The sequence below is a fragment of the Gouania willdenowi genome, chromosome 14 (assembly GCF_900634775.1).
Source record: "Gouania willdenowi chromosome 14, fGouWil2.1, whole genome shotgun sequence".
Lineage (NCBI taxonomy): Eukaryota > Metazoa > Chordata > Actinopteri > Blenniiformes > Gobiesocidae > Gouania > Gouania willdenowi.
Genome location: NC_041057.1, coordinates 32,053,495 through 32,114,969, shown reverse-complemented (window position 1 = coordinate 32,114,969; position 61,475 = coordinate 32,053,495). Strand labels below are relative to the sequence as shown.

Sequence of the window (61,475 nt, the reverse complement as noted above, 5' to 3'; positions counted from 1 at the left end):
GTAATGCAGTCATCATGTATTAAAACATGACAAACTGTACACATGAACACACATTTGACGATATGATGATGAATATAATAATTGCCATAACACCTGCCACAGTAACAATAGGTCGTTATCTTTTTGGTTGCACTTGATAAAGTCTTTAAAGTTGAATTTAATTAAGCAGGACTTTAGATTTTTCTGTAATAAATTTGATCTTCCTCTTTGGTAGATGTAATCTAACTTGGTGTTTTGTAAATATTAGATTTATATTAATGTTATTTTATAAACATATACTGCATGTAGCTCTACAGACAGCTAAGCTAACCAGTACAGTAACTGAACAAATTTCAGGTTTCTGTGATGATTCCTCTTAAAGCTAGAGGCTAAAATGTGAGTCCATTAAATCAGATTAAAAATGTCTTTTGATTAAAAATAACAGGTTATAGAATATGGCTTTAGGAGACTTTTTTGTGCGTCTTAGAGGATCCCATAAGTCTGTAAATGTTGGGATGTCTAGTGCAAATTTGCGCTGGGGCTGCTAATTTAAAAAGTTCAAGCGGGAGCTAGAGAGCCAATTTTGAAAAAAATAATTACAAAAATGTTGTGACATTTGAAGTTTTTGTACCCTTAACGTACTGTACATGGCAGATTTCGTCACTTGCAAAAATTTCTAACTACTCCAATCCATCTTTTTTGGGGAATGGCGCTCAGCCACAGGAAGTGTGTCCTCATCCTCCTGACAAATGATCATCCACTTGTCCAGAGCATTTTTCAGCACATTTGGGAAGTATGTGTTGAAAACTGTAAACACAATGTATTTTATAGAATGAAAAAAGTGCTTTTCCATCACCACCAGGGGGCAGTAAGACTTGTCGCGTGAATTGTCATGTTATTGCATGCGGAACGCGTTTTCCCTTCTCCTCATGACTTTGGGTTTTCATTAAATGAGTTATTCAAAAAATTCTAGTTTAAAATTGATGAAACTTTAGCACCCCCTGTAGGCCTGACATTGCGGTAAAAACGCACCGTTTTGCAGATGATTTGTCTCCAACTTGTCAAGAATAAAATTGAATATGGAAATTATGACGCTCTAGGAGGAGTTCGCTTTTAAAGATGATGTGGTTTGGCCAAACATTGAGAAAAAGTGGGTTAGCTAAATTTGAAACTGCAGACTTCCTGTTCAATTTAGGTTATGGGTGTAAATTACATTTTTGCTAGTCACGGTCCACTGCATATACTTACTGAATGCCATTAAGCTATTTTAAACCACTGAAAAGTTACAAACTCTAGGTGGCGCTAATGAGTCTATAAATTGCATAAAATAACAACACGTTAAATTAAACTATACTGTCCTGCCAAAGTATATGAAATTGCCCCCAGGGAAGGGGCTCCTAAATCCAAGTAAAGTGTCAGAAGAAAAATCCTTACGGGAACATTAGGGCCTTTAGGGCGACCGTGGCTCAGGTGGTAGAGGGTCATCTTCTGATCGAGAGGTTGGGGGTTCGATCCCAGTACCTGACTATGTGTCGAAGTGTCCTTGGGCAAGACACTGAACCCTAAGTTGCTCCCAATGGTTGACTAGTGCCTTGCATGGCAGTCCTGTCCCACTGGTGTGTGAATGTGAGAGTGAATGGGTGAATGAGCTGATGTGTAAAGCACTTTGAGACTTCTTCAGTGCGGTGATAAAGCGCTATATAAAATCAAGTCCATTTTTATAAATCAAGTCCATTTACTTTGTACTTAGGTAGATTGGGGATAGCGTCGTGACATACCTTAGAAAAATACAGATCTGTTACACTTGGAGGAGCACGTCTACTCCCTCTCTTCACTCTCGTCTTCATAGTGTAGAGCATTGAGATGTTTTTCCCCTGATGTTCTCTCACAAAATTCCAACCAAATTTGGTTGGTACGACCTGGTACCCATTCATGTAAAATCAAACCGTACCATGTTTAGGTACTTAAACGCATCCTTGTGACTCATAGGGAGTGAAAAAAGTAGATTTTTTTTCATGTAAGACATGAGCACAACTTTGCAATGACATTAGTAGCTGTAGGTTCAGCAAGTTTATGACTCTGCTTTTCAAAATATGATGCAGATTATGCTCGCTGCAATATTTGCGACGCAAAGTGCAACATCAGCGGTGTGAGAACTTCTAATCTGAGGAAGATTATGGGAGTATGGGATTTCTAGGGCCCATGCCAATATTGGGCCTTAGCGATTCAATGTATCACTGATGACCGATATTTGAAATTGATATACAAACGCAAATTCTTATAATACTCAAAATGTGATTTAAGACAAAGAAGCAAAAATTGCAAAATTAAAACAAGGAAGTCAAATCAGTAACACTGTCAACATAATACTGTAAAGCCACAGATAAATAAGGAAAGGCAAACTTATGCAAATAGAATGCAATGTAAAACAATACTTAAAAATAAAGTTGTTCAAATCTCAAACAGTAGACCTGGATGAATTAAAATGTTCACGCAACAACCAAAGTAACACATTAGTTACTGTACATATTATAGCCTGACCAAACAATTGACCGATGTTAGTTAAACGGTGATAGCTAAAATCAGCCATTCCGATTGTTCGGTCTGCCTCTAGTTTTAATTTGCACATTATTAAGAAAAGACACTGCGTAGTTGTAATTAAAGATTTTCATGTTTGTATTTCAATTGTATTCTCATAAATTATGACTTCATTCTCATATAATTACAACTTTATTCTCGAAACAGTACGACTTTAATCTCGTAGTGCCCAGATTTTTGATTTTTCTTCGTATGTGGCCCTAATACGCCATCGTATGAAACAACTGCGATGGTACAATACAAACAGTTGATTATTGTTTTGATATATATGTATCTATAAGTAAATAATGTTTAGATTTTATTATTTAGCAGTTATTACCACACAAACACAAATAAATGTACCCAAAATTAGTAGTTGAGTACTGATAGCGATTCCTGGGTATTGGTATAAATTTGAAAGGGTACCCATAGGGATATATATATATATATATATATATATATATATTCTTAGACCAGTGAGTTAGAAAACACTCACCCACCTACAATTAAGTAATCTGCCAAATTCTTTCAAACTGACCACACATTGCTGGCTGTTAGTGTTTCACAGCTTCATGGGAAATGGTTTGTGGAGGAAAAAGTATGATTTTGTTCAGAAAAAGTTTTGAAGTGAAAATAAAAGTGAACTGAGTATAAAGTAATTCAGTAAAATACACATTTTGAAGTATTTTAATTTGTTACCACACACCACTGCTACTGTGAGTAGTACTTGTGTAATACTGTGCATAGATTTGTGTAGTATTATCTTCAGTTTTGTGTGTACAGTGTGTAGGACTATGTGTGGTGTTATGTAATACTGTGTTTAATGCTGTGTTTAGTACTGTAGTTCAGTCTGTGTACACCACTGTGTATTTTGTAATGTTTAATGAATAATGTGTTGTATAATGTAGTATTGTCTAGTACTGTATGAGGTACTGTGTAGTGTTGTTGTATATTGTATAGTACTGTGTGTGTAGTGTGTGGTACTGTGTGAAGGAGTTTTCGGTGTGTGTTTCTGAGCTTAGATGGAGGATGCAGTTACCATGGCGACGCCGCCTCTGTTCTCTCCTTGTGTGTGGGGCTCTGAGTCAGGCTATGATAGGCTGGGGTAGTAAGTGGGCGGGGCTTCTGCTGGGTCTCTCAGATGAGGACAGAGAGACGAACAGACCCTGCTCGTCTTCCTCGCTGCTCCCGCCGCCCGTCAGACGCCACCGAGAAGCTCCGAACCTTCATCATCATCATTGTCGTCTTTGGAGGAAGACTCCTGGGAGCCCTTTGACCCCTGGGTCACCATGGCAACGGTCATCTGCACCCGCTTCACTGAAGAATATCAGTTGTATGAAGAGCTGGGCAAGTGAGTCTTCATCATCCTCTCCATCTGTGTTTGTGTGTGTTTTTGTACCGAACAAACTTAATCCATCAGTGAGATGTTTGTGACACACACACACACACACACACACACACTAAATAAGTGACATAAACCTGTTTTGGTTGATGCTGTGGATTCTTTTCAGCGGCTCAAGAATCAAAGTCAGAGATGGACGAGTGTATCACTTCAGTGACCCTGTCCCACTCACCGCCCACACACACACACACACTCTCTCTCTCACACACACACACTGATAACGTCTCTTACATAATGGGCTGGTGGGTGGCAGATTGCTGCTCTCGGAAGAAGAAATACGGGCTGTAAAATCCATAATCCTATTGGTATCCATCCCTTGTTTCAGATAAAACAAGACAAGCTCAGACTGGATAAGATGTGAAAAAATCAGACACGACAAATCAATATAGTATTTATTATTGAAGAAAAGTCACTCTTTGATCTCTCACTGAACATCCCACAATGCATCTGGTCTATCTTTATTACAGCTGAGGGTTCAGGTCCATAATGTTGGTTCAGGGTTCGTTGGACTCTGACCTGTTGGTTGTGGGGGTCTGGGGCTGATTGGTTCCTCCTGTGTTTCCCAGGGGAGCCTTTTCAGTGGTGCGACGCTGCGTGAAGGTCCTGTCGGGTCAGGAGTTCGCCGCCAAGATCATCAACACCAAGAAGCTGTCAGCGAGAGGTGAGGATCTAAGGGAGGACTTCAGAGTACATCAATGTGCCTCTGTGGGGGAAGTCACATGAGATTGTCCCCAAGAAATCTTAGCCACGCCCCTTCATGACAGATGGCAGAAATTCTTACAGAAATGGATTTTTCCACTCTGAATACACACTGGGTTATAGCTGCACTGATCAGTTAAGGTTTTTCAATCAGTTTTTACACGAATGAACCAATCCTCGCTGCTCCTCGAAGAAGGCGTGGCCTCTGACATCCATCATTCATTAAAAGAAGTCGAACAATCCCTTTAAAGAAACCTGATTTGAATCTACACTCAGAGGAAAAGGCTTCAGAACCAAACTCTCGAGTCATTAAACATCATTGTTGCGTCAGTTCTCCCAGTTTAACCACTGAGCAGTTGACATTTTTCATTTAACAATGGGTTTAAAACTATGCTAATGCTCTAAGGAAATGAAAATGAACAGCGTTGCTGTCATCAGTAAGTCAATGGGTCCATGAGTCACTGTCATAGAGTGTGTTAGTGAGTCAGTGTGGTAATAAATCACTGTGTCTCTGTCAGTCAGTGAGTAAGAGATAATCAATCAAGCAAGAAAACTCCAGACACTTACTGTGTGAGTGTGAGAAAAAGTGGTAAAAAGGGTTCAAAGTGCCAATATTGGAACAATTAATTTAATCTGGCAAATAATGGGCATGACAAAAAAAAATACGCATGAAATATGGTGAAAAGAGGAGGAAAAGTAGGGGAAAGGGTTTATACGTGCTGAAATTGTCTTGAAAGTGGAAAAAATTGCAGAAAAAGCATTGAAATTTGATAGAGTAGTGGATCAAACGGGCATTAAAGGGAGCAAAAATATGGCAAGAAAAAGTGATTAGGTTAAAATACAGCAAGTTTGGTGTAGTTGCAGAAAAAAGGTAAAAATAAGCAAAAATGGGCTCAAACTTTTGAGTTTCTTGAAGGCATCTGACGACCCCCTCCCAGTGTCTTGCGACCCCAAATGGGGTCCTGACCTCAAGGTTGAAAACCCCTGTCATAGAGGACATTTCTTTGTGTTTTTTATATTAAAATATTTCTTTTGTCCTGTTGATGTAACCATGAGCACACATTTAATCCTTTTGTGTGTGTGTGTGTGTGTGTGTGTGTGTGTGTGTGTGTGTGTGTGTGTGTGTGTGTGTGTGTGTGTGTGTGTGTGTGTGTGTGTGTGTGCGCGCGCGCGCGCGCGTGTGCGTGCGTGCGTGCGTGTGTGACAGAGGAAAACTGACACCATAATCAATGCCTCAGAAACTTATATCTATTTGATTAAATCAATACGTTGATTATTCTGCCAAACAATGTCAGAGACTCACTATTGTATTTAGTCAGAGTCATTAGTCATTGTCAGTGAATCAGTATCCGTTTTTGAGTCAGTGAGTCAGTGAGTCAGTGGTCTCCGTTACAGACCAGCCCCCTGGTCATTTAGCGCCTCCTCATGGATGCACCAACAGAAAAATATGTTGATAGAGAACGACCTGTTTCTGTATCTCTGAGGATAGTTCTGTTTCTGGTTGCTAAGCAACACCCTGCAAAGTTGTGCTTTCTGACACACACACACACACACACACACACACACACACACACACACACACACACACACACACACACACACACACACAGACACGCACACAGGCAGAGAAAATCTGCAGAAATGCCATCACACTGAACAACTCAACATTCAGCTGTGAAACATCTCACCTGAAAGGTTTGAAAGGTTCAAGGAAAGCTATAAATCTAAGAACATCCTCATCATCAACCACCTTGGTGGAAATACATGTGGGCATCAATTAGCGCCTGATGACAATAAGTCTGATATTTACCAACAGTCACATGGTTACAGTTACAATCTATCGGATGTCCTAATGAACTAGAAGCTAGTGTTCTAGTGCTCTAGACCGGTCTTAGTCTCCAGACCAGTGATAATTTGTAAATCATCAGGTCCCAGAACACCGGCCACACGTTGGTCCTACACTAAGAGAGAGACAAAAATGTCACGGAATAAAAATATTTTTTAAAGCACCTTTTGCTAACTAAGGGCTCTATTCTCCCATGTGCGTAAGTCCAAAAAGCCGTGCAGTAATGCTGTGTCAGCTGTGTGCTATTCTCCCCCTGTACTTAAGTCAGTCGCTGTGCGCCTTCATCCCAGTTACGCACTGGAGCGGCCCTGAAATGTGGGTGTTCCCATACAAATCTGGCTTTACGCTCATTCTCCAGTGTGCGTAAGTCCTTTTCCTCTTATGCGCTTCAAACCCTGGAATAAGAGCAGCAGCTTATCTTAGCTTTGAACTGAGCCTCTGTCTCAATGTCCATGTCAGAACTTTCCCTGTTGTCTCCTTCCCTTCTGTCTGTCGCTGAGTCCTCCTCATGTCCCATGGATAGTTCTCCTCCTGTGTCCTGTCTGTTGGAGACAGGTTCTCCTGCTTTAGCATCTTCGCTTCAGGTGTTGCTACTCGCTACGCTAACTGTTGCAGTGATGCTGCGCTCCTCCACGATTTCCACAGAAACCACCGTGGATGTCTTTACCTCAGGCTTAACTTCACTTATTGGCTTAAAAAAGCTCTTTAAGTCCAACTGCCTTTTTATAGCCATTTTCTACCGTCTTCCAAGATGACATAGGGAAACACTTTTTGCGCAAAATCAAAGTTTAGATGGAGCGTGGGCGTGGCCTGGCTTTCTCCTGTCTTCCACACTCGCGCTCAGTTTTTATATTCATTTTTGTGTGTACAATGACAAAGCTGTCCAAATATAATACTAATACATATATATATATATACATCTTACTCCGGCAGGATCTGGCCCAAATTAAGCTCTGCTCGAGACTGTAAGATTTTCTCTCTTCCTTCTTCCCGGTTCTTTTAATTGAACAGCTCGAGGACAGATGACAAGGGTAATTGTATTTCAATGTGGTTTATTTTAGTTATAGTCACAAGTAAAGTTTTGGCAGGCCTGCTTGTTCTACCAGCTCACACGCAGGTGGCGTAACAGAAGGAAGTCTGTGTGAACACGTGATTGGCCGACTTCATCACAAGACAATCCTTGCCTTGTGGCTTTAAGGGTAATTTAAAAATGGTTTCAGTTGTGTTGAGTGTGTGTTGACCAGGCATGTAAAGCAACACAAATCCCTGTAAAGGCAGAGCAATAAAATCTAACAAAGACTGTCTCTCTTCAACATCCTATTTGTGAATACATGTGAGACTTGAGGCCTTTAAAATAGCAAACATTAAAGTATACATACCATTGAAATATAAAGAAATATTTTGCAAGACCACATTTAAAGGTCTGGATTTTCCGTCAAGACCAGCACTGATTTCTGGTATTCTTCAACTTCATTAATGTGGAGAAGAAGTTGGCAATAAATATCTTCAATTAATGCGTTATTCCGCCCATGATGACTGCAACCTTCCCGATGTTGTGAATGAGTGACAGACACTGCTGCACACAACCAAAGGTGGTGAGCTTAAATCAGTTTAGTTGGTTTTGTATTTTTTTCAGGGTGAATTAGATGTTACTTACAGTTTAACTGTTTCTGATTAATTTGTGTTAAATTTTCAATTAAAACCATTGCCATTGGTTCACTGATAGTTCTTCAACCTTGGAAATCTTTTGGGTTGCCCTATTTGTTGCCTGGAGAAATCTTATTTCCAGTCAGAAATACTTCTAAACACTGACTGTACATTCACTTGAAAAATAAACATCTTGTTTTCTGATATTAAAAGTAATTCTGGACTTATCAGTGGCTTTTTTTTAATACATTCAGGAGTTTGTTCTTTCCAAAAAACATAGTATTTGAGGTTTATTTTACCAAACTCGCCTGTTTACCAGAGTTTTAGCCTCTGAAAAGTCTCTTTTTGACCAACGGGCTGTTTGCTGCCTGCTTATGCATATTCATGGGCGTGTCTATACACTGACTTGCCTGCATGACTCGCTCTGAGGCAGATCAGTGATCACTAAAGCAATTTTCTCTTGCTATCCACACACTGTTGTTATTGTTTTCAGCCAAAAAAAACAGCGCATTACAGTAAAACACATGGATATTCAAGCAGGTATTGTGTGAGTCCGTCTTCGCGCTGTGTTCATCCAGCAGCAGTCAGCCGCTTCAAACACTCACCGGAGTTTTAAGCTGCTAATTCACTTTCTTCTCCTCCTCATCTTTATTAAATACAGGAAAAGTGCATTTAATTGATAATCATTTGTTTATCACCTCAACCGGGGCGGTTCATAATTCTAGGGACGTCACTAGCATTTTCAATTCAATTCAACTTTATTTGTATAATGCAATTTACAACAAAGTCATCTCAATGCGCTTATCAAAATATAAAATTCATAATAAGAAAGAAAAAACCCAACAAGATCCACATGAACAAGCATTTAACGACAGTGGGAAGAAACAACTCCCTTTTAACAGGAAGAAATCTCAGGTAGAACCAGGTTCAGAGGTGGCAGCCATCTGCGTGGACTGATTGGGGTTAGTGGACAGAAGGACCAACAGAACAGGATAGAGAGATAGAACATCAGAGTGTCTCAGACTAGTTTAGTCGTGAACCACAGATCAGGAAATGACATCATCAGCTTCACGACACCTGAAACAGAGCAGAGAGAGAAGGACGAGGAGAAAACACTGACTGCAGAAAAACATGATACATTATTATCAAGTCAGCCTGTCTTGGCCTTGGGCCTCACTCCCAGTGGCTGAGTCAGCACTTATTATAAAGGTGATGAATCTCTTCCCGTTTATTGATAACAATGACTCCAAGGTCTGTTAATGCGACGGTTCACACACGAGTCCATGTACGCTCTAGTGTTTAGGTTTATGTTATGATTCAGACCTGTTTATGCAGACAGTAAATCATAACCAGTTCCATTATAATTTGAATCTCTTCCCGTTTATATGCAATCTAACAGTGACTCCAAGGACTGTAAAATGCGACCGTTTACGGACGAGCCCATGTCCAATCTAGCGGTTAAGTTAATGCTATTATACGATTTACGTTTCAGCATATAAGTAGGTTTTGAGTTTAGCCCTAAAGGTGGAGAGGGTCGTAGCATCCCGTAATAAGACTGGATGCTGGTTCCAAAGGCGAGGGGCCTGATAGCTGAAAGCTCTTCCTCCTGTTCCACTTCTAGACACATTAGGAACTTCCAGAAAGCCAGCAAATTGATCTGCCCGGTCATTTGAACCACTCGTTTTTCAGAAGAGGGCAGAGAAGCATCTCAGAGGGCAGAATTATTAAGGATTTCTCAGATTTGCAGGAAGGAAGGCCAATAATACTTTGGGGGTGTTTTTGATAAGGAATTAACATTGTAACAAGGCTAAAATCTCAAAAAAGTTGATTTGCATGATGTCGGACCTTTAGGCCAATTTGTTAGGAGTTGCAGACATATTTTTTCTTTGATTATCAAATGTATTAAAAAAAAAAAAAAAATTAAAACGAAAAACAGAATGTTCTTTAACTGTTGTTAATATTGTCATTGTTTTTTAAATAGATTTTCAAAGTCTCATTCTCAGTTTGTCTCGGTTTTGGTCTTGACTCCCAAAAGTCTTGGTCTTTGCTTGGTCTCGGTCCATTCTGGAATCGGGCAAGTCTTGGTCTCGGGTACTGTGTTCTTGAGCACAACACCACAACCAGCTAATTCTGTTTGGAGAATTTAATGCTAGAGTTGGACCAAACCTGCACTTGTGGAGCGAAGGGGTTAGAAACATTTACTCCATGGCACGCTATCAAAAACAAAGTAATTTGAAAACAACTTGACCAACAAACTTTTCAAGTTGAATACACATATGAGATGTCCTGGATGCCACAATAGCTTTTCATTGACTACATTGAAATTCACTCCCAAGATTGTCCAGTTGTACTCAACACTAGAACAACGACCAGAGCCAACACTTGCTGGACTGTCCACCGCCTCTTTCTTTCATCATGTCTACCAACCAATGATTCCGAAAAAGCAGATCCAATCTAAATCTGGTTTTGGTCACAAAAAGCATAAACATTCAAACTGGTTTGATGAAAACTAAACCAAGACCTAGATTTGGAGACACAAGCAAATCACGGTCCCAGCTTCCACTACCTAACTCCTCTGTTCATCTTTTCTCACATGGAAGTTCATAACCAGCTCCTCTAACAAACCCTAACCTTTCAGGATAATTCATAAAGGAGGGAAGACTTGCACACTGATGCTTTGCTTCTCAAAATAGAAATCCTCATACAACTTACTGTATGTATGGCTTGATTGTCTTCAAGATGGCAGACAAAGATGACTGCAGGATTTACCATGACATTTGTCTTTTGTTTGTCAAAGGCAAAACCCTATCTCTGTGTTTGACAAGCTGCCTCACCTCCTTGTTACACAAAAACCAGTCAATATTAATAGCCTTTATAGACCTTACCAAAGACTTTGACCTCTTGCTCGGTTTGGAGATAGTGGCTACTGAGAAAAATACAGAGTTCTGCCACAGCATGAAGTGGCATTTGGAAATTCAATTAAATTCCACTTTATTTATCTAGTGCCAATTACAACAATGAATTATCTAACAGCGCTTGTCACAGAAAATTAATGTAATTGGAGCAGAAAACTTCTGTTGTAACCTCTTTTACTTCAAAAAGCAAAAAAATATCTGCCCCACAGAGTCAAAATTATGCACAGAACCAATGGAAAACTCTTTAATATCAACCAGTCCAGGGCAAAACAACCAACCGTGGTATTCATGAAGCTACAACACCAATGTACTTCTCTTAGAAAAGACACCTTGGCAGCCGTTGCAACACATACAGTACAAGCAGCTTGGTCCAACAAAATAAAATATACTGAATGCCCAATGTTAGAATCACTCATTTTGTGTGGATTTTAATACAGAATCCTGAATTACATTTATATTTATAGTCAGAAAAAAACAGACTATGTGTTCCAGCAACAAGATAAATCATATCAGAAATGTAGACCCCTCATTCTTGACAAGTTTGCAACTCTTTTGTTTTGAATTTTTCTTTTCAAATTTTCCCACAATTTCACTACCACCAATGAAGATTTGAACAAGTTCTTTATCTAGTCAGTCATTTATCGATACCGATTTCCATGTGAAATGCCAAGAAGGAAACGTCTACACTTACCTCATTATGTGATGTATTTAAATCTCAAGAGGAGCCTCCAACTGTTGTGGCAGTTTTGGATGAATGAGTCAAGCTTTAGGGTTGCTGGTCAGATGCAGACACAGGGTTTATTTGGTCAAATGGTTTGGGGGAACAGTCCGGTCTGGGATTTAGAGGTAAGCAAGCTTTCAGTTTGTGTACCTCAGTGAATCTGCTGCTGTTCCGTGCTCTCAGTCCCTGCGTTTCCATTACCCTTGGAAATGTGCAAAATCTAAATAGCGCAGTAAAAACTAGTAATGGAAACACCTGGATTTTGAAAAAACACTAAATTATTGCTAAAATGTTTGTACGCTTTTATGAGGAGGAATTTCAGATGTTTTGATATTGAAATGTGTCGTAAAAGTGCTATTTTTGCAAATACATGTCACAGAACATGACGTACATGGTCTGTTGGTCACATGACCACTTTTCCTTGAGAAAACATGGTGCAGTACGTGTGGACAGAGAGGAGACCATTTGATGTGAAAAAACAAAGCAATGCAGAGTTGAATGCAGTGTTCTAAGGATGTTCTGAGCTTCCATCTTTCTGCAGCGATGTCTCGCGTGATGAGATTTCATGGAAGTTACTAGGCTCCGGCCAAAACAACCTTCAATGGAAACACGTTCAAAGCACAATTATACTTACAATTAGAAATATCACTTTTATTTTGTAAAAATCTGCAATGGAAACCCAGCTCGTGTTATGTGTGTTGCTGGTAGCTGTAGTCAAAACATAGCAGCGCCTCCTCAGGCAGAGACCTTTGTGAATGCTATCAGTGTACAATGGTATCTGGCCTGCTTAGGGCAGTCTGACCAGAACAACCAGCACTATAAATCAGCGATATGCGTGTCCTACATGCAAATATTGAGGCTTGATTTTAGGCTTTAAAAATAAAAGCATAAAAACACACAATAAAACGGTATAAAAACACATTTAAAACAGTGATAAAGTGCTGACACAGGATTAGTGTTAGTTATTGCACTGGGTTTATGATAAGTTATAGCTTAATGTTAACTCAGCTGTGCCAGTTGAACTTTCTCAATACGACAGAGAACCATGATCTTCAATATCTTTGTCTCCAAAGCAGTATTGCTCCTCACTCTTCAACCTGGGCTACATATAGCAGGCACTTAAAACAACTGCTGGCTTATCACCCAAGATGTCTTTGAAGCATTAAGTCCTGGAAAAGACAGTCATCGTGATCACCCAACACCAGCTCAGGAAGACAAGACGAGTCTTCCCTTAGCAAGTTCTATATTCTGGTTCAAGGTAAACATGCAGCTAAAAGTAGAGCCACAAGGACAACATGGAAACAAATATAAAAAAGTGCCACATTGATCTTTTATTATGGAAAAAAAAGGACTTGGAGAATATTGTCTGTGTAGTTGATACAGTACCAGCACAAATGCAGAAGCGAGAGAATATCAAATAAACACACTAAACCCTTAGCCAACACTCTTTAATTCCCCTGCCCACACTCCAGCAAAAATAAACTGAGCCAGAATCTGTCACTATGCCCACAGGTAGACCCATAAGGACCTTTAAGTGTGTGTGTGTGTGTGTGTGTGTGTGTGTGTGTGTGTGTGTGTGTGTGTGTGTGTGTGTGTGTGTGTGTGTGTGTGTGTGTGAGTGCGTGCGTGCGTGCGTGCGTGCGTGCGTGCGTGCGTGCGTGCGTGCGTGCGTGCGTGCGTGCGTGCGTGCGTGCGTGTGTGCGTGTGTGTGTGTTTGCTTGCCTCTGTCTGTGTTTGTAAGTTATCCGTCTGTGAGTCTGAGTCCTCTTGGACCGTCTGGGAACCTTTAGAATCAAAAATATGCTGCTTAATTAAAATCAGTCGTACATAATAGGCTTTAACCACAGCATCTTTATGAATGTGTGTGATTTCAGATCATCAGAAATTGGATCGTGAAGCTCGAATCTGTCGTTTACTGAAACACCCGAACATCGGTGAGTATCCTCAGATGCTTTGATTTTAACCGTTTGTTTGTCCAGAATCTCCCAGAGATGCGAGGGCTGTAGGCGAGAACTGACGTTGACATTTTGCTCCCTTACGGAGCAATGGCGCCCCCTACGCTCCATTTTCAGCAAAGTAGAAGGGATTTTCTGTAGTTTTTTTTTTCCTTTTTTAATTGATACCGTTGCAATATTTGTTGCACACTTGGACACAAAAGGGACTTCCAGGCGTGAACGGGTTGTTTTAAGCTTTCTTTTTAATCTAAATAACTCAGAAACACATACATCAGCCGCATGGATGCTCTCGTGGGGACCCCTGCAGCCATTTAGCTGCCCCCGATTTTGCCTGTGTCTATCCTCCGCTTGGTAACCATAATTACCGTCCAATATAAACAGTGCAGCTTTAACCAGACGTTGCGTGTAGCATCACATGATGCTGCTCGTCATGTTTATACCTTGCAACGGATCATTCTACATGCACGCGCACAGATGTGAATACTGTCTGGTTGAAACATGTTCAGGCTTTGAAAAACATCAGCTTCATTCGGGTGGGACGCGTTTGGGCCGTGTTCTCTTGGCCCGGGACGTCTTTTTCGGCCCGATTAAAGCTCAACTGTGTGCATCTTACACGTATGTGTGTGTGCGTGTCCTCCTCACCAATTCAACAAATAACTTTTAGCTTTAAAGTAAGGCTGTAACAAAAAAACAACTTCAGCTTTACTTCACTAAATTTGGCCCTTAGAGAGTTATAAATTTAACAATGTTTTTGCTCGTGCGGCACAAAATCTCCCTATGCGGTGAAAAATTCCAGGTGAGAACCCTGCCTAAACCATTCCCGTTGAAAAAGAAACATCACCACGAAGAGCCACAAATAGAGTTGAGTTTCGCTGCACTTTCAATGTGGAAAAAGATCAACTGACATCATGCAGTAGTGAGATATAGTAGTGAGATGTGGCTCTGCAGGATTAAACTTCAACATTTCCTGCCACCATGCTTTGATTGGAGCTGCCATTAACCTTGAACTGGTATAAAACCAATGAGTGGTGGGCAGGCGTCAGCATCAGGGTTGGGGTCAATTACATTTTTCAATTGCAATTATATTTGAAATTATTCATGTTCAATTACGATTACGAAGACCAGCATTTTTTCCAATTAAAAATAAAATACAATACAATTATTTATTTTACAATTATGTTCTCAATTACTAAAGTTCAATTACAATTTTACTAACTTTTAATTATATTGCGTTGAGATGATTATTTGTGCTTTTGTACGTGTGTATGGTGTCGTTTTAGCATCGTTACATTTACATTTTAGTCCATTGATTATAATATTTTCTGTAAAATATTGGGGGACCAAGCCTTCGCTGCCGCCGCCCCCTGGAACTCATTCCCACAACCCATCAAGAAGACAGACTCATTACAGAACTTTAAAACACTCCTCAAAACCCACCTCTTCAAACTTGCTTTTCCTTAACCTTTCTTTTATTTTTATTTGTTTGTTTATTTGCTTTGAGTACCAAAAAAGCGCCATATAAAATGTATGCATTATTATTATTATTATTATTATTATTATTATTATTATTATTATTATTATTATTATGTATTAATATAATTTACTTATCAGTAGCATAACCAACTTAACATCTGCATTGCTTCACCCCATGGAATGAAATTCAGCTGAACATCTGGCCTGGCATCATAGTCCATCAGTTCTGGCCCCTCAATGCTGATTCTGATGAAGTCCTCCACAGTATCAGGCCCTCATATCTGACTTAATCAGATTTTGTATTGAGAAGCCTCTCACGCAGCTGATATTGGGTGGAACCGTGTACACTCTATCACTTTGCTCGGCGCGTTCCTCTCAGTGGGCGTGCACTGTATCTGTTCCCACTTAATGTTCTTGAAGCCAAAATACGGTGCTTAGGGGTGCTGCCATCTTGCAAATTTGACGTCATTTGGAGCCAGAGTCTGCGCAGTAGGGTCCGGCAGGAGGAGCTCTGGTAACACGCCCCGCCCATCTAGCGTACTGCCCTGATGAGTTACGCAGCCCAGCTGCGCCAAGAACTTAAGTATCTTTCTCACTGGAAATTCTACCAACGTCTTGTTCAGATGATCAGATCATAGAGGTTAGGACTAGTAGCTCAAAAAAACTGAGCGGAAAAGTTTAATGGCGTCTCGACTTTCCTTCATGACGTAACTGCTTATGTTATTCACAAAGAGAGCTACGCAAGACCCAAGGCTGTCAATCATTGTAATATATGATGTCAAATCCTGTTTTTTCAACCTCAAATAACTTATTTAAAACAAACTTCACAGAAAAATGAGCATTTGAACACAATGTAGGGTGATAATAACTAATGATCACAGCAGAGTTTAGGTTTGGAAAAAAATTATGTGACAAGTATTTTAACTTTACACTTTGATCAACATCCCATCTGTTATCATTGAGGAGGCGGAGTTTATGACCTATACTGCAGCCGGTCAGCAGGAGGAGCTCTAAAAATAAAAGCTTCACTTCCCCATGAGTGCCCGTCGTCCATTGTTATTACAGCTGTCATATAATAAAGCACGGATGGTGTTTACGGCAGCCGATACGTTTTACGTTTTTTGTGTGTAAGCCTCCTCGTGTGTGTGTACTTCATGTTCAGAGCTGTGTTGAAGGTAGAGGAACAAAGCCATCTAAAATCACAAAAAGCCTTGCCAACGATCATTCTACATGGTGTCGGAAGTGTCCGACGCCCGCAGTGAACGAACCACCGGACGGACTGTGCGAAATGGCCAAGTTTAATCCTCCAGAGAGTTTTCCCTTCGACAAGCCGACCGGGTGACCCGACTGGAGACAGCGCTTCGAGCAGTTTAGGTTTGCTACAAAGCTCAACAAAGATGACGGTGAAGTGCAGGTGAGCTGCTTGATTTATGCCATGGGCAGCGAAGCAGAGAACATTTACAAAGCATGCACGTTTGCCTCTTAGGATGAGCACAATAACTTTGCCGTCGTAGTGAGGAAGTTTGATGAATACTTTTTTCCCACGGAGGAACGTGATTCACGAACGGGCGTGTTTTCACCAGCGTGTTCAGCTTGCAGGGGAAAGGGCTGAGTGTTTCATACGAGCCTTGTATGAGCTTTCAGAGCACTGTGAGTTTGGGGCCAGAGAAGAAAATATTCGTGACAGGATTGTTGTGGGTATACTGGACAAGGAGCAATCCCGCAGGCTGAAGCTGATGGCAGACCTTACACTGGCGCAGACAATACAGACTCTCAGGCAGACGGAGGAGGTAGCAGCACAGATGAGCCTGCAGGGGGAGGCAACGGGGTCGATACAGGAGGTGCAGTTCAGATGGAGAAAAGTCAACTGGAAACCAGCGGCAAGTCACACACGGAAAAAGGGGGAGGAAAAGAAAGAAAATGTAGCAAATGTGGGAAAAGACAACATAACAGTGCGGAAAAATGCCCAGCAGAGAAAGCTACATGTCACGAATGCCACAAGATGGGTCACTGGGCTAGAGTATGTCGTAGTAGCAGAGCCATGAATGAGGTCACTGAGACTTGAGGAGCAGAGCAGACCTCATATTTCCTAGGTTCAGTGTGTGAGGCTAATGATAAAAATGATCAATGGACTGTGCAACTACACATTGATTCAACTCCAATACAATTTAAGATTGATACAGGGACTGATGCCACTATAAGAAGTGAAGACATGTTTTGTGCACTGACCCCAAAAAGAACACAGGAACCACCTGATATTCCACTAGATGGTCCTGGAGGTGAGCTGTTATGTCTGGGTCGCTTCAATGCAACAATTATTCGAAAAGGAGAGGACTATCCATTCACAGCTTACGTAGTCCGTGGACCCGGGCGTTATCAGTGAGGATGAACCTGGTGAGACGAGTGGATGAGGTAAAAACAGACTGCAGTCATCTGAAGGCCTACGGTGAGCATGGCACACTTAAAACCGAGCCTGTGAAAATAGAGCTAAAGGAAGATGCTGTTCCATACGCTGTATACGCGGCACGTCGTGTCCCTTTTCCTAAGCTGCAGAAAGTGAGAGATGGGACAAATCTCTGGTGTCATTGAGCCTGTGACACAACCTGCCAAATGGTGTGCACCTGTGGTCCCTGTGTGGATTTAACAAAGCTGAATAAGTCAGTACAGAGGGATCACTTCACCCAGTGGAGCTACAGTGTTCTCTTCTCTCGACGCAGCCAGCTGCTTCTGGCACTCCACCATGAGAGTTGCAAACTGACTACGTTTATAACACCATTTGGCAGATACTGTTTCAAGAGATTGCCCTTTGGAATAACGAGGGCGCCGGAGATCTTCCAGCAGAAGATACTGGAGACACTGGAAGGACTGGAAGGTGTAGCAGTCTTCATGGACGACATCTTAGTCTACTGGAACTCGATGGAGCAACACAACGGACAACTCGAAAGAGTGCTACAACGAATCGAGTCAGCTTTAACCCTAAAGTTAAACAAAGAGAAATGCTCTCGCAGACAGAGCCAGCTTCAATTCCTGAGTCATCTCATCGACCAATCAGGGATCAGACCTGATCCAGATAAAGTGGAGGCCATTCACCAGCTGCCGAGACCTGAAAATGTGCAGGATCTTAAAAGACTCCTAGTCATGGTAAATTATTTGGGGAGATTTGTCGCATCCCTCGCCTCGGTAGGACAACCGTTGTATGAGCTTCTAAACAACAAAAACGTGTAGATCTGGGGCCCGCCACAGGAGTCAGCTTTTAATTACATTAAAAGGATGCGGACAGATGCCTCGGTTCTCGCCCTCTACGATGGCACACTGTCTACAGCTGTTTCTGCCGACGCTAGCAGTTATGGACTAGGAGCTGTACTACTCCAACTACACAGAAAAGAGTGGAAACCAGTCTCATATTGCTCCAGGCGCCTATCTGAGGCTGAAACACGCTACGCCCAGATAGAGAAAAAATGTTTGGCTGCTGTGTGGGCGTGTGAAAAGTTCGATAAATACCTGTGCGGCTTGAATGAATACAGACTTGAGACAAATCACAAGCCACTAGTGCCACTCATTACCAGCAGAAGCCCCGACAACATTCCCCTGAGGTGTCATTGTCTTCTAATGCGTCTCATGAGGTACAAACCAGTGGCTGAATATGTGCCTGGGAAAACTCTCCTCATCGCTGACACACTGTCTAGAAGCCCCCAAACCTTCACTAAGGAAGAGGTAGACACTCAAGATGAGGCAGAATGTTATGTAGCAGCAGTAATACAGGGCATTTCGGCCTCACCAAGCAGAATGGAGAGCATCAAAGCGGCCACTGCAGCTGACAGTGAATTCGGTCCATCATTAAAGTCACAAGAATGGGATGGCCAGAACATTGTGGAGACCTTCCTCTTCACACCCGAGCATACATGAAGGTGAAGAATGAGCTGTCAGAAGCCGATGGCCTGCTTATTCATGGGAACAGGATTGTCATCCCACGTTCACTGAGAGCTGACATCTTGGAAAGAGAACATGACAGACATCAGGGGTTAAAAAAAGTGTAGAGAGAGAGCAAAATCATCAGTATGGTGGCCTGGACTCTCTGCAGAACTAAAAAACACTGTGATGTCGTGCTACACATGTCAAGAACAAAAGCGAGCACAACAAAAAGAGCCGCTCATCTCTACATCCCTACCCAACCGTCCATGGAAAAGAATAGCTCTCGACCTCTGTGAACACAACATAATAAACTATCTTGTTGTGTCAGATTATTACTCAAGATTTTTCGAGGTGCTCCAACTGCCATCCACATCCAGCACTCAGGTTGTTCAGAGACTTAAAGCAATCTTTGCAAGGTTTGGAATCCCAGATGAGGTGGTGAGCGATAACGGTCCTCAGTTTTCCAGTATGGAATTTCAGGAACTGGCCAAACAGTTGGACTTTCAGCACATCACACCCAGTCCTCATCACCCTCAAGGGAATGGCCATGCCGAGAAAGCAGTACAAACTGCTAAGGATCCATTCATAGCGCTGATGTGCTACATATCAACTCTCTGTACCACCACGGGAGTCAGCCCAGCAGAACTCTTAATGGGGAGGAAGATAAGAACAACGCTCCCCACACTTGAAAAGAATCTGCAATCCAGGCAGGAAGATGGTCAGACAAAAAGACGAGGAGCAGAAAGAAAAACAAGCTTTTTATTACAATCGTCGTCATGGAGTCTGACATCTGCCACCACTTTGACCAGGAGATGCGGTTTTCACCAAGTTATATCAGGAAAAGGCCTGTGTGTTACTCCACGGTCGTATCTAATCAACACACCACAAGGAGCGGTGCTGAGGCGGAACCATTGTCACCTCTGGGCAGCTGTTCCGGTGCATCCTGCTCCGATCACCTCTCCTGCTTCAGCTGATGATGCTGAAGAGTCGTCTCGGCCAGTGGCGTTCGTCAACCCAGAAACTGTCTCTTCTGTGCCGAGTGAGGTCACGTGCAACACACCCACACCGACTTCAGGACAATTTTGATCCAGAGCTGGTCGAGTGTACAAACCAGTTACCAGGCTTGACCTGTAGACAGACACTGGAGTGTCAGTCATATGGCCTTTGGGGGGGAAACCAGGGTTTGTGTGTGTGAATAAAAAAATTAAAAAAAGAAAACAAAAGGATGTAAAAGATGTTTTGAAAAGATACTGTGTAAAAGAAAATGGCAATGTTTCTGCTTGGGTTGTGTTTGAAGAATGTGGCTAAATGTGCCTTATGTTGTGTTATTGGAAATAACATGGGGAGATGTCATATAATGGTTGTGTAAAGCACGTGTTTACAACAGCTGTTACTGTTTACGGCAGTGAGCTACTTTACGGCAGCCAATACGTTTTACGTTTTTTGTGTGTAAGCCGGACTCCTCGTGTGTGTGTGTGTGTGTGTGTGTACCTCGTGTTATAAGCTGTGTGAAGCTAGAGGAATAAAGACATGTAAAACCACAAGAAGCCTTGCCATCGATCATTCAACAACAGCCTATGGTTATTGCCCTCCCGCCCCAGGTCCGATAAGCGCACCCCACATGAGCTCCGTTACTCCCCACAGCACACTCTACCACCCCCACCCCACTCCACTCGGTGCGTCCCCCACGCGCTATGTTGCTAAGCGTGCCAGGACAACTCAGCGCGTCCCCGTTTCCTCCTTTGGGATTTTCAAAATAAGGTCACCCTACGCACTCGCACAAATGTGACCAGATAAAATTTTTACTCGCACACTGAAAAAATTCTTGCATATGCTACCAATTTGATCGCAGTCTCGAGCCCTGTCACTTTACTTGAAATTTTATACATAATAATATTTTATTTAAAGGTGCTTTTCAAGAGAATCAAAGACACTTAACAGGTTAAAAACAACAGCAAATACAGTGATTAAAACAAAGAAATATAAATCAGAAAAGAGAAGAAAAAAAAAGAACATCAGTAAAGAAAAGGCAGGAAACAGGCATACATGTGTCATTAAGGCGTTCACTAAATCATGGCACCTTTGGAGCTATGTTGGCATTGTTTGGGTTTAAACTTGTCCATTCCTCATCTACTCTATGGACAATATGTCTGTTGACTGATAGATCTGATAAATCCTCCCACTGACAGGACACACACACACACACACACACACACACACACACACACACACACACACAATATGACTTGTAATGCAACTGCTAACCAAGCAGAGCACTGTGTGGGCCGCTGACACTTTATAGACACGAGGAAGTGTTATATAACTGTGTGTGTGTGTGTGTGTGGGTAGATAGTTTTGATGCTTTCACCTATGGACACTGTTGCCTAGCAACGCACACACGTTAATACCTGTGTATGAAGCACTTAGGGAGAAATAATCAGGTTTTCGCTCAGAAGAAGGAAAAAAAACACCTACACGCTGTGTCTCTGTGTTTGTGTGTGTGTGGGTGTGTGTCGTATTATTCTACACAATATATGCAGAGAGCTCACTCAGCAATGCAGTCAAAGATGGAAAGTATCATCAGTCTGTCTGTAACTGTCTGTTCCTGTATCCAAAGTAATCGCCATAGTAACAAGTGTCATCATCTGATTGGCTCTCACAGTCTAAACTTTTTGGTTTCTTTCAGTTCGGCTCCATGACAGCATTTCAGAGGAAGCTCATCATTACCTGATCTTTGATCTGTGAGTTCCACTCTACATTACACTGTTCTATTCTATTCTATTCTATTCTATTCTATTCTACTCTACATTACACTGTTCTATTCTATTCTATTCTATTCTATTCTATTCTATTCTATTCTATTCTATTCTACTCTACATTACACTGTTCTATTCTATTATATATTACACTGCTTTATTTATTCCACTCTACATTACACTGCTCTATTCTATTATATATTACACTGCTCTATTCTATTCTACTCTACATTACACTGTTCTATTCTATTATATATTACACTGCTCTATTCTATTCTATTCTACTCTACATTACACTGTTCTATTCTATTATATATTACACTGCTCTATTCTATTCTACTCTACATTACACTGCTCTATTCTATTATATATTACACTGCTCTATTCTATTCTACTCTACATTACACTGCTCTATTCTATTATATATTACACAGCTTTATTTATTCTACTCTACATTACACTGCTTTATTCTATTCTATTTTACTCTATTCTACATCACACTGTTCTATTCTGTTATGTATTACACTGCTCTATGCTATTCTACTCTACATTACACTGCTCTATTCTATTCTATTCTATTCTACATCACACTGTTCTATTCTGTTATATATATTCTACATTACACTATTCTATTTTATTATATTCTACTCTACATCTTACACAACTCTATTCTATTCTATATTACACTGCTCTATTCTATTGTATTCTATATTACACTGCTCTATTCTATTCTATTCTATTCTATTCTACATCACACTGTTCTATTCTGTTATATATATTCTACATTACACTATTCTATTTTATTAAATTCTACTCTACATTACACTTACACAACTCTATTCTATTCTATTTTACACCGCTCTATTTTATTCTATTCTATATTACACTGCTCTATTCTATTCTATTCTATTCTATTCTATTCTATTCTATTCTATTCTATTCTACATTACACTATTCTATTCTAGTCTACTCTACATTACACTGTTCTATTCTATTCTATTCTATTCTATTCTATTCTACATTACACTATTCTATTCTATTCTATTCTACTCTACATTACACTGTTCTATTCTATTCTATTCTATTCTATTCTATTCTACTCTACATTACACTGTTCTATTCTATTCTATTCTATTCTATTCTATTCTACTTTACATTATACTGTTCTATTCTATTCTATTCTATTCTATTCTATTCTACTCTACATTACACTGCTCTATTCTATTCTATTCCACTCTACATTACACTGTTCTATTCTATTATATATTACACTGCTTTATTTATTCCACTCTACATTACACTGTCTATTCTATTCTATTCTATTCTATTCTACTTTACATTACACTGTTCTATTCTATTCTATTCTATTCTATTCTATTCTATTCTATTCTACTCTACATTACACTGCTCTATTCTATTCTATTCCACTCTACATTACACTGTTCTATTCTATTATATATTACACTGCTTTATTTATTCCACTCTACATTACACTGTCTATTCTATTCTATTCTATTCTATTCTACTTTACATTACACTGTTCTATTCTATTCTATTCTATTCTATTCTATTCTATTCTATTCTACTCTACATTACACTGCTCTATTCTATTCTATTCCACTCTACATTACACTGTTCTATTCTATTATATATTACACTGCTTTATTTATTCCACTCTACATTACACTGCTCTATTCTATTATATATTACACTGCTCTATTCTATTCTACTCTACATTACACTGCTCTATTCTATTCTATTCTACTCTACATTACACTGTTCTATTCTATTATATATTACACTGCTTTATTTATTCCACTCTACATTACACTGCTCTATTCTATTATATATTACACTGCTCTATTCTATTCTACTCTACATTACACTGTTCTATTCTATTATATATTACACTGCTCTATTCTATTCTACTCTACATTACACTGTTCTATTCTATTATATATTACACTGCTCTATTCTATTCTATTCTACTCTACATTACACTGTTCTATTCTATTATATATTACACTGCTCTATTCTATTCTATTCTACTCTACATTACACTGTTCTATTCTATTATATATTACACTGCTCTATTCTATTCTATTCTACTCTACATTACACTGTTCTATTCTATTATATATTACACTGCTCTATTCTATTCTATTCTACTCTACATTACACTGTTCTATTCTATTATATATTACACAGCTTTATTTATTCCACTCTACATTACACTGCTCTATTCTATTATATATTACACTGCTCTATTCTATTCTACTCTACATTACACTGTCTATTCTATTATATATTACACAGCTTTATTTATTCTACTCTACATTACACTGCTCTATTCTATTATATATTACACAGCTTTATTTATTCTACTCTACATTACACTGCTTTATTCTATTCTATTTTACTCTATTCTACATCACACTGTTCTATTCTGTTATGTATTACACTGCTCTATGCTATTCTACTCTACATTACACTGCTCTATTCTATTCTATTCTATTCTACATCACACTGTTCTATTCTGTTATATATATTCTACATTACACTATTCTATTTTATTAAATTCTACTCTACATTACACTTACACAACTCTATTCTATTCTATTTTACACCGCTCTATTTTATTCTATTCTATATTACACTGCTCTATTCTATTCTATTCTATTCTATTCTATTCTATTCTATTCTATTCTATTCTATTCTATTCTACATTACACTATTCTATTCTAGTCTACTCTACATTACATTACACAGCTCTATTCTAATCTACTGTATATTACACTGCTCTGTTCTATTGTATTTATATCTACATTAGGCGAGGCAAATCATTTTTTACCACATTTTATTGACAGGGAAACTGAATGTTCTTTACATGAATACATTGCAACATTTAGACATGAGTAATAAAATTATAAAACGATAAAATCAAACCATGTCAGATATAAAACCAGTTTGACCAAAAGTTTGAAAAAATTAACAATAAAAAGTCATGAAGAATCATAAGCAGTAGAGAAAAGAAGAGCTTTTGAAGAGATGTTTCTGTTCATTTGAGGATTGAGCAGGATTTTGGTAAAAGTTGATTACAATTTGCCAGTAAAAATGACTTCCATCGTGTTATACAAGCATGAGAAAACTGCCAACCCACAAATTCAATGAAACTTCTCTTGAATATTTGTAAAGTTCTACTTCCAAAACAATCTGTTGAAATGTTTTTTTTTTTCTTTCTTTCTTTTTTTTAAGGTGTATTATTTTGCATGGATGTCAATATTTATGTTTGGATATGATACAGTGATTTAAAATTGCTCTCAATTTCTGGTTAATTTCAGTTAATTAATTGAAAATTTAAATTTTTTGAATATTGCCAAAATTCCTGAAGTTATGTTTCCCATAGAAATTTGTCAGATATTTTACGTCCATTTGCAACCCTACTGATATATCCACAACTAAATTATTTGATAATTTACACAATAATTCATGTTTTCTCTGTCATTTTTACTTTCCCCTGCTGGCCAGATTGGATGTTTAAAAGGGCCGGCTTTGGCCCCCGGTCCTTGAGTTTGACACGTGCATTAGATCAAAGCATACCAAGAGGTTAGAATGTCCTAGTCAATGTTCAGACCATCATGCATTCATAAAACCCATAAAACTCTGAGAACTGCTGTTCACAGATGTTCTCCATCCTGTCTGACTGAGCTGCAGTTTCTGTACATGTGCTCAATCCCCAAAGACGAGCGGCTTTGATTGCAGCTAAAGGTGGATCTACAAAGGATTGACTCACTCAAGCTAAATATATCTGCACGCCACACTTTTCACTTTTTTCTTTAATGAAAAATTGGAAAACCCCCATGAATGAGTTTCCTTCCACTTCACAAATAGGCGTCCCCTCGTGTTGGTCTATATCACATAATATCCCAAAAACATACCATTACTTTTGTGATTGTAATATGAGAAAATGTGGGATAGTTCAAAGAGTATGGATGCCTTTACTAACATCTCACTGATGTATTCTGGACCAAACCCATTCATAGATTTATACACCAGCAGCAGAAGTCTATTCTGAGGTTGACTGGGAGCCAGTGGAAAGACTTTAAACCTGGACTAATGTGCTCTGACCTCTTTGTTCTGGTTCAGACCCGAGCAGCAGCGTTCTGAACCAGCTGTAGCTGGTGAAATGTATCTAATATTCTGCCGAAGGTTAAAGGTGCGTTCACACTGAAAGCAATACTGGCGACGAGATCACATTCCAAATCAATGTCTATAAGAGACGCCACTCATCAATTCCAGCGACTCAATCGGACAATCTAACTCTGGTCCCCCCGACGTCAAATATGTGCTTAGTTTACGGATAGAGTCTGAAATGGGCCCGCTTGAGGTCCGTCAGGGGTAACCTCGGTCATTGGATGGAATTATGATCCACCTTGAACACGGAGTATTTTATTTTGAAAATAATCCGGATATTTTATTCTATGTCTATGAACTAATTCCTGTCCTGCACAGGCATATTTGAGCTGCATATTTGCTGCAGAGGGATCTAACATGCTGGAGCAGATTCAGATGTGGTGGAAAATGGGGGTGAGTCGCTGGAAGTCGCTCAAAGTTGAACAGTTTGAACTTTTCAAGCGACTTCAAGTGACGTGTCGCGACATCCAATCACCAATGAGTTTCTATAGCGTAACTTCCCTGGTTGCCACATCAATGGTCACTGATGAAATGAGCAAAAAGCGTGACTATGTTCAAGCGACTCATCACCGGCGATTTAAACAACTATAGTCGCCGAAGTCGCGTTTGTTGTGAACACACCTTAAGAATTGACTCAGTTGGTTAAAGACTTCTCACTGATGTTGGACATGAACTGATGGTTGCTGATTGGTCTATAGTTATAGTTATAGAGGCATCCAGTGTTCTCTTTTTGAACAGAGGTTTCACAGTAGCTACTTTTAGGGATTCTGGTATGGAGCCTTACTGGAATGAACAATTAATTATCTGAGACAAATTTGCCACAGTTGACATTACAACAGCTTTAAAGAAGTTTGAGGGTATCGTCAATGTGTCAGTTTAGCTGCTGAATGGGTTCCTATATTATTTCATAGATAACTGTGATGAGTTATTAAAGACTCGTCTGTTGGGGGTCGAAGCTGTTTAAGCTTTTTGTTATTTTGCAGGTTTATGCTGGTGTTTATGTCTATGTTATGGGCTGTGTTTTATTACTCAAATGTGGAGCAAATTCATTACATTTACTCAGAGGATATAGACAGAGTACACAATATGATATGATTGATGATAATGGGCTCACGATAATAACAATACGATGTGAAATATTGGAAAAGGAAAGAAGTCCAGAAAAAATGGTAAATGGACTTGATTTATATAGTGCTTTTATGCACTCCCTTCTACCAAAGATACTCAGAGGGGAGTTCAGTTGAGTTTACACACTCCAGTACAGTCAAAATATTAATAATAATAATAATAAATTTTATTTAAAGGCGCTTTTCAAGGTTCCCAAGACTAAAGAAGGTGGACAATAATGGAAGTTCAATGGAAGAGCTGCCGTGAGGGAGAAGGCAAGTTTAAACAAATGGGTTTTGAGTTGGGATTTGAAAGTGGTGAGTGAATCTGTGTTTCGGAGGTCAGGAGGGAGTGAGTTCTAGAGCCGGGAAGCAGAGCGACTGGGGGGACACTGAGGTGGATAGAAGAGGATGATCTGAGTGAGCGAAAAGGTGTGGCAATGTGGATGAGGTTGGAGAGGGATGAGGGAGCCAGGTTGTGGATGGCCTTAAAAGTGAGTAGTAGTATTTTGTAATATATGCGATGTGTGATGGGTAACCAGTGGAGCTGCTGGAGGACGGGTGTGATATGGTGAGTAACGGGGCTCCTGGTGATGATCTTGGCTGCTGAGTTCTGGACGAGTTGAAGTTTATGAAGGGGTTTGTTGTGCAGACCGAATAGGAGGGAATTACAATAATCCAGATGGGAGGTGACCAGACTGTGCACGAGTATGGCAGCAGTGTGAGGTGTGAGAGATGAGCGGAGGCGGTTTATATTGCGGAGGGGAAGGTATGCAGACGGTGTGATGTTATTGATATGAGAAGTGAATGATAGAGTACTGTTGCGAATGACACCCAGACTGTTAACCTGATGAGAGGGAGAGATGGATGAGTTGTTAATGGTTATAGAAAAACTGTCAGCTTAGGTTAAAGTGGATTTTGTACCGATTAATAAAACTTCTGTTATTTCACAGTTTAATTTCAGAAAGTTGGATGTGAACCATGATTTTATTTCAATGAAGCATGAGTGAGGGAGGAAGTGCCACGTTAGGCTTGGTGGAGATGTAGAGCTGGGTGTCATCCTTATAGCAATGGAGATTGATGTGGTGCTGATTAAAAATATTGCCAAGAGGAAGTAAGTATATGATGAAAAGCAGGGGCCCCAGAACAGAGCCCTGGGGAACACTTGGGAGTGGGTGGGATGTAAATGATTTTAGTTGAATGTACTGTGTTGAGGGCGGTGTGTATAATACCAATAGAGAGAAGTCTGTCAAGGAGAATGGTGTGTGAAATGGTATCAAAGGCCGTAATCAGATCAAGCCGGATGAGGATGGAGAGGAGATCAGAATTAGCAGCCAGTAGGAGATCGTTGGTCATTTTGAGTATGGCTGTTTCTGTGCTATGGAGTGGAAGGAAACTGGACTAGAACTGTTCGTAAAGATTATTGCAGGAGAGGTGAGTATGAAGCTGTGAGGCAACGTTTTTTTCAAGTTATTTACAGAGGAATGGCAGGTTTGATATAGGTTGTAGGTTATTGAGATTATTGGTATCTGAACTTGAGTATTGGTGTGACAGCAGCTGTTTTTAGAGAGAAGGGGACACTTCCAGTGGTGAGTGAGGAATGTATAATGTATGCAATGAGGGGAGCCAGAGTGGACACAGAGGCTTTAACGAGAATATTTGGAAGGGGGTCTAACTGGCACGCTGAGATTTTGGATTTAGCAATGAGGTCAACTATGTCGCAGACATAAGGTAAAGTGAAAACAGGGAGCGGTTGAGAGGGTGTTGATGGATGTTATTGATTTTGGTGGTAAAAAATGATATGAGGGTGTTACAGAACGTGGTGGGATACATGTGCAAGGGAAGACTATCAGGGGGCCCGAGTGACGTGACTGAGTACAGATAACAGGGCTTTTGACTGTATGGGAATGAATTAAACTGGAGTAGTGAGTGGATTTAGCCTGCTAGATACAGTCCTTGTAGTGAGAGATATTTACTTGTGAACAGTGAGACCAGTGTGTTTATATAAGTGTTTCAGTTGATGACCTTTTGCTTTGAGTTGCTTGAGAGTGGAAGTAAACCAGGATGAGGAGTGAGAGAAACTAACAGATCAGGTTTAAAGAGGAGCAGGATTATTAAGAAGATTATGAAGGCTGTCTTTGTGATGATTAACCAGGTCATCAGAGGTGGAGTGGCTGTTGGGATGAGGAAAACTGTTAATACAAGATGTGAAAGTATCCAGATTAATGTCCTTGATATTCTGAAAAGAAATGGTACATGAGAGGATAGTTTTGTTTACTGGCAGGTTAACATTAAATGATAAAAGCTTGTGGTCAGCTTGTAGGTGGCGATATGCACCTATTCAAATTGATTGCAACACACCAATAACCAAGAAAGAAGAAGAAGAAAGACCTTTACAACTCAATAAACAATAACATAAATAAGATAATATTCCACGATTTGGGCAAAGGTTTCAAAAGGTGCACATTTGGGGAAAAAAAAATGTATGTGCCCGATACTTTTTGACATATTATTTTCAGGAAAAAAGTGTATTGCTTAAAAAAGCAGGAAAATCCAAGCTCTGTAGTTCCGCTAGGTTTTTAACAAGCACTTTTCCTTTTCCTTTCCACTCAGTCATCATCAACCGTATCCATGGAAACCTGAGAATGACTTTTTGATGTCAATTTTTAAAAAGGCAATGAAAGACATTAGGTATTAGAACAGGAACCGTTGAGTTGTAGCTCAGTGTGTGATGGCTGTGACCAACTTTCATGTTGTCCACTTCACTCTGTTACCATAAAAAGGTGACGGAGTGAAAAGAACGTCATCATTCAACCCCAAATTAGGAAGAATTCAGCACTGCTGCTATGCTGCTCATACAGAACAGCTGACATGGAACATTGCATTTAAATTCCATGATTTTCAACATCCCAAAGGTATCCTTAAGGAAAATTTTGCCCATTCACAGTCCTAAAAGTGCCAGTCTGGAAATAAAAGGCAAAAACAGAGCCTGACAATTCATGCCAGTCTAAAACTAAAACCAAATCATCTTGTCACCTCTTTAGAAAAACTAAATATGTGCATGATCTTTGCAAAACAAGTTTTTTAAACTACACTCATTAGCCCTGATAGTCAGGAGTTCTTTTGCATTTCATTTATTTTATATATATATATATTTGAAATATGTATTGAACAATTTATTTAACATTTTTAGCAAGGGGAATGACAAAGTCTTTACTCTATTGTACTAATGTTGATAGATGTTTGTGACTTTTAACAGTTGACCAGAGACAGCAGATGAAAAATAGCCATTTAAGATAATTCTGGTACATTTACTGTAGTGTTGAACGTACATTGTTCCTGTCAAATAAATAAAAACTAATTAAAAAATACAAGAAAATGTCAACACGAGGACAGTTTATCATCATTGTATTAATCAACATTCATCTATTTAATCATACTCTGCTCCACTGTGTGTCTGTGTGTGTGTGTGTGTGTGTGTGTGTGTGTGTGTGTGTGTGTGTGTGTGTGTGTGTGTGTGCGCGTGTGTGTATGTGTGTGTGTGTGTGTATCAGGGTAACAGGGGGAGAGCTATTTGAAGACATTGTAGCCAGAGAGTATTATAGTGAGTCTGATGCCAGGTAAGAGCCTTGAAACATTTTGAACTATTTATTTCATCTCTGAGCTCTGACCCCTGCTGACCTTTGACCTCTGACCTGTTAACAGCCACTGTATCCAGCAGATATTAGAGGCGGTGCTTCACTGTCATCAGATGGGTGTTGTGCATCGAGACCTGAAGGTGAGTTAGCTTTGATAGCTTCTTCTGTTTAAACTACTGGGCTCTGTTAGCATACGTGCTAATGGTCACATGTCTCCAATCAGCCGGAGAACCTGCTGCTGGCCTCCAAGTCCAAAGGAGCAGCCGTCAAACTGGCCGACTTTGGCCTGGCCATCGAGGTGGAGGGAGATCAGCAGGCCTGGTTTGGTAGGAAAGCACGGATGTAGTTGAACTTTCCACAACTGAGGTTCTACTGCACAGTTCTACACTCTAGAATAAGGATGTAACAATATCTACATTTCACGGTTGGGTATATCCACTGTAGTAACCTCACGATACAATAAGTATTGTGATATTGTGGGAAAGCTCACGGTTTCACAGGAAGGCACACAGTTAGCAGCAATGCTAACAATAACAAGAATGATGACAATTGAGAAATTGTCTGTTCACTATTTTAACAGCATTTATTGTCATACTTTTAGATTTATGATATTATAAACTAAATACTGCCAACTAACAGATACAGATTATTTAGCTAAAGTGCAAAAAATAAAATTGCATCAGGAACACTCTTAAAAACTACACAGGTACAGAAACAGTCTGATAACAATGAATAAAATAATTAAAGGAAGGAAATCAAAGTAGTGCAAAACAGAGATTATTTTTTATTTTTTTAACAGAATGTTAAAATGAGTTTTAGTTTATTCATACAAGTTTTTTCAGGAAATCTCCATACAACTAGATTCGACTGTCAAACTGCCAGTCTTCATCAGAGGAGTTCTGCTGATCTCCTTTGATGGTTCCTTTGAAGTTCCTTCATCTTCAAAGGAACCATAGAGGGAGATAAAAAAAAATGTCCTGAAAAAACTTGTCTGAATAAACGAAAACTCAACATTACTTATTCTGTGTTTAGTTCAATTTCAGGTTTTTCTTGAGAAAGATGAACAAGTCAACATTTGAGGTTCAGAATAATCTTTTAGCATTTAAAGTAGCCACTAACCCTTGTTGTCAACAACAGAAAACGGCCGTAACGGCGCAACGTCTCTTGTTATTTCTTGAGCTGTTGAGAGGGAGCTTCCTTTAGAGTTTTTAGACCAGACTGGATTGTTTGTCACAATCCTTAAACTTTTCGGGATGCTGGTTTAAGTGGCTTCTCATGTTGCTCCTATTTCCAGAAAAGTAGAACACTAGCAGTGTTTGCATATTGTTCACCTTTTCTCCTTTATGATTCCACTCCTCTGACTTGTAGCCACTGTATCATGCACAAGTTCTACAAACTCCTTCATTTCTACCTCTGCTGGCTACCACCATCCACCATGTTTTCTTTGCACGCTATTGACTCAACCGCCTGTAACATATGACCTCATCCACAAAGCATTATGGTACTTGTAGTTTACTCTAAGACAGTCCACTACAGCCAACCCACAACTTAATTTTAAGCACAAGTCATTATTTTATACCGTGACATAAGTACAATGATCTCGAGGCACTTGTTATACTTTGGTATTGTGATATCGTCAATACCGTGACATTACTACTGTAGAACTGAAGGAGAAGAAAAATTACATCTGCCATTTTGATCCGCTCTAGACTATGTTTGCATGTTCACACCGGCCCAAACCAAGCAGACTCTCCAGGAAAACAAATCACAAATAATTTTAACCGCTCTAAGATTCGCCGATGTAAATATGCACTGAATTAGTTTGCTTTCAGATGTTGGTTGTTGAACTCCTTTAAAGCACTGATTTGTGAAACCTGTATCTGTGAAGCCATGGGCATGGTTCAGTTGTGCTTCCTCTGGTTTCTTCCAGGTTTCGCTGGCACTCCAGGATACCTCTCCCCTGAGGTGCTGAGGAAGGACCCGTACGGGAAGGCGGTGGACCTGTGGGCCTGTGGTCAGAACCTTTCCTGAGCAGATAGTTGCAGGTGTGATTCCATCAGAGGTTCTCACAGCTCTGTTTCCTCCTCAGGTGTGATTCTCTACATCTTGTTGGTCGGCTACCCTCCATTCTGGGATGAAGATCAGCATCGCCTCTACCAGCAGATCAAAGCTGGAGCCTACGATGTAGGTCATATGACTTGATGTGAAACCTAATTTCTGCTCAGCCTGGTCTCATGTTTGTGTCTTTGCTTCTCAGTTTCCGTCACCTGAGTGGGACACAGTGACCCCAGAAGCAAAAGATCTGATCAACAAGATGCTGACCATCAACCCGGCGAAGAGGATCACAGCTGCTGAAGCTCTGAAGCATCCCTGGATCTCTGTGAGTGGAACCTTCATCACTGTGAAGGTCTGTTTATGATGATGATGATGATGGTGATGAATGAATCCTCCTCTCTCCTCAGCATCGATCAACAGTAGCGTCCTGTATGCACAGACAGGAAACTGTGGAGTGTCTGAAGAAGTTTAATGCTCGTAGGAAGCTGAAGGTGAGCGCTTTAACTCTTTCAAAATAAAGTGTACTTTGGTGCGGTGTCTGAAGTGTCATTCCTGGTGTCTTCAGGGAGCCATTCTCACCACCATGCTGGCCACCAGGAACTTCTCTGGTAAGAGCTGCATGTTACCCTCTGCTGGTGGGAGGGATGATGACAGTAGTGTGATGAATGGACACCAGGGGCCTCATTTATCAACCTTACTCTCAGATCTCTGCGTACGACCAAACCCACGCAGGCTGGAGATATTTATCAATTTTGACGTGATCGTACGCTACGACCAGATCTCACGTCAGATCTGACCTCGTGTATGAAAAAACCTGAGTGGATTTGTGGTGCAGCAGCAAAAGTCACTGAGTCTGAATATAATTATTAAACTACCCTCTGTTTCATTGAAGCATAAGCAGACACATATAACAGATAAAAAACGATTATTAAAACAAATGAAACAAAATAAAAAAAAAAATTTTAAAAGCTCACATTATTACTAAGCGTGTAGGAAAACACTGATTTGGTGATATATCGCAATTTTTCACCACGCGATCATCTTATCGATCTAAAAAATGTCCAAATCATATTTTTTTAACAACAAAACATGTAATTGCGCTAACATGCTAATTTGCATTGCGTCACCCTGTTAAAATAATTGCCTAATTCATTTTTTCAAGTTTTTCAGGAAACACAAAAAACCAAAAGTGTAACACACTTGACATAGGCCATTATCTTAAAGGGGTAAAATCACATGATCTGATCAACTGAGGATGTAGGATATTTTACTATAGGTGGCCAGCATCACGAGAAGATGATTTAAGGAAAAAAACAATTTTGACTAAAAATGACTTAGGTGATTATTTTAACAGTGTGACGATTGCATGTAAATGCCCGTTCTCTAGGTGTCAGTGAACCAGACCTTGTTAAACTACCTCACTCCTCAATGTATTTTACTTTGGAAGTTGATTGCACTTTAATTCCATAAAACATAGTGGGCACTTTTATAGATGTATGTGGTTACTTAACTCGTGGTCATACCAGCCTGTGATTGTTAGATCTCTGAAGCTAAGCAGGTCTGGGCCTGGTTAGAAGGTGGATGGGAGACCACCAAGAATGGATGGGAGACCACTAAGAATTCCAGGTGCCACAGTGGGGGACCATCACCCCAGTGGTATCTGTCATTCTGTCCTTGGGCAAGGCACTTCACCCACATTGCCTAGTATGAATGTAGTGTGTGAGTGTAGTGTTGGAGGGGCCAATGACGCACTATGGCAGCCTTGCTTCTATCAGTCTGCCCCACGGCAGCTGTGGCTACAATAGTAGTTTACCACCACTAAGTGTGGCGTGAAAGAATAATCCCTTAATTCTGTAAAGCGACTGTGAGTGTCCAAAAAAAGCACTATATAAAACTGATGCATTATTAACACAATCAGAAACTGTTGTAGAAGCAAAAGTTAAACTTTTTAGAAAAATGTAATTTGACAGTTTGATAAACATGCATATTTTTGATAATGGTACTTGAATTACAGTAAGTTAATCCATTTACTTGTTCTCGCAAGTTTATTTTAAGACTTTTTTAGGATTTTGTTAATTTATTTTAATGTGTTATTTATTGCCTCAAGCGTGTGAACAACTGAGGCCGATAAACAGAATATTTCTGTTTGTCTGTCCAGGATCTCTGCCATGATGAGGTTTGATCGCAGCACGCACGGTGGGCACACGCTAGCCTCACTCGACCACTTTTTTCTTGACCTAATTGTAAAGAATTACAACATCAGGTCACCAAGACAAATTCCTTGTGTGTATTCATACACTCTTGGTCAATAAAGTTGATTCTGATTCTGATTCTGAGATAACTATTACACTTTTATTTATCTTGATCAGTTAGCAGACATAAGCTTTTTGGCTGTGGATGAATCAAATATCAATTTAAATCAACATTAGGCATTGGTTAAGTCAGGAGAATTTTATTCAAACCTCAGCCAGAGTCTGTTCCTGTTCACCAACACTGTTCACTGCCTCCGTTATTCTCTTTCAGAGCGTTTTTATGACCTCCTTTAATTCCAGTTTTCACACGTCCAAAACACTTATCTTTGTTTTTCTTTACCTCAGACGTGACGATGCCGATTTTTATCTCCAAGAAGTTTCTTCCCTTGTCAGTCTTTGTTTGACCTCAGTGGGCGGGGCCTCAGAACCAGGAATATTTGAAGGCGTAACATGTTAATGACTGATCAAATGATCAAATTCAGCTCTTGAATTTATCAACACCTGTTCATTCATATGCTGGGTTGGGTCAAATACGAATGTTTCATTAATCACACCTTGGTCCAAATGTGCTTCTGTTAAGGTTGATAAATGAGGACCCATGAGTTTAGATAATTAGCCTTCCTCACCAGGAGGGACATGTTAGTTAGCTCAAATAGGAACAACCTGAACAGTCTGAAGGAATAAAGCAGCTACATTCATACATTCAGACCTTTTAGGTTTGTTTTCAATCATGTGATCATGTCAACCCTGAATAAAGTTACTTCTCAGTTCATTTTGTTTTCTTTTTTCAATTTCATTTACAAGTTTCCTTAAATTGATCGAGTAGTGTCTCCCTTTAATTATTCCGGAATACATGTTATTTTTTGTTTTTTTGTTATTTGTTTTTGTTCTTACTTATGCCTCTGAATAGGAAAAATAGTTTTTTTTGTTGGTGTATCCATTTAGTTTTTACTCTACAATCCTGTAACTTTTTTTTCCGTCTTTGTACGTGGGTTAAAATATTCCATTTCCTCAAGTTCTTTATTTTTTTCATTCAGGAAATTTTTCTTCCTCTTTGTGTTTCAGAGAAGTAGGAAATCCTGTTCCCAGTGATAGTGATTCATTGAATAGAATGAAAGATGACATCTGTCCTAAAGTCTGATTATAAATGCTGGTGCTCCACGATTGGTCAAAGTGGACTAAAAGTGGAGTATAAGTGACCTCATTCTCAATAACCAGGTTATTTTTTGTGTGTATAAGCCAATCACTAATCACAGCCTATAAGAGGAAAGTACAGGTTTACTGTAATAGATCCTGACACTCTTTGAATTGTTGGACCAGGTCTGGAATGGCTGGTCTCAAAGTGTGTGTGTGTGTTCATTTTAAGGGTCATGTGACCTTCGACCTACAGGCTTTGTTGTTCAGTAGCACAAGGAAATCCACCAATCACAGACCTTTAACAAGTTAACACTGTGTGTGTGTGTGTGTGTGTGTGTGTGTGTGTGTGTGTGTGTGTGTGTGTGTGTGTGTGTGTGTGTGTGTGTGTGTGTGTGTGTGTGTGTGTGTGTGTGTGTGTGTGTGTGTGTGTGTGTGTGTGTTGTTGTTGTCAGTCTAAAGATAGAAAGACCAGCTCTAATCTGAACTCAGTCTACATAGTGTTTCTCTGTCTGTGGACATTCAGGAATGTAGGAACCCTTTCTGTCTGTCCCTGTCTGTCAGTGTATGTCTGTCAGTGTAAGTCTGTCAGTGTATGTCTGTCAGTGTATGTCTGTCAGTGTAAGTCTGTCAGTGTATGTCTGTCAGTGTAAGTCTGTCAGTGTATGTCTGTCAGTGTAAGTCTGTCAGTGTATGTCTGTCAGTGTAAGTCTGTCAGGAGTGGCAAAAGTACTAGTCCTCAGTACTCAAGTAAAAGCCACTAAATGTACTTCAGTAATAAAGTCAAAAGTAAAACAAAAGTCCCTTCAATATTAACAGAGGGTTTTTAAAAAATCAAATTCCATGTATTTTATTTTTTTTAAGAACTTTTTGAAAACTGATAAACTATTAAATCTGTTACTTTTGAACACCTGAGGAATTTAGCACTCATAATAAATACTATTTGTAGATAAAATGTGTCAAGGAAAAAAAAAATGCAAATGCTCAATCAAACCCAGAACAGCTCAATCTGTCAAAGTTTTTCATTTAGCCTCAAGAGAATCATGTTCTCCAGATGAGTCTTAAAAGTAACGAGCTTATTTTTAAAATGTAGGGAGTAGAAAGTACAGATATTTGTTTTTAAAAAGTAAGGAGCAAAAGTGAAAACTCACCAAAAAATAAATACTCAAGTAAAGTACAGATACCAGAAAAACTACTGAGGTACAGTAACAAAGTATTGTCACCTCTGATCTCTGTCTGTCTCTCTGTGAACGTTCAGGAATGTTGGAACACTTTCAGTCTTCAGTTGCTCCTAAATTTAACCTCTCGCTGACCAGTAGTCACGCTGAGAACTCGTTGCATTTGTCACCTCCTCGATCCAAAGATAAGATCTGTTTACTTCTGTGTTTCTCCCCTTTGACTGAGCCACACCACAGGCAGAGCCTAAGGGCACATGGTCTCCGGGTTGTCGGCACGATGCCTTCTCTGCTCTTCTCCGCCTTTGTTCCGTTTTTTCTGACTCTGCTGCTTCTGCTTCTGTTTGTCTGCATCCCTCGATCAGGTGGAAAGAGCAGCAAGAAAGCCGATGGAGTCAAGGTACCAACAACTCTTGTCAATACACAAGGGTTTAGTCGGGTTTGGCTTTTTGGTTCATAGAGATACAAACACCTTCCATTAATAGATCATCCCTCCAGGATCTTAATGCCTATTTTTTGTGATTATTGTAGAAAATGTTATACATTCGTCAAAATTTTGTCAATTTCTTTAGATAAAATTGTGGTTTTTGAGAGTTATATCAAACAGTTGACTTGTTCTAATGTTGATCACTGTATAAAAATCTTTTCTGCTCGTTGGAATCCAGCCTCAGCTAGAATGGACTGATCCAGTATCTGCTCTGGATCACTTGATCAGGATGACCCGAACCACCAGCTCCTCTGGAGAATCCAAAGACATTTCCAGATTCTTCTGTGTCCTCTTAGCTCACGGGTGTCAAACTCATTTTAGTTCAGGGGGGCAAATACGGAGCAGTTTATCTTAAAGCTGCAGTTTGTAGAATCCTCTCTCCGCTCCATTTTGAAACCGAAACCGAAACCAAACCCATACCGGTATTTTTTCTGAACGCTCTTAGCGACTTTTTTCTCAATAGACACGTGACAAATGTATGGACTTTATCTGGTGTTATTGGAGATTTTTCTGGTGTTTTACAGACTCTGACATGAATGTACGTATCACTCTGTAGTTATGGTCCTGAGCAGAGGCTGCTGCCGTCAGCTCCTCCCCACCGAAAAGCTCACAGTGGTGGCTACACTGATCACAGCTGCCTGAGCCGCTCTGAGCGGACTAACAACGATCCAGAATAAGCTTCTCTTAGGTTTACACACGATTTATCTGTCTGGTCTCACTCTCCCATTGAGACCAGTGTGTGCGGTAGACCCTGCACAGTCATGAGGATTCATGAGGACACAAAGCGGTGCGTTCCTCCCAATTATGTTTGTGCCTTTAAACTGTTGCTTCTCCACCTTGGTCTGCCTTTTTCCGTTTGATTTGCCATGTAACTGTGGTGTCTAACGTCGCGATGGGGACTTCTGCATTACACTTTTACTACCGATGGTGCTTCAACGCAGCTGACTTCTGTCAAGCAGCCAATAGTAATGTCAAAAACAGCTCATGAAGCACACGTGTTTGTAGAAAGATCTCTGATTGGCTGACATGAGCGCCATGCTTTTGGATTTGTAAACTTCATTTACAGAGCCAGGAAAAGGAGAATAGATTCACTGTCCACTTAGAACACTTTGGATTAGAATATGCTCAAAAATGATAATTGATTTTTGACCAAATGATGCCAAAAAAAAGTTACAAACTGCAGCTTTAAGTAGGCCGAAGATTTTAGGCAGGAAAATAAGTAATTGAATCATTATTGTGCCCTAGTTTGCACTTCCACGTATAAATAAATGATAAAATATGTACGGCACTGATAATATCAAAGCAATAACCGATTCTCTAAAGGGACGAATTTGGCTCCCGGGCCTTGGGTTTGACACGTGTTCATTTAGCTGGACATGAACAGTACACCTCCTGAGAAAGGCATCCATGGAAATCCTCAACAGACAAACCACTATAACAGACTCCTCTGCACATGTAGGACACGCCCCTCATCGCTGTAGAAAGGACTCATGTGATCCTTCTGTAGTGGCCATGTTGTTCCTGCGATCATTACTCAGGGTTAATGAGCAGAAAACTTCACTTTCCAATGTAGTTGTCCTTTACTACAACAGACCCGTTCCGTTACAGCATTACCACAATTAGAACCAAAATGTTCTGGAATAGATTTAACAGTTTGAAATAAAACAAGCTGCAAACACTTCATTCATCTGAATGGTTTTTGGTTTTGTTTTTGCAGGAATCCTCTGAGAGCACCAACACCACCATCGAGGATGAAGATATTAGAGGTAACAAGTAGAACATCTGGTTTACCGTGATCGGTGAAAACGGATGAAATACAGTTTCTGAAATGGAAAAAGCAATCTAGCCTGTTTTTTGTTTTTTTGTCATTGTGGCCTTTGTCAAGCACCAACATGACTTTGAAATACATCATATGCATGTTTTGGGACTACTGTATATCGTGAATGTTCACTCACTTCAGTGGAAAAGGGTCATTGAAGGTGTAGAAAACCAATAATCCCATTCAAAATCTTATGGCACGTGTTATGGTTCAAGTAGTGATCATGTTATCATGTGACTGAAAATACCTGCAGAGCTTCATCTGAAGTGTGATTTTTAATACCCAGGTCAGTTTATTATAACTGCATTCAAATGTGAAAAGGCACTGGTACAAAGACAGGTTGAACTGTTGGTGTATTAGCTGAACTGGTGGTCATTTTACCTGGTGACACATCACAGCAGAAGCATCTCTAATCTGTTTTGTGCAAAACGTGAGTGTGAGTCACGATTTGGCTGTAATTAAAGAAACTGAAACAAAATGGAAACGTGTAACGTGACAAAGAAAACGGAATTTGGGAAATTTTGAAAAGGAAAATTCTCCAAAATCAGATCTCCAACTCAAACCATGCTAACCTGTCTGTCTGTCTGTCTGTCTGTCCCTCAGTGAGGAAGCAGGACATCATTAAAGTGACGGAGCAGCTCATTGAAGCAATCAGTAACGGTGACTTTGAAAGCTACACGTACGTGAGATTAGACTGTTCATATACAAACCAATCAGCTAAAGAATCCAACAGTTTTCTTTCTTTTCTTCTGCAGTAAAATGTGCGACCCGGCAGTGACGGCCTTTGAGCCTGAGGCTCTGGGCAACTTGGTGGAAGGCCTGGACTTCCACCGCTTTTATTTTGAAAACTGTGAGTGTAAACCTGTCCAGCTGCATTGCACGTGCTCTCTGACTAGTGTTACCATGTTAAGGAGGGTAATCATGTTTTACTTTCCAAAAAAGAGGACACTTGGACTGACCTCGGCATACTCACATTACTCAACGTTTTTTTAATCTACCTCATAATGTCAAAATACATTAAAGTATAAAAATAAGTTGTTATTGTCCATGAGGTTTAAAAATCACCTTTATTATGATTACAACAATCTGTCCTTGAAAAATCTCATGTGGGTCTTCATGAGATCTGTCGTAGGGGCAATGGGGAACATCTCCTCCTAGACATTTAAACTATAACTACGCTTACGTAACATTAAACAATCATCAAATATACCCTTCAATAAATAACTGTGAGCTTAACTTCCAATAGGATAAGTTTCTCTGAACCTCCATGAAGGTTTTATCATCCAGGAAGGTTTTCCTGCTTATGCTTTGTGTTTGACAATTCCATCAAAAAATTACCGTAATGACATAATACTGGCTATAAAGAGCAACTTCTTAGCTTTCAGAAACTGGTGGAATTTCTCTTATAGAGCAAATATTAGCAGAGTTACGGTCTTTTGAATGAACTTGTTCTCCAAAAAGGCTTCATCTTCACTGGGAAACCTGGACATTTTCATCTATTTATAAAATCAAGTCCAGTGTCATGGACTGAGTTTGAATTGTACTGAGATTGTATAAGCGTACATATGCGCATGCGCACACATGCGTAATACCGTAAAATGATTTTTTTCTAAAAAAAAAAAAAAATCATTTTTCTTTTCAAAGTGAATGGACACGTGTTTGATTTGTTTATTGGATTATGTTAGGGTTTGGGTTAGGGTTATAATCTCAGTACGGAGGTAAACTCAGTACGTGAAAAGAGGACATGTCCGGGTAAATCTGGCCTAATGGTCACCCTAATATTTAGTGTATGTGTGTGTGTTACTCTAAAACACACATTACGGAGACAAAAATGACTAGAAAAATACACAAAATGAATCAAAAAAACAGAAACACACAAATTGAGAAAATAATTTATGAAATGATTCCAAAAATACACAGAACAAATCAACAATCAACAATAAACACACACAAAATGAGACAAATATACTAAATGGCTCCAAAAACACGCAAAATGACACCAAAAAAAGACTCCAGAAAATAATACACAGACAGAAATGACAGAAAAATATACAAAGTGAGTCAAAAGGAATACACAAGATGAAATAAAAAGCACAAAAAATGAGTAAAAAATACAAAATAACAAAAACACAAACAGAAACCATTTTTGTTCTCTCCTGTATTATTTAGTTATTATTCTAAATGCTGACATGAATGTACATTTAATACATTTAACATTATGCCTCCCTACGATATCAAAATTAGTCTCTGATTGGACTAAATTAGTTCTCATTATTTTGGTCTCTTAGAGCCTATTTGTCTTTTTTTAATTATGATGATGATCTGGTTTAATTTATTCTGCCTTTGTTTGTAGATTGTATTTATTTTAGTTTCAATCAGTTAAATCAGTGTGTGTGTGTGTGTGTGTGTGTGTGTGTGTGTGTGTGTGTGTGTGTGTGTGTGTGTGTGTGTGTGTGTGTGTGTGTGTGTGTGTGTGTGTGTGTCAGTGTGGTCTAAGAACAGTAAACCAGTTCACACCACCATCCTGAACCCTCACATCCACCTGGTTGGCGAGGAGGCGGCGTGCATCGCCTACATCAGAGTGACGCAGTTCATCGACGCCAACGGAGCGCCGCGCACCGCCCAATCAGAGGAGACTAGGGTGTGGCATCGCCGCGACGGGAAGTGGCAGATCGTCCACTTCCACCGCTCGGGCTCCGCCTCCACGCTTAGCAAGTACGAAGCATTCACGCGTGCTTAGAAAAGTCCAGCCTGTTCTAGATTTTTATCACTTTGGGGCTTTTTTTTTTTTTTACAGTTAAATTCCAGATTGGTTCGGGCTCTGAGAGGTCCTACTGCCACCATCACAACTAATAGATTGACAGCACAAACTTTAAGGGACGAGATAAGAGGAGTGCTGACCCTATCAGGTTCACCCTCAGCTCTACTGGCCACGCCTCTTCCTGCCAATCTCTTATTGTAAATGTCAAACCTTGTACTTGGTCATGTTTTCTTTATAACATTTGTGAGATCACAGCCTAGCCTGGATTAGTCTAGCCTAGATTAGCCTAGATTAGCCTACATTATTTTAGTCAACGCGTGTCTTCCTGGAGGTAAAATATTTACGTGAAGAAACAAAACGTACACAAGTGATAAGTTCTACCTGTTACCATTTCAACTGTTTCAGACTTTTGTCACTAAGTCTCATTTATGATGAAAAATAACAAACTGATAAAATGACGGACTTTATGACAGTAACTGTTTATCTTTCTGCTTCCATTGAGTGGGAAAAGTTCCAAAAGCTTCCTGCAGTCTCCGACCTTCCATCTTCCATCTCACCTTTTTAGATTGACAGAGAAGAGACGCAACCGACAATGATTTTCAAAATAAAAAGCAACAAGCTATGATTAAAGTGGTCCAGCCATTCAGAGTTAGCGGAATGATAATCTTAAACAGGAGACGTGAACTGAGCGGACAAACGAGAGAGGATAAAGATTGTAATTGGAGGACGCTTTCTGTCCTAGATAGTTTACATAAATTAAAGCGTGCTAGCTGTGGTTTTGCCCTTTGCTAACCCTGACTGTGGCCCCCGGGTCGGGATGTGGCTCCTCCTCCTGGACACGGTTCAGGCCCCGCCTCCCCCGTGCATTTTTCTGCATGCTGAGCTGCTGTTTTGTGCTTCAGCTGTTGTTTTTACGCTGATGTGATCAGTGGGTTAGCATCGTTAGAGTTTCTCTCCGAGTGTCTGCTAGCTATGAGCTGAATAAGCTAACGTGGATACTTGCAATTTTTTCTGCTGTATTTCATCTCTTTTTTGTACAATTGTTAATGCTAATAATACGACTGATCTTCCTGACAATGTTTGTACATTTACACATTTTACACCTTATAACGTAAGCTTGGACTGCAGCGCTAGCACAGCTAGCTTAGCTGCACATTAGTGCTTTAGCTTCTTGGTGAATGTGTTTCAAGGCTGACCTTTGACCTTTCTGCTGTCTGTTTTTTGAGGAAATGCCTCCTTTTGCGATACTTGAATGTTTATCGGTGGCAGGACGAGTGGCTCCAGCCCCCTCATAGATGTCATTTTATAATAATTCAGTCTTTTTAGCTTTAACCTGATCTGTGTCACACGACGGGGCCGGACCAGGTCAAAGTCAGAGTTCCCAAACCAAAATTGTGTCCCAGAGCTTATTTTTTTCAGTGAGTGGTGGCCATTGGCAATGACAAGAGTTATCAAAATAAAAGTCCTGTGGCCATATTCACAAAGTACCCTCAGGCTAAAAGTAGCTCTTATGATTTTTTATTGTATTTTATCAAGGAAGAATTCTAAGACTTTCTCTTAGAATTTGCCATTAGTAAAATAAAAGTAATCCACAAAGAGGAAGATTTTTCTAAGAATGACGTCACAAAGAGCTACTTTTAGCCTGAGGATGCTTTGTGAATACAAGCACTGTACTTTTATTTTGAAGGAGATTTATAAGGAAATACTTAGGCAAAACGTAGGTGCTTAGTTTTCTTCATAGAGTCTCTAATTACTAACTACATATGATTTTTTTCTTTGAATTAAAAATTTAAAAAATTATAATTATTTGTTCTGAGTTTCTGTATAAAAAAGATTTATCTGCAAAGATCTATAACTTTTCCCTTTCACCGCTGAGAACAGTTTATGATGATGAACAGTGATATTGTGTTACACGTATTGTATCTAGCTGCATATTTCTAACTGCAACATATTTTTGTGTAACTGTTGAAATTGAAGCCTTTTGCTGACTCGGCATGTTGTTGAAGGAGTGACGCGGTGCTAAAAACAATCCCAACGAGAATCTCTGAGTTTTTACATGATGACGTCAAACTCATTTTAGTTCAGGGGCCAAATACAGAGCAGTTTGATCTTAAGTGGGCCACAGACTTTATGCAGGAAAATGAGTAATGTTGGCATTACTGTGCCCTAGTTTGGACATCTATGTATACATAAAATACAAAAATGTAAGAAAGTGACAGTCAATCCCAACAGGATCTTCACTTTAAATTTCATAGATTTTGTGACCACTTTCTATTTAATTAAGGGAAACATTATGTCATAATATGAGGAAAATGTAAGGATTTTGTATAACATTAAAAATAAATGCAATCATGCGATAAAAGCACCTGGAAAACTGTGAGTCCCTGCAAATATTTTTCATTTACACAATGATTCGTGTTTTCATTTTTACTTTATCCTGCGGGCCGAATTTGGCCCACAGGCCTTGAGTTTGACACATGCTCTAGAGTGTTCCTCAAATTACGCAAATCGGACACTCCTGGTCCTGGTCCTGGTTCTGGTTCTGGTTCTAGGGCTGGTTTTATTCCTGGTCCTGGTTCTTGCTCTGGTCCGGCCTCATTAGACACTGATCAATAGTCAATAATCAGCTTCTGTGATGACTTTGTGCTGTAACAATGCTGCATGCTCACTTTGGGTGTGTGTGTGTGTGTGTGTGTGTGTGCGTGCGTGTGTGTGTGTGTGTGTGTGTGTGTGTGTGTGTGTGTGTGTGTGTGCGTGCGTGCGTGCGTGCGTGCGTGCGTGCGTGCGCGCGCGTGCGTGCGGGTGCGGGTGCGGGTGTGGGTGTGTTTGCGCATGTGTAAATTCAATTCTTCTCTTTCTGTAAATAAATGGAGGTGGTCAAACCCTGCTCTCTGATTGGTCCTTGTGTGGCTGTTTCTTTAACAGATACACTTTTAAATCTGAGTCAATAGTCTGGGTCAGGGTTTTTCAACCTTGGGGTCTTGACCCCATGTGAGGTCGCCCAGAATTCAAATGGAGTCGCCTGAAATGTCTGGTAATTGATTTTTAAAATAATTACTGGTTGAAATTATATTTTTGTAATTTTTTAGGTTATTATTATTTTTCAAATTAAAACACCACACACAATCTCAAACAACTATATTCTATACTTTCACTTCCTCAAATGTATATCTAGTTTTTTTTAAGTACAGTATAAAAATGTAATAATTAAATACTTACTTAAATAAAATATATGTATATTGTATTTAAAAACAAAAACTTATTCGTTTTCAAATTAAAACACCATATAAATTTCAAGCAATTGTATTCTATACTTGCACTCCCTCAAATAAAAATCTAGTAAAAAAAATATATATAGAATAAAAATTAAATCAATAAATAATTCAATAAAAGTTATGATTTTGTCTTTATTTTAATTAATATTATTGTTCTTTTACAAGGTATAACACCACACACAATCTCAAATAACTGTATCCTATACTTTCACTTCCTCAAATATAAATCTAGTTCCAAAAAATATCTATTTAGTGCTACTCGTAACACTAGATCACCAACATGATCAAAAGATAATTAGAACCACTGGTCAGGGTTCATTTCAAAGAACTGAGAAAAGAATGTATGAAATTAATCATCATTTATTGTACAAACAAACATGAAATATTAATATTTTCTCAATCTTAATCTTATTAGCACTTCAAATGTCAAAAGAATAAAGGTAGCTTGAATTTCTTTGTCTTTAATGAGCCTGATTAAATTCCTCCTCACTATTTGATCACATTATGTTCTAATAAATTGCTTTGATTACTTTTGGAGAACTCTATATATTTAAAAGAGCATAGAGCAGGATTTGTCTTTTAATGCTAATGATTAAATCACAACCAAAGAGAAGGAGCCCACACACATTTCCAGCGCAGTTCTGCAGAAGTCAAATGACGCTGATGGTGACGTCAAATTAAGCTAGAGCGTGTTCCCTATGGCTTGGAGAGGCGACCCAGCACCCAGAAATAAAAAAGAATGAGAAGAAGACGGCTTGAAGACTGAAAGAAGTCAGGCACGGTGGACTAAACTACTGTTTGGTTCCTCAGATAAATGCAGAGGTATATGCACAGATCTTGCAGTAAACAGTCACATGAATGGAGAGTAAATAAATATAATTTTTTTCACAAAGAAATTACATATTTGCGTTTGTTTTAGTGGTAAGCACCGATTTTATTAACAAACAGCTGTTAATGTCAACATCAGATCAGCACACGAGGAACAAGCTAAAGTGAAACACATACGGGGCACAGTGCACAAAAGAGAGCCATTGGATCTATTTACATAATCCATGTATCAAAGATTAGAATAAACCATGTTATTGAGTAGAAAAGGGAATGTTTTAATGGTGTTTTCTTCTGAAGCCAGCTGTGGCTGCTGCAGCAGGAAAGGAAGAACTCTGCGCGCAAACAACACTATGTTACCGAACAAGACCACCAGTTCTAACTATCTCTGAACCCGAGCGTTTGGCCGGGTATCTGTCCTCTAGTATTAGCTGTAAACAGTTGATGCGCGCTCATACGGCGGTTTGGCTGATGGCTGCAGTTTCACTAACCACCTTGGTGTCACTGTGGAGTCTGATTTCTAGATCCAGCCATACGCTATTTTGGTTTTTGGTCTGCTACCGTGTAAAAAAAATCTGAACAAACTCTAACTCTAACCCTTAAAATCACGACCAACACAGATTTCTGGACTGAAATTTCTTGTAATACTTTTAAGATGACAAAAAACACAAATCTTCAGCTAATTCAATACAAGATCCTCCAAAGACCTCACATTACCCAACAGAAAATGCATAAAATAGGCTTCTATCCCTAACAGTGCACCCAGGGAACAGCTGATTCTTATTTACTTGCCTTATTATGGTTTTGCTCCCCAGTACAGCAATTTTGGTCTCTAATTAGTGAAAAAGTGTCCTCCATTTAGGACTGCAGGATTCCTCTATCTCTCTATCTGTGTTTGATAGGAGACTTGATGATGGTTGATATTCTGGCAAACTATCCTTGCAATCCATCCTTGCAGCCTTGGACGTCATCTGCTGGAGGGATGCCAAATTGCACCCCCAAAGAAAAAATATTATAATAATTTAAAAAGGTAAAATAAACGTGAAACACACACTTTACAATCACTGTGCATGTTTTCTGTTAATTAAACATTAATATTAAAAATCTGTAACAATACCTGCTAATTTTCTGCCCATATTTATGCATATCTATATTTATTTTATTTTACTTATTGTTCTATTCTTTAGAATTCTATTGTGCTCTTTGGTTAAAAGATTTTTGTTACTGACGAGTTAAACCAAACAGGAAAGTAGAAATTTCCTTGCACTGAAACTTTTATATTTTATTTTATTTTAACTTTTGATTGCGCTGTTTTGCATTGCTTTTTGGATTTTGCATCATTGTTGTTGTTCCATCAGGACATTTGCACTATACCTGTTGGCGTTATATTGTATTATAGTGTATTATTCTATTTTTTTTTTTTTTTTAAATAGGATTTTTTTTAATGGTTTGTTGTGTTGCAGAATTATTTTTATTCATCCTTTTTGATAATAATAATAATAATAATAATAATAATAATAATAATAATAATAATAATAATAATAATAATGTTATTGAAGTGGCTAAGAGTAAAAAATAAAAATAAAAAATTAGCCAATGGCAGAATATCCTCATAGAATTCATTTTCACGGAAAAGATATCTGCTCACAGAAAAAATAAAATAACCTGCTTTGAGAAACGTTGCGTTGGATTTCTTAAAAAATAAATAAATAAAAATAAAATAAATAAAATAGATACTGTGGCTGTTATTTACACAAATAATTATTAATCAATAATGATACCAATAGATAATTTGGCAGAATACAAACATTTAATCAATGTTATTATTTCACTTTTTCTTCAAGAAAACAAAGAAGCTCCTCCACATCCTGGAATCATTTGAATATCGTTGCACAAGGTTTTCAGATAAAACACAACTTCATCCACACATCATTATTCTACTTTATTTCTGTTATTCACTGGCAATCACAATTTAATGAACACTGATTGTAAAAAAAAAAAAAACCACAGCTCGTCAATTGGATCTTTACCACAAAAACAATTAAACATGTTGTGCTGTATTGAGGTAAAACACAAGAGAATAAACTGTACATTGTACTGTTAAGACGCCATTGAAAATAGAAAAACAAATAAAAGGCTGAGTCCAGAGTGAGTTCTCCTCTCCTTCATGATTCAGATGCTCTGAATGTTTCTGATCACATTACATGTGATATCACATTTAATTCTGCAGTGAGCACAAATATCAGTATCCAAAGATGAATGTAATCTGAGATCAGAGGTCAACACTATTGCCTCGTGTTGGTGAGTCACTGCAGTTTAACCCCTGACTTTCCACTGAGTGATAAACAATGTAATTAGAACAATTTGTGAGCAAGGATGTAGCTACAGATCTACCTGATCTCCAATGTTCAAAGGTTTTCATCTTTGACCTTTGTTTCATCATTAATATGACAGCATTTTCGTGCCAAATTGAGGGGAAAAAGATAAACAATAAATAAATAATCGACAGATGCTGATACACACATCAGTCCCTGCTTTGTGACATTATACTTCAGTATAGGTTTGACAAATAAGGATGTAATTTTTTGGCCCATCTGCACAACATTATCATGAGTATCAGAACTTTGGAAAGAATATAAAAGAAAACGAGGAACCACATAGACTAATTTATATTTTTTATGACTGATTCTCATAATATTACAAGTTTGTTTTTGTATATTTGACTTTATTTTTGTTATATGACAAATTTATTCTTGTACTTTTACAACTTTATTCGTAATGCAGGAAGTTTTTCCTATTACTACTACAAATTTATTCTTGGAATATTAAAAGTTTATTCTTGTGCTATTACAAGTTTATTCTTGTACTATTAAATATATTCTCGTACTATTTCGAGTTTAAAACAAAATCTAAAAAACACTAAATGTGGGCCTAAAAAGTAGTCATACTTATTATTATTATTATTATTATTATTATTATTATTATTATTATTATTATTATTATTATTATTATTATTAATAATATTAATATTATTATTATTATTATTATTATTATTATTATTATTATTATCATTATTATTATTATTATTATTATTATCATTATTATTATTATTATTATTATCGTTATCATTATTATTATTATTATTATTATTATTATTATTATTATTATTATCAATGTTGTCGTCGTACATCATGATCACTACACAGAGACAGTGGTGCGGTTCTCTCAGTGACCGCGCGGGGTCAGTGTCTTATTCCGCTCGTGCCGTTCTCCTCCAGGCTGACGTCACTATTCCGGAAGCGGAAATCGTTCTTTTTCTGTTTGGGCTCTGTAGAGAAGCATTCAGGTGAGTTCACCTCTGCTTTACAATCACCTTTTAATCTACTTTCCAGCGCACCATCCGCTGGTAAAGGGGGCCGGTATCGGTGCTTTAAAGGTTTCCCAGTCCGTCGGTACCGGTATTGTTTTTCTTTGTGTGAATATAGACTGATGATGATTTTTGTTACTGTGGTTATGTGCTGCCGCCATGTTGGTTAGCAGCGCTGTTAGCACACTGAGGCCACCGGGAGACTACCGTAGTATAAAACTGTAGAGATCGGTCCGGTATTGTTATAAAATTCAGCGGGTTCGGTTCCCTCTGTAAACGTTGAAGCTAACAAGCTAGTTGTAGCGGTTTGTGCACAAGGCTCGTGCTTTCGTTCTGTGCATGTGCATATCTCAGTAAAAAAAAGTCATGTCTTTAGTTTAAAGGTTTGCTGTTTGGTTAATAATGGCAGAATAGTTGGTGTTTTCATTGATTATTCACACATTTATTGTTTACGGTTATCTAATTAGTTTCTTTTTTCTCATTAGATGAGAGGAAATGATGATATCGATGTCTATTAGTCATTATATCAAGATCTTAGTCTTCCTAAATCTATAGATTAATTTATGTGACTTAATTTAAATCACTGCTTTTTTTTTTTTTAGCTATGCAATTTATTTTTATGAAGGGTGTATAATTTATTATATGAACTTTACGTTGAAATCTAATGTTTGTTTTGAATATCTTGCCAGGGTTTGTAAACTGATGTTAGATCATTGTGAATGCCTCGTAGAAACAAAAGTTAGGGTTGCACGATTAATTGATTCTTAATACTCAGTACACTGCAGTTAGCATTAACAGTGTTGACTAAGCCCTTGATGTAAATTTCATACTAACATACTAATTTTAAGTTTGATGCATTCACATTAAATAGTATGGTTGATTGAGTATGTGTGAAATATGGAAGTGTGCACGGTGGGCGCACTAGTCATACTTAACCGTCCCATGATGCATTGTGAGCAGAAAAGAAAATGGTCCTGGGACTAGCTTCAAGATAAAAATTAAACATCCTCCCTTCTTGCCTTTCATTATGGGGCTCTTATTTTGAAATTAACAGGATGTTTTGTCAGTAAAGTCTCTGAAATGTGTGAATAAAATGTCACCGTGAGTTTCATGGATGAATGACCACATGTTGATATTCTACTTGGTCACTTTCTCACTTAAAATGTTTTCAGAACTTTCAAAGGTGGAGAATCAGATATTTAGCCTCAGTGTGCTTCAGGTTTTTGTCCTTGTAGGTTCCAAATGCATCTTGGGAAACTTAAAAGTATACTTTAGTGGGAAGACTTATTTTATAGTAGACAGTATATACTCTTTGAGTTTGTAGTGTACAAGTCATATTAGGGGTTGTCTCAGTGTGTATTTGTAGTTAAATGCAGTCATAGATTATGCAGCTATTCGGCGTAGATGTAAGGCAGTAATATCATGGTTATGTTTTAGCTAACGTGTTCTCTGGTGTGTCATGTGATCAGTGACCATGGCTCCTCGTAAAGGGAAGGAGAAGAAGGAAGAGCAGGTGATCAGCCTGGGTCCTCAGGTGGCAGAAGGAGAAAACGTCTTTGGCGTCTGTCACATCTTCGCCTCTTTCAACGACACCTTCGTCCACGTCACTGACCTCTCCGGAAAGTATGTATCTGTTTGCCCCGCCCCCTATAAACACGCCCTTTCCTTTCCTCCTCGCTAACGTGCCTGTGTTTCCAGGGAAACCATCTGCCGTGTGACTGGTGGGATGAAAGTGAAGGCCGACAGGGACGAGTCGTCTCCGTACGCTGCCATGTTGGCGGCTCAGGATGTGGCCCAGCGCTGCAAAGAGCTGGGAATCACCGCGCTGCACATCAAGCTCAGAGCGACCGGAGGGAACCGGTGAGTCACTGACCAACCATTGACTTTTATCACGGGGCGGCAGGGTCCATCTATTGTTGTTTGAGTGTTAGCGCGCAGTGGAAACAAAGCCTAAATCTCCTGAACTCAGCTAATGTTTTACCAGTTGCTCAAAGCAGAGATACTTAAAGGCCGATTCAATATATTGCAATTCAATACTAGGGCTGGGTGATATGGACTAAAACTCCAAACCAAGATATTTTTACTCAAAATTCCAATAGATGATGTAAACCTTGATATTTGTAACTCAATAAAGTCTGACCGAAATGACAATTGCAGGTTAAATTTGCTGACGCTAAATGCCACACATGCTCATTTATTCACAAACAGCTGCACAGAATGTGGCACTTTGTCATTTTACCTCCTCTAAGGGACAGCACATGTGAGTGAGTTCTGTAGTGGGATGTATTCAGGTATAGGTATGGGTCAGGATGCGCTCAGAAATGCTTTTCATGCTGTGCTGAGAAGTAGCAGGTCCTAAAACTAGTATTTTAATACAAAATAAAAATGCATTGTTATAGACAAAATTGTGATTTTCTATATCGCCAAAATAGAAATCTCGATATATTTGCCTTTCGTGTTTGACTCTGTAGGGACGCCACAACAGATAGAACATAACTAATGTTCCACCAGCAGCTCAAAGCAGAGATAATTAGGTGATAAAATATTCTATCTATATATTTAATTTAATAGTAACAGTTATTGTAATTTTAATGTCCTTATTTTTCTCACCAAAAATCTCAATATTCACTCTTACAATCAAAAACATCACAAGTCAGTCACATTTGTTTCTGAAAGTGAAAGATATTATAGAAGATATATCGAGATTTCTCTTTTGGCGATATAGAAAATGTAAATATCACCTATAGCAGGGGTGTCCAACTGGTTTTAGCTCAGAGGTCAACTATAGGACCTGGTTTATCTCAAGTGGGCTGTAGATTATAGTTAAACAAGTTTTTTCAAAAATATTGAGCACTAGTTGCACTTTCACTTATAAATGATATATAAAGTATTTAAGGCAACAGAATTCAGTCCCTGCAGGATTATTGCTTCAAAATACAATAATTTTGTGACAAATTTTTGTGTAATTTAGGCAATTTTTAAAGAAATCACAGGATTTTAGAAAAATTGTGAATTCAATTCACGATTTGAGATTAAAAATGCCTGCAGTCATGTGATGTGAGGCCTGCAAATATTGTAGTGTTTCATTAAAATTGTGAATATGGATGGGTTGAGATATCTACCACTGATATAGTTGGTAATTTACACAATGATTCATGTCTGTTCTCCTACAGGCCATTATGCTCTCAAGGGCCGGATTTGGCCCCCGGGCCTTAAGTTTGACATGTGACCTGTAGCTAGTTATATATATATATAGATTTTGTATTTAAATACTCATTTTAGGAGTCGCTTCTTTCACTACTTCTCAGAACAGAATGAAAAGCTCAGTTAGATGATTACTGATCCTAACCCAGACCTTCCTCTAAACAAGCCACACTACAGAACTCACTCACACGTGCTGTCCCTTAGAGGAGAAAAAGTCAAAAGTAGCACATATTGTGTCTGTATGGCATTTCTATTCAGCAAATTTAACCCACAATTGTCTTTCTGGTCAGACTTTAAGTAGAAAATAGCAATTTGTTGTATATCGTCATAGAAAAAATATTGTGATGTGAGTTTTGGTCCATATTGCCCAGCCCTAGACTATATGTAGTGTTATATAGAGGCTCTAGAAAGAAATACCAGTCCCAATATATCGTAAATCTATTTTTTTTCCCACGCTTACTCATCAGTTTCAAAGGATTTTAGGAAAGCGTCAATTTAATATTTGATAAAGAATATTAGTGAGAGGAGGTACTAGTGAATATAAACCTGAAAGTTCACTACAGTAATGTTGGATGTACTTAAACAAACACTGAACAGTTTTTTGGCAAAAATGATGCGATATGGTGGCTTTTAATGCATTAAATTAGTGTAATTGTTTCTTCCGTCAGTTTTGTAATACTTTTGTTAGCATGATGTATTTTCTCACCTAGTTTTTGTTTGTAAATTTCAACTTGTAAACGCATCATACAAACACAAATATATTTGAATACAACACATTAAAAATCAGAGCATGCGGATCACTCTTAGTGTTGTTGTATGAAATTAATTCATTTCCTCACTTAAAATGAAATTATTTTCTAAAAAAAAAAAGCACTAATAACTTTAGTGTTTTTGCTGTTGCTGAATCTTGTTTCATTCATATTATGAGTTACATAAAGTTATAGTTAATAAATATTTCTCTGATTTCCTATAATTAAACCAGATAAAGCTGATGATTTAATCATTCAGTATATTTGTGTAATAATCTCAATAGTTACATTAGTCTAATGGGACCAGCTTTGTCTGTGAACACGTGAAATATAATTTAAAAAATATTGCGTTTCAGTTTGGACATTAGTATTTATGCTAACATCTATTCCACACAACGTGTGACATGTTTAGCTTTTATCTTTTCATACAAGTATTAAATCTGACCATAAACCAATCGATGGTTCTCTGTGGCTTTATGACAATAAGACGTGTTCTTTTTATTTGGCCTGTTCCTTATGTGGAGTGGTTAGCATTAGCTCTTAGCCCAGTCTGTGTGTCGGTGTTAGCTTAGCATAGTTAGCTTTAGTTGAGTTTCCAGGTCATAGTCGTTGCTACAGGTTCATCTCTGTCCCCGTGTTTGTGGAACTTTGGGTGGATGTGATGGAGGAACTTGGATTGGTTCACGTTGTTGAATGATTATCTGGTTTTAACCAAGTAGTGATACATGGTGTATCGCTGCTTCAGGTAGCCATGATAGCTCCCGCGTCTGTGGGTGTGAGAGCTGGGGGCGCGATGAACACCGCGGCCATGGAGGCTTTGTTGCGGAGCTCCTGTAAACAGCGTTCCATTCCAGAGAATAATACAAACGGGGGCAGTTTTGGCCTGTGGAACAAAGATTTTATGGGCATTCTTGGCTAATTTGAAAGACAAATGGCCCGTGGTCCTCGATAATTTCCGACATGTGAATTTATCCTTTATATCGTGGGATGACATATTCTTTCCGGTGAGAATATTTATCACAGATACTTAACAAATACATCAGGCTGCTTCTAAAATCTCAAAAATGATTTATTGTTTTCATTGGATTTCTTGACTGGGGGTGGGAACCTCTGGGTACCTAATGATGCAATACAAAGATCACGATATGACGATGCTGCGATTATTGATATATTGGTCAGAAATCAATCCAATAATCTATAACATAAGAGAAAAAAAGATTAAGTGAAAAAATACAATTTTTATTTTATATCTCTGAAAGACAATAAATTGAAAGTGTCCTATGAACAGTGACACTATTTTAGTGCAACATTTTTGTAAATTAGTGTCAACATACCAATGTAAATGAATAAGTATCTCCAATAGAGCTTTATGTAAACAATAAACAAGGTCTTTTTTACCAGTGACATCATTATAGTGCAGTTTTCCAGTAAACAATATATTGGTTCCTTCAAGAAACGGTGACATTTCTGCAAAGACACACCTGCACATTTTAGTGAAAAAGCAGAAAAGGTTTTTTAAAAAAAATCGATACTGAGTTTGCTAATTTATTTATTTTATTCATTTGTAGAATATTTTTCAACATTTAAGGTTAAATTGTATGTAAGCCGTTGGTTAATAATAATATAAAAAAGGTTAGTAACAGTAGGAATAAGAATAAATGGACTGTTCTGCTCTGACTAATATTACTAGATGAAGCCTTTTCTAACATTCTACACTTAAAAACAAGTAGTAAAAGTATGTATTATTTATGCTGATATCAGATACTCAAGGCTGCAGTATTGCTATTGGAAATTAAAAAAAATTCTATCAGGACACCCGTAAAAGATCAATATATTTAAGTGACTATTTAATAAAACTGTTTAATTCCATTGAAAATATGACATTAATGAAATATTTGTTGGATATAGCGTAGGTGTGTAGCCTGTGCTTTCATTTACCACCTGTAGAACACTAACTGAACTCCTGAGTAATGTCTTATTTACATGAAATCAATGTGTACCAAAATGTTGCCTAAAGCTCCTCCTACAGGTACATTTAACCCATCCTGAAGCATAGTAACTATTTATACTGTAATCATGTAAAATAAGTTGCTTGATTTTCTGTAGCCTATGATGGTGTTTTTATTTTTAAATCAATGACACGCTTGTGTCCATCAGTTCTAAGATGAGATGCTACATTATTGATATTTTGTTGATATTTACAGCTGCTTGATCAATAATAAAAAACAAAACTACACACAATCCAACACAAGGCATAAAAACCCACTATTTAAATATCAATTTAAATCTATTTTATTCTAAGTGCAGATAGGACACTTCAACTTAATACACAATCAATGAACTGTTAGTGTGTGGCTTTTATTTTGAAAATATATGTCATTTTCAGCACAAAGACTCCTGGACCTGGAGCTCAGTCGGCCCTCAGAGCTCTGGCTCGATCCGGGATGAAGATCGGACGCATTGGTGAGTACGGCGTCTGTTGGTAGTAGCAAAGCATCATGGGAGATGTAGTGTGACTTTTTTTTAAAAAAATTTTTTTTTTACAGAGGACGTCACTCCCATCCCGTCAGACTCCACCAGGAGGAAGGGCGGCCGCAGAGGGCGCCGTCTGTAAGCTGTAGAAGCAGGCTTTTTGTTCACAATAAAAGATCTAAACTCAGAGTGTGAGCCTTATTTAACGGAGTATGAGCCTTATTTAACTACACACAGAGTACAAGCGTTATTTAACGGATTATGGGCGTTATTTAATTTTACTTTAACAGGAAAATTAAAAATACGACCGAAAATAAGTTTAAATAGATAAAGTAACTTAAAATATAATGCAGTTTAACTGTCTGACAATGACTGCTGTTGGCACTTTAAATAACAAAATAAATTAAAGAAGTAATTCATTAACATTTCAAAAATCTGAATGCATATATGTCACTACATGTTCCGTCTTTTTATGCCTTTAAACCTTTTTGTTTTTTTAAGAAATGCTGCTGCCTATAGTAAGGCATAATAAGGTTGACATTTTTCAAACAAAGGTAAGGCATGAAAACAATTATTTATTTAACTATATGAAGAGAGTAAGTGTTATTTATTAATCTCAAAAAGAATGATTAATACGTTAAGGTTTGAGAACAATGAGCACTTGACTAATATTTATAGATCACTGTCACATCAGGATTTTCACATGATGATATTCCAGAAAATGGGAATCATTAAGCAAGGCTTGCATTAATATGATGGAAGTGAAAACAAATTTTTTTAAATATTACACAGGACTATAATAGAACTAAATAAGTTTAAATAGATTTAAAGTAGTTTTAAAGATTATTTTATAAACAGTCTAGGTCAGACGGTTGCACCATATAAAATTTTGAATAACAGAATAAATTACATATGTAATTTATTAGGATTTCAAAAATCAGTGAGTGCATATATAATAAGTTACTACATATTTGGTATTTTTTTTTATGCATTTAAACTTTTTTTTTTACTAAAATAAATGCAGTTAGACTGTTTAATATCATTGACCCAAATATAAAAAATGTGTCGGAGGAACAAAAAAAGGTTTTGTTACTGATGAATACTCGGTAAGGCTATAGTAAGGAATAAAAATGGGCAAAAAAATAAAAAGGCCTTGAAAAGAAGGTAAGGCTATCCTAAGGCATAGAACAGAATATAAAAACGCATCAAAACGGAGGCAAGGCATGAAAAAAAGGGGAAAAAGTAAAAATGCCTCAAAATAGAGGTAAGGTATAAAAATGCAAGAAAAAAATAAAAACGCCTCAATAGGAGGTTGGGCTATGGTAAGGCAAAAAAAAGAGGAAAATTTTTCAAAACAGAGGCAAGGCTATATTAAGGCATAAAGGGCAAAAAATTTCAAATGCTTCAAAATGGAGGTGAGACTATAGTAAGGCATAAAGTGCGCGAAAAAAAATTTAAACGCCTCAAAATGAAGTCATAAAAAATAAAAAGGGCAAAAACATAAAAACGCCTCAAACGGAGGTAAGGCTATAATGGAGCGTATAAAGGGCAAATAATTTTCAAACACTTCAAAATGGAAAAAAGGTAAAAATTTTCAAAAGCTTCAAAACGGAGGTAAGGCATGAAAAAGGGGTGAAAAATAAAAAAAAAAAAAAACGCCTCAAATGGAGGTTAGGCTATAGCAAGGCATAAAAAAAGGCAAAGAAATTTCAAATGCCTCAAAAAGGAGTTAAAGCTATAGTAAGGCATAATAAAGGGCGAAATAATTTCAAACGCCTCAAAACAAGGGTTTTGAGGCGTTTGCCTTTTAAGGCATAAAAAGGACAAAAAAGTTTCAAAACGAGGTAAAGCTATAGTATGGCATAAAATAGGACAAAGAAGTTTCAAACGCCTCAAAACGGAGGTTGGGCTATGGTAAGGCAAAAAAAAAAGGGAAACATTTTTCAAAACGGAGGCAAGGCTATATTAAGGCATAAAAAAAGGGCAACAAATTTCAAATGCTTCAAAATGGAGGTAAGGCATAAAAAAAGGCAAAAACATAAAAACGCCTCAAAACGGAGGTAAGGTTATAGTAAGGCATTTAAAAAGGGTGAAAATTTTCAAACGCCTCCTAACAGAGGTAAGGCTATAGTAAGGCATAAAAAGGGCGAAAACATTTCAAACGATTCAAAATGGAGATAAGGTTATAGTAAGGCATAAAAAAGGGAAAAATTTTCAAACGCATCAAAACAGAGGTAAGGCATAAAAAAAGGCATAAAAATGGGCGAAATATATTCAAACGCCTCAAAAAAGAAGTAAGGTTATGGTAAGGCACAAAACAGGGCGGAAAAAAAGGCCTTAAAACGAAGGCAAGGTAATCGTAAGGCATAAAAAAGGGCAAAGAATTTTCAAATGCCCCAAAATGAAGGTAAGGCTATAGTAAGGCAAAAAAGGGAAAAATTTTCAAACGCTTCAAAACGGACGTAAGGCTATAGTAAGGCATAAAAAAGGGCAAAATAATAAAAACGCCTCAAAAAGGAGTTAAGGCTATAGGAAGGTATGAAAACGGAGGTATGGCTATAGTAAGGCATAAAAAAGGACAAAGAAGTTTCAAACGCTTCAAAACGAGGTAAGGCTATAGTAAGGCAAAAAAAAGGGCGAAATAATTTCAAAAACCTCAAAACGGAGGTAAGGTTATAATAAGGAATAAAAATGGGCGAAAAAAAAAACGCCTCAAAATGGAGGTTAGGCTATAGCAAGGCATAAAAAGGGGCAAAAAATTTCAAATGCTTCAAAATGGAGGTGAGGCTGTAGTAAGGCATAAAATGCGCGAAAAAAATTTAAACGCCTCAAAATGAAGGTAACTCATAAAAAGGACAAAGAAGTTTCAAACGTTTTCAAACAAGGTAAGGCTATAGTAAGGCAAAAAAAAAGGGCAAAATAATCTCAAACACCTCAAAATGGAGGTATGGTTATAATAAGGACTAAAAATGGGCGAAAAAATAAAAACGCCTCAAAACGGAGGTTGGGCTATGGTAAGGTAAAAAAAAAAAAAGGGGAATATTTTTCAAAACCCTCAAAACGGAGGTTGGGCTATGTTAAGGCATAAAAAGGGCAACAAATTTCAAACGCTTCAAAATGGAGGTAAGCCACAAAAAAGGGCAAAAACATAAAAACGCTTCAAAACGGAGGTAAGGTTAAACTAAGGCATTTAAAAAGGGTGAAAATTTTCAAACGCCTCCTAACAGAGGTAAGGCTATAGTAAGGCATAAAAAAGGGCAAAGAATTTTTAAATGCCCCAAAACAAAGGTAAGGCTATAGTAAGGCATAATAAAGGGCGAAATAATTTCAAACGCCTCAAAACGGAGGTATGGTTAAAGTAAGGCATAGAAAAAGGGCAAAGAAATTTCAAATGCCTCAAAACAGAGGTAAGGTTATAGTAAGGCATGAAAAAAGGCGTAGAACAGATTATAAATAAAAACGCATCAAAACGGAGGCAAGGCATAAAAAAGGGGCGAAAAAGTAAAAACGCCTCATAATAGAGGTTAGGCTCAAGTAAGGTATAAAAATGCAATAAAAAAATTAAAAAAAACACTTCAAAACAGAGGTAAGGTTGTAGTAAGGCATAAAAAAGGGGTGAAAAAGAAAAAACGCCTCAAATGGAGGTTAGGCTATAGCAAAGCATAAAAAAGGCAAAAGATTTTCAAATGCCACAAAACGAAGGTAAGGCTATAGTAAGGCACAAAAAATGGCGAAAAAATAAAAAGGCCTTGAAATGAAGGCAAGGCTATCCTAAGGCATTGAAAAGGGCGAAATAATTTCAAACGCCTCAAAACAGAGGTAAGGCTATAGTATGGTATAAAAATGCGCGAAAAAAATAATAACGCCTCAAACGGAGGTAAGGTTATAGTAAGGCATAAAAAAGGGCAAAATAATAAAAATGCCCCAAAATGAAGGTAAGGCTATAGTAAGGCAAAAAAAAAGACAAAGAAGTTTCAAACGCTTCAAAACGAGGTAAGGATAGTAAGGCAAAAAAAGGACGAAATAATGTCAAACGCCTCAAACGGAGGTAAGGCAATAGTAAGGCATAAAAAAGGACAAAGAAGTTTCAAACGCTTCAAAATGAGGTAAGGCTATAGTAAGGCAAAAAAAAAAGGGCGAAATAACTTCAAACACCTCAAAACGGAGGTAAGGTTATAATAAGGCATAAAAAAGGGCAAAGAATTTTCAAATGCCCCAAAATGAAGGTAAGGCTACACTAAGGCATAAAAAAGGGCGAAAAAATTTCAAACGCTTCAAAACGAGGTAAGGCTTATATAGTAATAAAAAAAAGGGGAAAAATTTTCAAATGCCACAAAATGAAGGTAAGGCTATAGTAAGGCACAAATAAGGGCGAAAAAATAAAAAGGCCTTGAAACGAAGGCAAGGCTATCCTAAGGCATAGAAAAGGGCGAAATAATTTCAAACGTGTCAAAATGGAGGTAAGGCTATAACAAGGCATAAAAAAGGGCAAACATTTTTTAAACGCCTCAAAACGGAGGTGAGGTTATAGTAAAGCATGAAAATGGGCGAAATGTATTCAAATGCTTTAAAAAGGAGGTAAAGCTATAGTTAGGCATAATAAAGGGTGAAACATTTTCAAATGCGTCAAAACAGAAGTAAGGTTATAGTAAGGCATAAAAAAGGACAAAAAAATAAAAACGCCTCAAAATGGAGTTAAGGCTATAGTAAGGTATGAAAATGCGCGAAAAAAATAAAAACGCCTCAAACGGAGGTAAGGCTATAGTAAGGCATAAAAAAAGGGCAAAAACATAAAAACGCCTCAAAACGGAGGTTGGGCTATGGTAAGGCATAAAAAAGGGCAACAAATTTCAAACGCTTCAAAATGGAGGTAAGCCACAAAAAAGGGCAAAAACATAAAAACGCCTCAAAACGGAGGTAAGGTTAAACTAAGGCATTTAAAAAGGGTGAAAATTTTCAAATGCCTCAAAACAGAGGTAAAGCATGAAAAAAGGCGAAAAATTTTCAAATGCCACAAAACGAAGGTAAGGCTATCCTAAGGCATAGAACAGAATATAAATAGGCTCAAGTAAGGTATAAA

At 38.3% G+C, this 61,475-nt stretch overlaps 2 protein-coding genes across 2 annotated transcripts; both read left to right on the top strand.

Annotated features, from left to right (window-relative positions):
* Window positions 1-3,689: 3,689 nt before the first annotated feature.
* camk2a (calcium/calmodulin-dependent protein kinase II alpha) lies at window positions 3,690-42,734 on the top strand. The gene is made up of 18 exons (XM_028466328.1): window positions 3,690-3,907; window positions 4,525-4,619; window positions 13,661-13,720; window positions 21,813-21,867; window positions 30,737-30,802; window positions 30,888-30,960; window positions 31,044-31,146; window positions 32,751-32,834; window positions 32,910-33,004; window positions 33,078-33,200; window positions 33,283-33,366; window positions 33,441-33,483; window positions 37,802-37,836; window positions 39,641-39,689; window positions 40,346-40,421; window positions 40,498-40,592; window positions 42,229-42,457; window positions 42,540-42,734. The coding sequence occupies exons 1-18, from the start codon at window positions 3,846-3,848 to the stop codon at window positions 42,541-42,543; spliced, it is 1,431 nt and encodes a 476-aa protein (XP_028322129.1). The 5' UTR covers window positions 3,690-3,845; the 3' UTR covers window positions 42,544-42,734.
* Window positions 42,735-49,874: 7,140 nt separating this feature from the next.
* Window positions 49,875-56,584, top strand: rps14 (ribosomal protein S14). Its single transcript, XM_028466361.1, has 5 exons — window positions 49,875-49,949; window positions 51,440-51,593; window positions 51,669-51,830; window positions 56,310-56,386; window positions 56,470-56,584. The coding sequence occupies exons 2-5, from the start codon at window positions 51,445-51,447 to the stop codon at window positions 56,535-56,537; spliced, it is 456 nt and encodes a 151-aa protein (XP_028322162.1). The 5' UTR covers window positions 49,875-49,949; window positions 51,440-51,444; the 3' UTR covers window positions 56,538-56,584.
* The last annotated feature ends 4,891 nt before the right edge of the window (window positions 56,585-61,475 follow it).

Excerpts from the sequence above, each read along its gene's own strand:
- camk2a (XM_028466328.1), top strand. The coding sequence starts at position 3,846 with ATGGCAACGGTCATCTGCACCCGCTTCACTGAAGAATATCAGTTGTAT. Across the intron at positions 31,147-32,750 it reads AGATCAGCAGGCCTGGTTTG|GTTTCGCTGGCACTCCAGGA; the intron begins GTAGGAAAGCAC and ends GGTTTCTTCCAG. Across the intron at positions 33,367-33,440 it reads ATGCTCGTAGGAAGCTGAAG|GGAGCCATTCTCACCACCAT; the intron begins GTGAGCGCTTTA and ends TGGTGTCTTCAG.
- rps14 (XM_028466361.1), top strand. The coding sequence starts at position 51,445 with ATGGCTCCTCGTAAAGGGAAGGAGAAGAAGGAAGAGCAGGTGATCAGC. Across the intron at positions 51,594-51,668 it reads GTCACTGACCTCTCCGGAAA|GGAAACCATCTGCCGTGTGA; the intron begins GTATGTATCTGT and ends CTGTGTTTCCAG. Across the intron at positions 56,387-56,469 it reads GATGAAGATCGGACGCATTG|AGGACGTCACTCCCATCCCG; the intron begins GTGAGTACGGCG and ends TTTTTTTTACAG.